Genomic DNA, 72,089 nt, shown 5'->3' with positions numbered 1-72,089 from the left:
TTATAAGGTCTTGGGAGATGAGTTTCATTATCTTGTCAATTCTCTTCAGGCTATGGGCGTTTTTAGCACCTATTATTTTTAGCTTTGAGGCTATAGCAACAATTCAGAGACCAAAGTGAAAATCCATTTAATGTCTTATGACACGTGTTATTGAGAAATAGGGAGATAAACACTGGAAGAAAGAGCTGAAATGGTACCTGGTGATTTCCTCTGGAGAGGATGCTATGGGGTAGGATGTGCAGCCCAGAGGCAGGATGCAGCTCCTCATGACAAGTCCATTAGTGCTGTTGGATTTTTAAAAACTAGATCCAAGCCTCACTTTGATAAAAGCTAATTCTTAATTTTTAAAAGAAGAAAACATTCTGAGGATATGAAGCAGAATTTTGTGTCTTAATTAGCATCTATTTTGTTTTAATCACATCTTAAAGATGGCATGACATCGCTGGAAAAAATAATACATATCACCCAAGGATAACAGACAATTAAGACTGCAGAGTTTACATGTAGGGGCTGGGGAGATGACCCACTGGGGATAGTGCTCGCCGGGCAAGCATGGGAACCTAGGTTTGGATCACGAGTGTCCATGTAACACAAGCCAGGCAATGAAGCACAACCCTGTAATTTCAGTTCTAGGAAGGCAATGACAGGAAGATCTCTAGAGTTTACTGGACAAACCAGTGTAGCCAATTAGCGAGCTCCCGTTTCAGTGGGAGACCCCGCTTCCAAAAACAAGTGGAGAGTGTTTGGGGAAGACACACAACATTAGCCTCTGGCTTCCACATGCATACCCAAATGCACCTACATATGCACACTCTTTCCCAAGCTAAAGGAAAATATGTCATTTTTCCTCAAGGAAATTTCTCTAATCCTTTTACTCAGTGGATTGGTACCATAGCTCTTGGTTGGCTTTCAAATCTCCTCAGTTTTAGGACACACATAAAGTAGCAATGCCTTGCCATGCTGTTCACTGTCTCATAAGTCCACTGCCAACTTCGCCATGATGATTTCCCTACATGCAGTTCTTTCTGCACTCTGCACACTTGGAATTCAGGTTTGGGGCCACTGGGTGAACACATCTATACCTCCATAACTTTCAGAAAGGAATTAATGAATCGCTAACTATTAGGTGTGCATGGGAAAATCAGTGAGTTCTTAATGAGAAAACAAGACAGAGTATGCGCCATTTCCATCCCCAGTCATTTGCTGGACAGCTGGAGGAATGATTCAAGTCAGTGCAGAAAACATTACTACAGCAGCACCCTCAGTACGGATCAAGAAGCAGCCCCTATGAAAACAGCGCACCACCTTCTCCTCTGAGCTGAGAGCTGACAGTTGAGTCTCACTATTAGTATCTTTTCAGTACTTGTGGGTGTTTGCCTGAATGTATGTCTGTGCACCACCACCTGCGTGCCTTGTGCTCAGGGAGGGGAATGCATGAAACTGGAGCTACAGATGGCTGCAACCCACGATGGAGGTGTATGAAATGAACCTGGGTCCTCCAGATGAGCAGCCAGCGCTCTTAACCACTGAGCGGTCTCTCCTGCCTTGGGCCTCATTATTGAAACAGACTCATGTATGTTCTTTATCTTCCCAGTACTGTGATTAGAAGCATCAACTACCACATCCAGATTTCTACATAGATTCTGGGGATCAAACTCAGGTCTTCATGGCTCACAAGAACCAGGGCTCTACCAACTGATCTATCTTTCCAGTCCTAGACACCCCCCCTTTTTTTTTTACAAACCAAAATCACTTCATATTCAAAACAAGTACATCATCTAAATTCCACCTCCTCGTTCTAACATTATGGTCCCTCTGTGATGCAACTTGACCCTGATTTTCTAATCTGACCCCTGATACTGATCTGCCTGACCTCCTCCAACCTCCACTTCCTCTGAGTAGTGCTATCCCACTTTCTACATTTTCTCTTCCTCCACTTGGCTCCTTCTTTCCTCACCTGCATATTCAAATTCATCCCTATTCTGAGTCCAGTCCAGCTCTTATCTCCGTTCCTCCAGTGAGATCTTCCTTGATGACTTCTGTGCAAATGAATCTTTTCTTTGTCTGAAAGCTGTGATCATAAGGATCCCAGTGAATGTTTTGGTGTGTGTGTTTGGGTGAGGGGTACATGCATGTGTGAAATAGTATGTATGAGATGAGATGTTCAGTCATGATCATCAACTTAACAGGATAGGGCAATGCCTATGAGATTAGTAAATCTCACCTCTGGTGTGTCTGTGTGAGCATCTATCTGAGATGATTAACTAAGGCATGAGGTAATGAGGGTAACACCAACCTTAGGTTGTGGACCTGGACCAAATAAAAAGGGGAAGAGAAAGAAAAGTTAACAAGAAGTACAGAATCGATCTCCCCCCACCCACCTTTGCTTCCTGGTCACTATGATCTAAGTTTCCTGACTTTGCCACCACACATTTTCCACTGTCTTAGACAGGGTTTCTATTGCTGTGAAGAGACACCATGACCACAGCAACTCTTATAATGGAAACTGTTTAGTTGGGACTGGCTTACAGTTCAGAGGTTTCATTATTATTGTCATGGCTGAATGGATAACAGCATGCAGTAAGGCATGATTCTGGAGAAGGAGCCGAGAGTTCTATATCCAAATCAGCAGGCAGCAGGAAGACAAAGTGAGTCACTGGGCCTGACTTGAGCAACTGAAACCTCAAAGCCCACTCACTCCCTCTGGCACACTTCCTCCGACAAGGCCACACCATCTCCTAATAGTGCCCCTCCCTATGTGTTTATGGGAGCCATTTTCACCTATTATAATGGCTGATACCTCTGAAACGATGTGCCAGAAAATCCATCCCTTCCATCTCTGAGCTGTTGATACTGTGCCATGTCAACAGAAAGTCTAACTCAGGTGACATGCCCTTTCTGTCCCTTAGAGCCTCTCTGTAATTTGCTTTCATGTCTATTCCAACTTATAGTTCTCTATTCTCCACCCTACTGTGTAGTTGATAGAAACTCACTAATGGTTCCGTTGGATCTTTTCTCCCAGGCTATTCCTATTTTGCTGGTCAAAGTCACACTGCAGCTGTCTTTTCTTCAGCCTTCCAGATGTCTGCATCTGGAAGGAGATATCTGGACACAATGCCTATAATCTCTTGATTTCTGGAGGCAAAAAGAACTTAACTTCAAGGTCATCCTTGGATACATAAGGAGCTGAGACCAGCCTGGACAGCATGAGATCTTCTTTCAAAGATAAATAAATAAGGACTGAAGCGAGCCTCAGGATTAAGAGCACAGACTGATCTTACAAAGGACCTGAGTTTGGTTCCCAACACTCATGTCAGGCAGCTCACATCTACCTATAACTCCAACTTCAGAGGATCTGATGACTTCTTCTGACCTTTAAGGTCACTGCATTCATACCCCCACATAATTATAAAGTAATTTTTATATTTTAATAAATAAAGTAAAGTAATAATAATAATGAAATTAGAGAGAATGACCTAACCTATCTCTTCCCTCCTGGTGCAAGAATATTGAACTTCATGGAGCAGGAATTGAGATTCACCCTATGAAGAATCTAGATAGAAACAAAAGAGGTGACAGAAGTACTTGCAGTATTCTATATAATGTTCAATGCTAATTTTGATTCAACAGACCAGTTAAAACAATATATTCCAATCAGTTGACCAAATTTCTATATTCATTAACTATTTCTCCTCAAGAATATTTCATTTACCAGATCTATTTTATCTTCCTGATAGGTTCATTTTACCTAGACAAATAAGATCTGATGGTTATATTACCCATCAGTCATTATCACAACCACCACAAAGACAGGGAAGAATTGGTCACACTGGAGAATAGTCAGAACACATAATTAGAGAGTTCAGGTAAAAGCTAGACTGACTGCGTTGACACCACATTTATAACGGCTCAAGAGAAGCCTCAGTGGATAGACTGCTTGTTGTCCAAGCCTGAGGATCTGAGTTCTGATCTTCAGAACCTATGTAAAATCTTGGGGAGGCACATCTGTAACCCCAGCTCTGGGAGGATGGAGAGAGTCAGATCTCCAAGACTTACTAGCCAGCCACCCTCACTCAAACTATGAGTTCCAAGTGCAATGCAAGACCCTGCTTGCTACAATACCAATCTTCCTGGCAAGTGTGCACAGTCATACAATAGGGACATGATAGTTACAGGGGTAGCCAACTCCTTTCTGATTGGGTATGAGACCTGCTCCACAAGAGAGCTATCACAACTGATACCTTAAACCTCGTCAAAATCCCATGACAAAGGATAATTATTGACCCTGTGGAGGAACCTACTATTTTTCTGCTAAAGAACAATGTTGTCAAGCTGCCTTCTAAATATTTCTGTCTCTGTGCATAGATTTGTGTTGCTCCCATCTTTGGTCAGTATGCACCAATTAATGGAGAGACTCATGTCTGGTCAAAGAGTTGAGTACTCAGCTCATGAGTTGAGTACTCTTTCATGAGCACTCAGCTATGGAAGAATCAACCAATTTTAAATCTGCTCTCACCCAAGGCTCAGGGGACATATCAGAGAAGGAGGTAGAAAGAATGTAAGAGCGGGCAGATGGGGAGAAGTTGCTATTAAATGCCAACTCCTGAACACCATTTGGCTGTCCTGATCTCACGGTACATGTGGTTATCTGTGCAAGACCTGTACAAGGTCAGACCAGTCAAACTTCCCATGAATAAGGGAGAGGCCCCAGAGGCTCCCTCCTTGCAGAGGAACTACTGGCAGTTGTTGGCTGCTGAGAGAGGGTGAGTCACTCTCCTTTGGCAATGTGGAAGCTGGTAGGTTGCCCATGACCCAGTGGATGGTTATACACCACGAACATGAGCAACACTAACTGGACTTGAAGGGTTACTACCAACAAAAAGGATATGAAGTTGAGAGGGAGGAAGGGGAAAAGACACCCGGGGTGAGGTGTAGATGGGTATGATTGAAATATGTTGTATAAAATGTATGAATTTTCTGAAGATGAATAAAAACAGTCGATTAAAAAAATAAGATGAGGAGTGATTCAGAGAGAGAGCTGAAAGTAGCCTCTCACATCCATGCATGGATACACAGGTGTATGCACCCACATACACACATGCATATGCCAGAGAGAGAGAGAGAGAGAGAGAGAGAGAGAGAGAGAGAGAGAGAGAGATCACCTGCACAGATGAATCACAAAGATGAACTGACACCTTTGAAAGTAACACATCCACCTTCTTTAGTCTTGAACCTAGGGCTGAGGCAGAATTAGCAAACCCTACTGGGAAAGAGACATATTTCTTGGAACCCTCTCTTCAGTCCATCACTGACATTTGCTCTTCATCTGGTGGTAAAGTTAAAATATTTAGTGGCAGCAGAAGGGTGTTCAGGATGCATTAAATATTGAATGTCTCCCAGGGAGGCTCCAGAGCACTGAACAAGCCACGTGCTCCCCAACACATAGTTCTTAAATCATCCTGAGCACTTCTGTTCAGAAGGGCTTGCTGGAGCTTTTCTAAGGAGACTACTTATTGGGAAGCTAATCTGTGCTTCCCTCCACCCATGAGGGGATTATCAATAATGTCAACACGGAGGAAGGAAGGGAAGGAGGGGCGGGAGTGACATCAATGGGATCTTGCACAAGATGTTGCCAAAGGAACCAGACAAAATACCAAGAATTGGGAAGACTGCTTGGAGAGTCTTAACCTCGGGAACGAGAGAGAAATAAACTGTGGTTTGTGGTACAGGCCTGTGATTCCTAAGTGCTTTGGAGGTGGGAGGAAGAAGGCGACAATTTCAAGGACATCCTGGGCTACAGTGTAGGTTCTAAGCTAACCTGGGCAGCTTAGTGAGAGAATATTTAAATAGGAAGCAGCAGGGAGTGTGTATAGTCCAATAGTAGAGCTCTTCCTAAAATTCCTCAGTGGGGACCTAGGAGGATGGATGAGGAATAGAGCACCTGTCCAGAACGTCTCAGGGAGGGGCTGGGGTGTGGCTCAGTGGTAGAGCACCTGCCTAGAATCCCCCAGTGAGGGGCTGGGGAGTGGATCAGTGGTAGAGCCCCTGCCTAGAATCCCCCAGTGAGGGGCTGGGGTGTGACTCAGTGGTAGAGCCCCTGCCTAGAATCCCCCAGTGAGGGGCTAGGGTGTGACTCAGTGGTAGAGCATTTGTCCAGCTTGTGATACTTGGACCACTATGATTTGGTATCTTGTGTAAATCATGTTATAAGACTTCAAGCCAGGGAATAGCATTCTCGTCTAGATATATAAAAAGAATTAAGTATCAAAAGCATAATAAATACATTGGTGACATGCTCAATATCAGTCAGCATGTGACATACACATACATACACAGGCTTTGGTTTAACTCTTGCGATGTCATTAGGAGGTGGACATTGCTATCCCTATTTCACAGATAAGGAAAACAGTAGAAAAAGTCACAACAAAAAAAGTATTTTTTTAAAAAAATAATGAGTTGAATCCATTTTTTCAAAAATTCTAACATATTTCTCATTTAACCCAAATTTATATATTAGAAAAAAAAGCATTAAACCTGGAGTCAGGGGAGCTTAAAGGGCCTGTGAGATGATCCTCTTGGGAAGCAGGTCATTGAGGTTCATTCTATCTTGTATATGTCTAGTCTGGTTCTTTACGAAACATGGTGATGCCTCTTTTTCAGGTGTTGTATCCCTAGGAATCTCATGGACACATAAAACTACAAAGAGCAGTAAACCTATAGAAACCAAGTCTTGTATTTGTTTCAGGGGTTCAGCTCATACTCAGCTGGTTCCGTCGTTTTAGGACTGAGGTGATGCTTCCTATCTCAGCATTAGACGTATGTACAGGAGAAGGATGCCTACTCACTTCCTGGAGAGACGCAGATGGACTCAGACAGGGATCAAATATGTCCTTCAAGAGTGTGCTCTTATTGACCAACTTCTTCTGACTCCACTACACCTCCGAAAGTTCCCACACGGTATCACAATAACTCCTCAGTCTCTGAAGCCATCAATTAATGAAACTATTCATGATGTCAGAACCCTCATGATCAGCTCACTCCACAGAGGCCCCGCTTCTGAGCACTGAGCCTTGAACTCTAGGCCCTTCACATATGAGTTTTGGGCTGTATTTCAAATTGAAATCTTAACTTTGACCAAATTAGTTTTTAATGTCTCTTCACCCTTCTCCCTAGCCCTGGGGATTCCACTGATCTTATGCAGTGCCTTTCCTCTAGCCACTCTACCAACGTGAGGCAGAGAACGGGCTATGATGTCCCGGGTAAAGCTTCTCTTCGGCAGTAAGGGCTTGCAAGGCTTGTGGTGGAACATGAGTTAGTCACTTACCATATGACTACAAGGATGCTGGTGGCACCCAAGGGGACTGCACAGTTCATTCCCTGGCAGTAGCAAAGAACTTGACCTCTTGAAAAAATGGGGACTAGTCCCATAGAGAAAGCAAAAGTGTGCAGCCATCCACCCTGAACATGACCAATCTTGTCTGGTCTCAGAAACTAAGCAGGGTCTGTCCAGGTTAGTACATGGATGGGAAAAAGCAGAAGTAATAGCTTTTACCTCTGAGGATAGGATGGGCCCTAAGGCTGAGAATGTGCTCTGATTGGAATTTTTGTAGGATCCCCATGTCCACCCCTTTTCTCCTATCGATCCTGTTTAGCTACTCACCCCTGTACCTTCCTCCTTGCAATGTCTTCCCGGAACAAGAATTCACCATCTTGGGGAAACTGCTTTTGTCTACTTCTACTTACGACTCTGACTTCTACTCTGACTCTTCATGAATCTTGGACAATACAATCAAAAGCATGCACACACACACACACACACACACACACACCTCCTGCCCACTCCACAAAGGCTAAATAAGCAAAGGCTCTTGGACTCTTGACAGCTTCGAAAATCTCAAAGGGCTTTTGTGTTTGTTCCTTGGCTTTCTAATGGTTTTCATTGGCCACACGCATCTCTGTTTTCCTGTGTTCTTGAGATCAGCTGCCTATCCCTTTCTCGTGGTTTTATTGGGTATTTCCAGCTTCCTTCTCCCTGAAATCCTCAATCCCAGGAATTTCTGGATAAAGTGCTTGTGTTTCACCTCCTGGTGTTTACCTCGGAGAGCTCCCACATGGTCAGGATGCCCATGGTAGACCAATCAAGACAAGGACCTTGCATCCACGCTAACTCTTGTTTTCCTGTGGTGCTGTTCATGGAACTAAGTGCCTTAGAGCTCCGAGGCACAGACTCTATCACTGAGCCATACTCACGGCCCCTCATTGGGGGATTCGAGGCAAGCTCTCTACTACTGAGCCACACCCCCAACCCTTCACCAAAAGTATAATAAATGTCAAGCCACATTGAGATATCTGAGCCTCAGTTTACCCAATTGTCATAAGATGTAAATTTCATTCATTCTACATATTTCTCAACCACTCCAAATATAAAAGACACCACAGAAATGGAGAGGTGATTTCTATTAATTCATTTAGCCCTGGATTAACTGTCCAACAGAGGTTCATTGTAGGGTAAAGCCCCCCCCGGGGGGGGTGTTTTCTGAGTTCTCCTTGCCTTTGCTAACCTCATCCAAACAATTTTTCTTGCTACTGTGAGAGAAAGCCCAATGTTTCATTTAGCAAATTAACCTCAGACAATTGAAATGATTTCTTCCTAGCCACCGGAAGGCTGCCTGGGTTATGCCAAAGTACTGTTCGGCAGGGGAGGCCAAAAGTCAATCTGTCTGCAAAGCAATCTGGATTTATCTAAAAAGGAGATTTATCCCTCCGAAAGCAGAAGGCAATGTAAGGAGTCAGCGAGAACCCACGGATCAATCCTCTCTTAGCCTCTGAACCAGCAGCCTGTGCTCCGTCACTCAGAGTTCAACAGGGCCAACGCCTATTCGAAGCAAAACAATAATCATCTCGCAGCCAGTAAAACGGATGGAGTGAAAGGAACGCATTAACCAGCTCTGTAATGGGCAATTGCCTGTGCTCACAAGACGTCCAGGCCTTGTCTCCGCACTGTTCACAATATGCTACATTAACTCCAGCCTCTGAGTAAGATTGCTGCTTAGACATGAAGTGATTGTTCTTCTAACAACATGTGACAACAGGGAAATGCTCGGCATTAATACTGACGCGTTCAAATCCATCCTAATGTGTATTACGAGCAATTTCCCTAAGCGGTTGTAGCAAGTCTTGAAGGTGATATCATCCCCCACCCCCACCCCCGCCAACCTCACCCCCTAGTCTGAAGCCAAATTTAATCGATGTTACAAATTAACACTCTCCGATGCTGGAAGAATAATCAATGCTTTCCTACATGAAGGGACTCTGTACACTTCCAATTGTGTTTATTATGCTGACTGCATGGAAAGAGATTGTGCTTGGTACGGGTGAGCGGGAGAGGAAGCTGATTTCTCCAGGGCTCTTGATGGCTTGGTCCTACAGCCTCGCCATCTGACTAGACAGGAAAACATCTCACCCTCTATTTTCTGAAAGAGAGCTGCCAGGCGTAAGATCTTGGCGATACCATTTATAGCCTTGTCCAGATTAGGAGATGTGATTCGTACAAGCCCAGGAGGTATGAACTCATCCCCTAATACAGATAGCTTCAAGAAGGCTTACAGCAAATGAGATGTGGCAGCGCATGCCTGGAATTCCAGCAGCTGGAGGCCGGAGGCAGGAGAATGGTGACTCTGAAGCCGTGCTGTGTGCATAATGAGTCTGGCAAGGCCAGCTTGGGCGCTACTGCACAAGCGCGATCACACAACAGCTGGTGCTACATCACACGCACACCAAGACACAAAAGGAAAGGAGGAACTGACAGGTGAGAAGGAAGAGAAGCTTGGAGGGGTGGGGGAAGAGAGAGAAATGAAAAGAAGCAAGGAGGCAGAAGGAGAAAAGCGGGAGAAGCAGGAAGAAGACAAGAAGAGCAGGAGTAGCGTTAACAAGTCCCCGGTCCCCGCCCCCTGGCCCGCGCGCACGCGCGCACACACACCATCCTTGATTGAAGCATCCTAAGAGCCCTGTGAGACCAGGCTTCTCGAACCAAAGTGGGCATCTGAACCTCTGCAGAGCTGGTTCACACAACTTTTGAGTGCCCTCGGACGCCCCAATTGGTAGGTCCAGAAATTTTCCTTTGCCTTGAGTTCTTCAGCGACATAACAGTCCAGAGAATGCATGGTGAAGACTTAATTATTATCTTCACTTGATGCTGGGGAGACTACGGCACAGAAATGGTAGAAGAGGCTTCCAGGAAGACACAGAATAAGAGGGCCTGGTCCTGTGTACCTGAATGTGACCCCCTCAATCTCTGAATCACGCACCACTGTCTGGCTTGAGGAATCCAACTTCTCCCTTGCTAGAAGGCTTTAAGCTATTCAGAGCACTACTTTAGGGTGTCTCTAATGTAGCCAGCCCCAGATAGAGGGATCATCGTCACAGCAACACAGACACATACCACCCAGCCCACCCCCGCTGTCAGAAGCTGGGTTTGTACTTAGGATTTGATAGTAAGTTAAGGTTTAGTAATATACCTTTTTTTTTTTACCTTTTTCTTTACATTTATTCATTTATTATTGTGTATGCATGTGTGTCTGAGCGTATATGTGGGAGTTACCAGACAACGTACAGGAATTGGTTCTCTCCTTCCACTATAGGGTTCCAGGAATTGAACTCATGTTGTCAGGCTTGGACACAGTCACTTTCACTCACTGAGCCATCTTGCAGGCTCCAACTCTATTATTTTGTACTATCAATGCCGATGTAGGAAATGGGTGCTCAGAAACTATTTGCAGAAGCCAAGTGTGTGGGCACAGACCTGCAATCCCAGCACTTGGGAGTCCAAGGAAGCAGAGTCACGAGTTCAAAGCCAGTCTGGAATACCTTGCAAGATATGGTTTCACAAAAGTAAGGGCTGTGGAGATAGCTCAATGGTAGAGTACTTGTCTACAATCCCCCAGTGAGGGACAGGCAGCGTGGCTCAGCAAACACTGGAGATATGTTCATGAGAAGAATCATCAATATCAAAGCAAAACCCTGACCCCCCCCCTCCCAATGTGGGGGCCAGGAGCAATCCATGCTCAATTGTGACACATTTTAATAAAGCCTGCTAAATTACATGCTGGTGGCATTAATAGCAATCAGGCTGGTAGAACATGGAACCTAATGGCTCATAAATGAGATGCAAGTTCATTTTTGCAAACCGTCTATAATAAACTCATTATGTTTGCAGCTCTCAGTCATACATTTCTCAAAAGGGCTAAATTGTGTTAAAACCACACTGTGCCTTATAGATCTTGTCTTTAGGGCAAGAGGGACCTACATCTGCCTGATGAGTCGCCAGAAAGAAAGAGTGAGGGCAGGAGACACAGAGACAGAGTCACTGACAATAAGGACTAAGCCAGCTGCCAAAGGACACCGGGAGCTGAGGAAGACAAAGAGCTGTCAGTTTCCCCATCAATCACAGCTGATCCCTAACCCACGAGAGACGGGATTGCCACAGTCATCAGAGATGGCTCTGTTAGAATTATGGAGCAGGGGGATCTCTCCTGATTTATTCAGTGCCTGGAGGACAGACGGGTGTCTGCTGTTTGGGGATTACATCTTCTCTACTCAAAGGCATCCGAAGTTCAGGAGTAACTCATTGTTGTCAGAAACACTCGGGCTGTGTATTCCTCAGTAGGAGTTGACTATTGACAGGTCTGTCAAACAAGCCAGAGAAGGCTGACAGGCCCACTGGAGGCCTGGGGTGATGCTGCAGGGTGGGCGGGGGAGGGGCTGATATGTCACAAACCCTAGCAGGTAATTAAATGCAGGGGCTGGTCATGGCTTAGACATTTGCAGGTGTTTCTAACTACCCCCATCCGGATCCCCACCTCTCGTTGCTTGAGTATCCAGGTAGGTCCAAGCCCAGGTACCAGGGCTCAACTCCCATGGGACAGCCACCTGTATTACTGAGCCTTGCCAGAGATGTGTTATGTAGCACTACCGCTGGGCAGACATCAACAAACATCCACTTAGCTCACATAGAAAAATCAACAACAGAGCAAAGTAAGGATACCCCCTAAGTCCAATTTGGCAAAGCAATGAGCTTATTGAGGTCACTTACAGGAGGAGGAATGACTTAAGTAGCTACATGACCAAAAGCCCACTCCAGGTCAGGAGGCAACTCATAAAAGCTAGAACCCTGGGTCTCACTGCACATCTTGCAGGCAATTGGACAGGTCAGAGAATGTTTGTTCTAGGCAGCTTGGATCATTTCAGCATCGACTCCAGGCAGCTCAGCCAGTCTCTTTGTCCTTAGTAGACCTTGTTGCTCATATAACCTTGTAGGGAAAGGCCTTGTGCCTTTGGTCAGTTTCAAGGGCTTCCTAGGTCTCCTGACTTGCTTACTTCCTGAGACTTAGCAGCCTCTCCTTAGAATTTCCTAAATCTTAACAAACTTTTTCACAACTTACTGGGTTTTAAGGAGATTCATGGGAATCACTACATAATAGAGCACCACTGTTGAAGGCTTATTCCTTTCTTCTTTCCAGTCTTGGAAAAGAATGAGTGGAAAAGTTTTATAAACATATATGCAGAGACCAACCTTCTCCTTGCTTCACTTTGCTTTGCTTTCTTTTGTATGTGTATGTGTGAGTGTGTGTGTGTGTTGTGCTTATGGGATTGTGTGTGGTATATATGTGAGTGGAGTATATGTGAGTGTGTGTGCTGTGCATTTAAAATATGTGTATGTGGTATATGTGTGTCTGTGTATGAGCATGTGTGTATGGTATTTGTGTGAGGTGTTTGTGTGTGGTATGTATGTGAGGTATGTGTATGTTTATGTGGTATATTTGTGTGTGTGAGTGTGTGGTGTGCATGTGAGGTATCTGTGTGTGTGTGGTATATTTGTGTGTGTTATACGTATAGGTACGTGTGTGTATGGTATATATGTGCCTCTGTGTGTATGTGTATACGTATGGTATGTATGTGAGATGTGTGTGTATATGTGAGGGGTGAGCGTTGTGGTATCTGTGTATCTGTGCGTGTGTATGTGTGTGTGTGTGTGTGTGTGTGTGTGTGTGTGAGAGAGAGAGAGAGAGAGAGAGAGAGAGAGAGAGAGAGAGAGAGAGATGTGTGTGTGTGTGGAGTCTATGTATCTGTGTGTATATGGTATGTATATGAGGTGGGGGTGCATGTGTGCTATGTGTGTGCGTGTGGTATATTTGCACATGCCCTGCCTATAGATCCCACATGCCACCACTCTGAAAGGCGCCTATGCCTATAGGTACTGAGAGAAGGTGACCAAAGAGGACCACAACCAACATCCGTCCCTGGTCCCTAAGGAGTCAGCCCCCATGGTTGCAGAACTTTGGGATTTCATTACACAAGCCATCAAAGAGCTTTACTAAACTCTCTTTCCCCCTTGTTCCCAAGTCCACAGGATAAAGTCACTTGAGGGAACCTGAGGGAACTGAGGAGTCACATGAGTCACATGACTACATGAGGGACAGACCATTGGCTGACAGCTCACCTACCAGTTTCTTCTCCATGTCAGGGTGCACCCATCCCCATCTTCTCTACCCCTAAACAAAAATGTACTTCTTTTTAAGATATATAAAAGTATTAATGATGTGCATGTGTGTGAGGAGGTAGGTACGTGTTTGTGAGAGAAGCATCCTCAGAGGCCAGACGAGGCCATCAGATCCCCTAGAGATGGCCTTACAGGCACTTTTCAGCTTCTCCATGTGGCTGATAGGAACCGAATCTGGGCCTTCTCTACAGGAGCAGCAAGTGTTCTTGATCATTGAGCCATCTCTCCAGCCCTGGCTTGCTATTAAATATTGGTATTTTTTGATTATAATTAAATATCCTCACAAGGTAGGTTATCATGAGGATTGGACAATGTGGCCCCATGGACTATTCAGCAGGTATTTTAATTTGAGTACTTATTTCTCTATTGCTGGACTTCTTTTTCAGGAGAATATATACGTGACTTGTTTGTGATTTTCGTACTAGCAAGGACTTTACACTAAACTACATCTCAGAGCCTTTGCCTTTCATCTAAATTGTTTTTTATTAAAGTGTTGGTGATCTTGTGCTTAATGTGGAGCACCATCCAGCCTTCAGAATTCTAATAGACATTTTATAGAATTTAATTTAATTCTTTTAGAATTACAGAAACTTTCATCTTCATCGGCCTTCTTTGCCTTTGCATTAGTCCCTGGAATTCTCAAATTACACAGTCATTTTAAAGAGTCTCGGTAAATATTGCCAAAATACTGCCCAAAGACTTCTTATTTATTTCTGAGACCATGGCGTTGCTTCTGGCTACAACTGTGCTAGCTCTGAGCATTATTAGTATAGCCTGGCATCCCAGCTGCTCAGGAAGCTGGAGTAGGAGGATTTCAAGTTCAAGGTCAGCCTGGTTGACTTAGCAAGACTCTGTCTGGAAATGAGTAGAAAGGATAGTAATGACAATAATCATGGAGGCTGGATGTAGAGTTCAGTGGTAGAGGGCTTGTCAGCTTAAACACAGTTCTTATCTCAAAAGAAATAAAAGGCAGTTTCTTCTCGGACCCACTGTGAGTGACCATGGTAACAGATCCAGGTCGCCCCAAATGCTGTGTGCCGTGTGGTAATAGTTGGATAAAGTTTCCATAGCGATAGAACAAAGTTAGAAATTAAATGCCTTGGTGGAGGCATCGGGTAGGTGGGTTGCAGAAAAGCAGGGAAGTCTCTGTGGTAGGCATCTGATGCTATCTGGTGACATTCTTAGTGTTTGGGTTGGTGGGAACCAGCCATGTGTTTATGCATTCCAGAAGGATTTGCCAGAGAGTCCCAAGAACATTAGGTCACACACAGGCATGGGCAATGGTTATTTAGGGGGCTAAGATAGGCGAAGATAACAGGGTATAGTTCTACAGCACCCCAGCTCTCCACAACACCCTTTAGTCAGCCCATCTAATACAGAGGTAGCTTTTTGTTTTCTTCTGGGAACTTCATTCCCCATTAGCGTGTACAATATTCTGGGTCCTGTTCCCCAGAACTGAAGAGAAGTAGTCACTTTGCTGGTAACAGCATCAAGCTCTTTCTTCAGGGGCTAGAGAGAACCTTCACCTGTTACAAACATTGTTGCTCCTGGAGAGGACACAAGTTCAGTTGTTGCTGTACACATCAGCTCACACACATACACACACACAAGTAAATAAATAATAAAAACATAAGTCCACCTCAGTTTAATAGTTTCTTCATCATAACCAGCAAGACAGATGATTATTATGTACTATGTAAAAACTGTATTTTCTCTTCCGTAAATTACCTCCTTGTGTATTTTGTTCACTTATCCATGTCTTCTATATATGTATATATGTGTGTATATATATAAATAACATATAATATTATTTATTATAATATATTATAATAATATAATATCTAATAATATATTATAATATAATATATTATAATATATTATATTATAATATATAAATAATTATATACACACATATATAATTTATTTACCTGAATATGTAGGGGGTGGGTATGTGCATGTGAATGTGGTGTCTATGAAGACCAGAAGAGGGTGTTGGGTCCCGCAGAGCTGAAACTGCAGGCAGATGTAAGTTGCCCGATGTGAGTTGCCCACTGTGAGTGCTGGGAGCCAGTCCTCTGCAAGAGCAGCAAGTGCTCTTAACAGCTGAGTTATCTCCCCACCCCTCCTACTGCTTTTCTTATTACTGTGCAGGAAGATGAATCTAGAAGCACCTCACCTACCCAGCCAGCCAGAACCAAGGATGACGGATTCTATCTTCTGACCCTCCATTCACACCTTAATCTCCCTTCAGGACCCAGAAGATGGACTGGGTTGGTGCCACTGCATCTCTTTGTCCCTCTTCCCGAGGCAGCCATAGTAAATAAATATCCCTTCTTTATATTACTTTTTTACTATTAATATGGGTATTTTATGAACCTCTAGGCAGTCCTGGTCAGGTGTGGTCCTATCCACCACTGGCCAATGGACACCTGGGCTTCAGTCTCATCCTTGAAGGAGGTCCGACAAGTCTAGGAGACACGTCCCCTCTCCTGGCACCTTTTCATTCTCCCAGCATAAGATTCCTAGAAAAACTCTCATTTCATGAGATCCATTATTTCAATAGTCAGACAGATTGAGGGACACAAGCGTCCTGTCAGAATCCCTTCAATTCTGACATGGCTGTTGACCCTCAGCCTGCCACATGACTGGGGTTACCTCTCTGCCCCACAGGATGAGCAAGTCTGTCTTCTACTCCCTTTGCCATTGTGTGTGGCTCACCACTAAAAATTATCTTCCATGGTTTTTGTTTTGCCGTTGCTTTTTGTCTTGTTGGCATGGGATCTGGTGTAGTCTAGGCTGGTCTGAAACTCCTGGTCCTCCTGACTAGCCCTGCCAAGTGCTGGGATTTTTGGCGTACACCACCATGCCAGACTTCTTTATCGTTCTCTCCCCAACCCCGGTCGTGTATGTGTGTGTGTGTGTGTGTGCTCACACATGCACATGTTGGATTCAAGTGTGCTCATGCACATGGAGGAAAAAGATAAGATGCTCCTTGTTTTTAGAGACAAGGACTCTCATTGGCTTCAGACTCACCAATTAGTCTAGACTGACTGGCCAGCGGGTCCCACAGACTGCCTGTCTCCAAGTCCCCAGTTTTGAAATTCCGAGCACATGCCACCATGCCTGGCTTCTTGATATGGATTCTGGAGATCAAACCCAGGTCCCCATGCTCGCACAGCAAGCCCTTGGCAGCCTGAGCTGCCTCTCCAACCTATGCTTCAAGTTCTTAATGGAAATCCAGCAGCTGGAGGGACCACAGAGGTCTCTTTGGAACCAAGTGCTTAGGTAAACAGTCCCTTCCACCCAAGGAGGGCACCTGGGGAAGCAGCTTGGGGCATCACAGGCTTTTCAACATGCTTTGCCAGCTGGCTTTCTAGACAGGATAATTTTTAGCAGCAGGCCGTGTTGCCTCTGCCAGGAGGGAGGTTATAAACACCCTCTCCTCTCGGCAAGGGGCTTTCTGCTAAACCAGTCCATCTTCCTCTGCCCATCTGAGATGCAGGCTAAGCAGGGCCTTTATTTACAAAGGTTAAACATTCCTTTAATTGGATTGCTGGCATTTCAGCCCCAGCCTCCCTCTTCCTTTTGCTTTGTCCCCCTGGTGCATACCTGGAAATGTGCCTGAGAGAAATGCCAAGGGGAGATTTTGTTTTTAATAAAGCTGAGATGAGGCCCGGTCCCTTTAGAGACTTCTGTTACAGCTTTGAGGCACTGCACACTAATGAATTGCATCACAAAAGGTCCCCAGCTGCTGGCTGTGGAGCAGAGCAAAGGGAAGAGCTCTCTGGGCTGGAGAGGGGAGGGGTGGAGCCGAAGTCAGACTATGCTCAGCCTGTTCTACACAAAGTCCTGTTTCCTGTACTGAAAACGGTGTCACCATCACCGTGGGACACACAATCTTCGTCTGTCCCTCTGCCAGGAGTCACGAGATCAAGCACGGAGAGCAAAAGAGAGGTGGGACCTCCCCAGTGCCACATTTCACAGTGATTGTCCACAATGGCCATGTCGTACCCTCACCAGGCCTCATGTCCTCGCCCATAAACAGTTCCTAAGTTCTCCCAGGTGTCTGGCCCTCCTCGCACCTCTTCTCCTTCTAGCTCACCTGTGTAGGCGGTGCAGGTGAGGCAGAAGAATAAGGCAGGCAGGGAGGGTCTGGAGACTTCAAAGTTAACCCATGAGAGCTGGAGAGATAGCTCAGTCAGTAAACGGTGTGCCTTGCAAGTCTGAGGACCTGAGTTTGGATCCCCAGAACCTACCAAAAAACGCCAGATGCAATGGCATGTGCCTGTGATCCCAGGAATGGTAATGTTGGAGGAAGAGACAAAGGGATCCCTGGAATCTCAGCACCAGCAAGCCTGGTCTATGCACTCATGTTCCAGGCCAATCAAAAAAAAAGGTGGAAGATAACTGAGGACCAGCACCTGACATTTTTCTCTGACCTCCACACATGCACTGTGCATGCATGCAGCTGTGCTCACATGTGCACCCTTATACAAATGCATGCGTGCACACACACACACACACACACACTGCATGCATGCATGTACCTTCACTCATGCCTGGACCATTACACAAACACATACACACATGCACTGTGAACGCAGGTACCTACACTCAGAAGTGCACCTTTACACACACACACAAACATACACCTGTAATAATAAAGATCAAGATTTTAAAAGAGCATCAACACAATGAGGAGCAGAAGGAGGGAGAACATGAGCAAGGAAGTCAGGACTACGAGGGGTGCACCCACCCACTGTGACAGTGGGGCTGATCTATTGGGAGCTCACCAAGGCCAGCTGGACTGAGACTGAATAAGCATGGGATAAAACAGGACTCTCTGAACATGGTGGACAATGAAGGCTGATGAGAAGCCAAGGACAATGGCACTAGGTTTCGATCCTACTGCATGAACTGGCTTTGTGGGAGCCTAGCTTGTTTGGATGCTCACCTTTCTGGACCTGGATGGAGGGGGGAGGACCTTGGACTTCCCACAGGGCAGGGAATCCAGACTGGTCTTCAGACTCTAGAGGGAGGGGGAATGGAGTAGGGGGAGGCGGAGAGGAGGGGGGAGAGGTGGAGAAGAGTAAGGGGAGGGGGGAGGAGGAGGAGGGAAATGGGAGGCCGGGAGGAGGCAGAAATTTTTTTCAAATAAATAAATAGAGCATCAACACAAAACAAACCTCTCATCTCAAAGACGTAAGAAATAGTTTACTCTTGAGCCAAATATGGGTGACCATGGCACAGGAACACAGATCCAGATGACACCAAATCACATATACCAACGTGATTACTGTTTTATGGAGGCTTTACCATAACTAAACAAACAAAATAAAAATCAATACACTTTGCAAATATATTGGTGGAAGCATCATTGGGCAGGTGGAATCTATGCGACCCCATCTTTAGCCTTTTGGTTTGTAGGTTCTTAAAGACTTACCTAAGAGACACAAAGATGTTAGACCACACACAAGGGGGGCAATAAATGGTTATTAAAGGGGCTAAAGGTGGCCCAAGAGAATCTGTCTCTGGACTTGCAACATTCTAACCTTTCCACAGTCTTTAAGTAGTAATCGTTAATGAGCCTTTTGGAGAGGTTCAGCATAAGGTGTGTTCTTTCCTGGGACTTTGAGTCACCAAAGAAAGCAATGGCAGGAGAAGAATGGAACCCCAGCAGCAGCAGCTACACGGAAAAAAAAAAAAAACAGAGCATGCGCAAGCAAAGCCTGCTCTCTCCAAATGCCAGAGAAAGTGGGTTTGTGGAAATGGTGCATGAAGGATCCCCAAGGTCCTGGCTGGCAGCTGTTTCAGTTCCTAAACTGCCCCACTCTTAGTCCAAGGCCACTTTCTCAAGAAGCAGCCTCTGTTGACAGCCCTCTCTGTTTGTCCCCGTCCTATTCTTTATTTCCAGACACGAGAACCTGAAAACCATAGAGTGTGACTCTGGGATCTGATCCATGCCCACCACACAGGGGAAGGACCATGATGATACAGGGATGGAAGAGGTGAATCCAGCTGGCCAAGAGAGAGTTTAGACGCTCTCCTCTAAAATAACACTGTGCCATTTCAGAAGACCCAAAGCCCAGACACCACACCGGGGTGCTGGTACACACTGCAGCCCCAGCACTCAGGAGGCTAAGCAGGAAGGATGGAATGTTTGAAACAAGTGCAGGTTAGACAGTGAGCTCCGGGCCAGCGTGGATTCTAAGCATCCTGGGAAAAGTAAAGTTAATCTAAATTTCTAATAGTATTATTATTACTCATTACTTAGTTTGTGTGTATGTGATACGTGTGTGTGTGTATTGTAGGATGTGTATGCGGTATGTGTATGTGGTTTGTCTGTGTGTATGATGTGTGTGTGATATCTGTGTGGTATGTGTATGCTTGTGTGTGTGTGTGTGCGTGTGCCCACAGGTACACGCATGCCACGATACTCAAGTGAAGGTCAGAAGATACGTGTGTGTGCAGGTACAGGTATGCCACGGTGATCAAGTGAAAGTCAAAGGGTGTGTTGCTCAAGGGAAAGTCAGACTTACAGGAGTGGGTTCTCTCCTCCTACCATGGGTTCTGGGAAGCTAACTCAGATGCCAGGCTTGTTCGGCAAGCTCTTCTAGCCCTAGCCACCTGCCCATCCTTGAAGTTATTCTAAAGAAAGATACCTACATACCCTTTTGGGCTGTCTGACTATCATTGCAAACCGTGCACCCCAAGAGGCTGGAATTTCCTCAGATAGTTGAGACTCCTGGCAAAGAAATGGCTGATGCCTGGCACTGACCAGAGGAGAAACTTGTCTCCAAGAGGAGATTTCACACCCCTATGACAACCTGTCAGTTGCTGCAGGAGAGGCTGGAGCTGAGAGAATAGAGCATCAGTGAGGGGCCACACCTTGACCAGTATATAGCTCTGCATACCTCTTGCCCTCTGTTTAAACTTGAACATCAGATCAGAACCCTAAAGATGGGCTTTTGGGGGTGGAAATCATTTATTTATCTTCCCCATATGACCACACTGAATAAATATCCTTTTTCTGTTCTATTACATGTCCGTTTAGTTAGCCTGTTGAGTGTGGGTGGCCTAGCCTGGCTCATCAGAGCTGCCGTGGCCCAGGCTCTTACCCAAACAATTCTAGTATCAGGTTGATGTAGAGAAACTGTCTCTATGTCACACAACTCAAGGAAACAACAACCAAGCTGAACTCACATTTATGCTGAAATTCTTTCAACTTTGATTCGGCTGTTGGTTCTCTATAGAAATGGGGGAGGAATAAAGCATGAAAACTCATTCTTCAATGGAAATCAAAACAAAACAGAGTAGAGCAAGTAACAGAGAGCTGGAGCGGAGAAAGACGTTGCATCTCTTGGAACTAGGGTTACAAAGGGTTGTGAGCTATCATGTAAGCGCTTAGAACTGGTCCTCTGGAAGAACAGCGAAGAGTCTGATCTCATCTTTAACTAAAGGAGGAGCAATTCATCACTTGGCAGATATTAATACCCAAAACACACATTTCAAACCATGATTCATCTTATCTTAAGAGGCAAGAAATCATTGTTTATTCATTTACTTATTTATTTACTTGATTAAATAAATGTATGTGCGTGTATGGTGTATGTATATGTGTACACATATGTATTGTGCATGTTTGTGTGTATGAGTATAGGGACGCAGGTGCCATGGTATGCTTATATATGTCAGGATATTTAGCCAGAGAACTTCAGGGGATTCTCCTGTCTCACCACAGGAGCACTGAGATTACAAACGTGTGCAACACCGTGTCCAGATTTCCATGAGTGCTGACGCTCCGGACTCAGGACTTCACACTTGACCAGTCAATGCTTTACGTACCGAGCTTTTCCCAAGCCCAAGAATCTTTCCCTAATAAAATCGAACGTATTTGTCTTTCGAGTCACAGCAAAGCTTATGAGGTTCTACCTCTGAGTACGAAAGGGGTGGGGAGTGGGCGTTTTTAATAAGCAGCTGAAAGACCAGCACATAATTCAAAGTTCTTTCCGTATGTGATTACAGTGATTTAAACAGAAGATCATATTAGGGGAGTTGCAATCAGCCAATCATTTGCAGAAGATAAAGTGGCCAGCTGGAAGGGCAGCAGCGCCTATATATTAAGGGGTTGATCTAATTGCACAGCAAGCAACCAGAGATGTATGAAATCACTCCTCCATCATTTGGCTTTTTCACGTAGTTTTGAGCATTCTTTCCTAAGAGGAGAGGAAATAAATGGTCAAGTTAATAATTCACTCATGGGAAGGTGAGTACTCATGGCTCTACTCATGGCAGAGCACTTGCCTAGCATATGTAAGTCTTGGGTTCTATCCCCATTATCTTAAGGAAAGATAAAAAGGGGAGAAAGTAATAGGAAATAAAGAAATCAGATCCAGACCAGCCAGAGTAAGACACTGATTAAAAAAATAAAATGCAATCATTCATTGTCCCATTACACCAAGTTAACTATTAACTATTTTTAAAGATTTCCTTCATATACCTATATTTTTAAAATTGATCACTTCTACAAAACTTGTTTTAATATCTTTTATTTCTAATTAATGTGTATAGAACATCTGCAATGTTATAATGGTATATAAATCATAATTTTATAGCTATTGGATGCATTTTATAGTGTCTTAGTTAGGGTTCCTATTGCTATGAAGAGACACCATAACCATGACACCTCTTATAAAGGAAAAACATTTAACTGGGTGGCTTACATCTTCAGAGGCTTAGTCCATTATCATCATGGGACAACATGGTGGCGTACAGGCAGACATGGTGCTGGAGAAATAGCTGAGAGTCATACATCTTGACCAGCAGGCAATAGGAAGTGGCCTGTCTCATTGGGCAGTATCTTGAGCATATATGAGACCTGAAAGCCTTTCTCCACAGTGACACACTTCCTCCAAGGAGACCACACCCACTCCAAAAAGGCCACTTCTCCTGATAGTTCCACTCCTTTGGGGGGCCTTTTTTTTTAAAACTATCACATATAGAATATTCATTTCTAATAATGTAAATAGTACTTAAGTGTATGCCTTTCTGATAAAATGTTTCCATATTATTTTTCCTTGTAAGAATAATCTACAAATTGAAGTCTGGATTGTCACTTATAACCATACTTTTGAAGTAAAGTTCATATACTATCAAATATAGAAAGTTTGGGAAAGTTTGTGCTTCCTCCACTGTATAACACTACTCCTTTACATTGGATCCTAAGCTACTGTGAAATATGTATTATTCACCTTTATAATGCTATGACAAAATACCTGAATCAAACAATCAAAGACAACAAATGTACTTTATATCATGGTTTTGGGAGTTTCAGCCCGTCATAGCAGAATGGGTTGGTGGAGCACAGTCATTCCCAATGTCAGCCTGGAAGTGAAAAGATGCCTACACCTGCTGACTTCCTTCTTTCCCCCTTTTATTTGACTGTGTCATGAGCCTATGTGGTACTGTTCACACTCAAGAATGAGTTTCCCTCTTTAGATAATCCACCTTGGAAATGTAAGTAGCCTAGCAGAAATGAAGACATTCAAAAAAGTCACTTGTGTCTCTCAAACTGACTACCAGCTATGGAAACAATGGCTCCAAAAAAAAAAAAACAGGGAATTTACCAGGAATCTCATGCTGGGGGGAGGCAAAGGCATCAGCTGCAATGGGAAATGGTCCCTCACAAAGAGATTTCACACAGTTCTAACAACTTATCAGACCACCTTACTGATGAGGATGAAGGTCAGACAATGATGGGCCGATGATGGGCAAGATCACACCTTGACCAAGGCTGTTTAAATGTGCCTTCCTTTGCCCTCTATTGACTTCAGAACCCCAAAGGTGAACTTGCCAGGCTCAAATTAATTTTATACCTCTTCTTTATGTCACCACATTGAACAAATTTCCTTGTTCTCCTTTTTGTAACTTTTAATAGGGCTGTTTCAACAGGTCTCTGGAGGGCACTTGTTGGGATACAGACTGTGACCCCAAAGTTCAGTGACAGTAACGCCTTATCAGACAAGCACATAAATATGCTTCACAAATCTCTTAAGAGCCTCTTAGTTCAACCAACTCAACAGTTGAGATGAGCCATCACAATGTATTAAAATGAAGATTCAAAATCTGTAGAAGAAAAATCACATAGCACCACTCAGTTTTTCAATCCTTTGATTACAAAGTAAAGCCAATCATTTATTACTTGTGTTTATTCTAGAACTTTGTTTGTTGAAGGAAATCTCATTACATTTATTGTCTATTTTGCATTCGTCTTTTTAATCAACAGATCTATTCCCCCAGCAGCTACAAAACACCTTCCCTCTCTTTTTATTCCATCATAAGAAATGTTTGGCTTTCGTATCTTTAATTAAGGAGAGAGCTCGCATGCAAAATATAAATCAGTTTGGGCTTCAAAAGCCGGCTAAACTTGGGATGTATCTTTCAGCTCAACGGGAGCTACATGGTGAGTAGCTGTGGTAACTTAAGGGAGAAAGGCAGATTGTCAGGCAATCTCAACTTTTGTGCACATCCCCAGAATAGCTCTGCTATGAGTCCCCAGTGACCTCTTAATTGTTAAATTCTGAATCTCCCATTCTATCATCCTTCATCCTTCATGCCTCCATAGAAACTTCTCTCTGCTGCTCCTTCCCCCAATTGGTCAGCCAGATTTAAGTATTGATGGTTTATTGTTCTTGGTTTTGCTTTGCTATTGTTTTGCTTCAATTACTCCTTCTCAGCCTGCTCCCTCAGAATCACTGCCTATCATTTTACAAATGATGGGTAACCTTCATTGTCACTTTAACTGGACTTGGAACCACCTAGGAGACACACCTCTGGGTGTGTCCATGAGACTGTTTACAGAGAAATTTAGCTTACTAGGATAGAACCACCCTGAATGTGGGTGCCACTATTCCATGGGCTGAGATCTCAGAATAAATCAAAGGAATGAAAGGAGAAAGTGTGTTGGGTGCCATGACACCTCTCAACGTCATGTCTGTGGATGCAATGTGACCAGCCGCCTTGGGCTCTGGCTGCCATGCCTTCCGCTGGATGGACTATAAACTCAAACTGTGATGCAGAATAAACCCCTCCTTCCTTAAGTTGCTTTGGGAGATGGGGCATTTTGTCACAACAGCGAGAAAAGTAACTGATACACTAAAGTCCTGTCCACTTAGATCAATGTCTTTGCTGACTTTCCAGAGAGGTAGCAGATTAAAACCAAGCAGGTGACTTTAGAGCAACAGAAAGATGTTGTCTCACAGCCACAAAGGCTAGAAGTTCAAGATCAAGGACTTGGGAGGCAACGCTCCCTCTGATAACCCTGGGGGAAAATAGCTCATTAACTTTTCTAACTTCTAGTGTTGGACAGTAATAACGAACTTCCTTGACTTAGAGCCTGATGTCTTCTCTTTCTGCCTCCTCAGCACCTTCCCTTCTCCATGGGGACACAAGTTATAATGGAAGAAAGCTAAATTCTCACTTCCACAAAGCCCTCAGATTAATAGCAATTAACCCAAGTGTTTTTCAAGGTCGCATCATTTAGGTAATAAGACTAGTTTATCTTGTTGCTTTTTTTTTTTTTTTTTTTTTTTTTTTTTTTTTTTTTGGTTTTTTGAGACAGGGTTTCTCTGTGGTTTTGGAGCCTGTCCTGGAACTAGCTCTTGTAGACCAGGCTGGTCTCGAACTCACAGAGATCCGCCTGCCTCTGCCTCCCAAGTGCTGGGATTAAAGGCGTGTGCCACCACCGCCCGGCTATCTTGTTGCTTTAATGAAACAGCTGTGTCTTCAGAGTTGTGCTGTGTACTGGGTTGTCAGCAAATGAAACAGGCTTTCTGAATAGGCTTTTCAACAAGAAGTGTTTTAGGACCCGGGAAGATGACTCAGGGATTAAGGGCACTGGCTGATTTTTTCCAGAGGTCTCAAGATAGAATCCAAGCTTCCACAGCAGGTGACTCACAACTACCTAGAACTCCAGGACATCCAAGGCCCTTTTCTGGCCTCCATGTATACCTACATGTCTCTCTCTCTCTCTCTCTCTCTCTCTCTCTCTCTCTCTCTCTCTCTCTCTCACACACACACACACACACACACACACACACACACACTTGTACAGGGTGGAAATGTGAGGAAGGGAGAAGCAGAGAGGCAAAGAGTGAAGAATGTTTTATTAGATCTTCCTAAAAGCAATTTCCTTAATCTTTAAGGAAATCTTGCAACTTTGGAGAATATAGAAAGCTGTAAAAGATCTTCAGAAACCATTCCTCACCTACTTCTCCAATCCCTCACCATCTAGAAGATCCTTGTAGGGAGCCTTTATTTAATTTTTCTTTTAAAATGGCTGAATAAAATAATCGGCCTTCTTGTGACATCTTCTGATATGCACGTCATGTTCTTGGCTCATTTTCACCCCCACTATGTTCTCTTGCTCTTCCTCCCTCCCATTCCTTCTTCATCCTAATAATAAGTTTTTGTTCACATGTCATCTATATGTGTATGGATGTGAATATTAAATATGGATCACCACACATGAGATAACATTCATCTGAGTCATTAGTTCACTTACTAAAATGATCTCCCATTGCATTGGTTTCTTGAAAATGACATCATTTCATTCTTCTGTGTGTGTGTGTGTGTGTGTGTGTGTGTGTGTGTGTGTAGCCCATGATAGCCTCCAACTCACTATCCTCCTGCTTCACATTTTCAAGTGTACCTTTCATGTGAACATATACATGTATGTAAATATATATACATGAGCCTCAGGCTCATGGAAATCCTCCTGCTTCAACTTCACAAGTGTTAGGAGTATAGGTATCAGCCACTTTTGCACGTCTCTTATACATATGGGAGAGGTATACATGCATGCATTTTTAAAAATTGTAACTCATACAGTCAAAGCTAGTGGAGACTACATGGATTCATTTTTATTTTCAGTGAGTTCTCGTATCAATATGGATACAGAACCAGATTTTGGGTCCTTTTTCTTTGTTAAAATGACAAAGCTTCCTTGTGGTATTATTTCCTGTTCATAACAGGCTGTCAGAGTTTTTCTTAACCACTTGATGGACCTGCCGAAGAGACAAAGCTGCTGTGACATCTTAGATCATCTTCCCGTGCTTTGTGCTGAACTTGAGTGAGAGAAGAGGATCTTCTGAAAGAATGAGGGTTTGAGGTTCTGGAAAGATAGCTCAATGAGGGTTCTAGGTGCTAAAAATGACAGCTTAATGAGGGTTCTAGGTGCTGGAAGGATAGCTTGATGAGGGTTCTAGGTGCTGGAAAGATAGATCAATGGTTATAAGCACTTGCAGTCCTTTCAGAGGACCCAGGTTCAGTTCTCACCATCCATACAGTGGCCCACAAACACCTGTAACTCCAGTTCCAAGGTGTCTGGTGCCCTCTCCTGGCCTCCATGAATAGCAGGCACAGACATATAGGCAAATATACAGATGAAGTAACAGTACATAAATATTTTTTAATATTGAATAAGGAGTGAAAGTTTTTCCACAATCAGTTACTTGCTGTAGTTAGTTTTGGAATATTTTGTGGTAATTTTGATTAAATAAATATCTAAGTCTTTTTCACAGTGACTTATGGTCCTATTAAGCCATAGTTAGGAACTCAAACTTTTAAACTTATATGTTCAACCCTGACTTCCCAAATAAATTCTAAATGAAATTCTCTCTCTCTCTCTCTCTCTCTCTCTCTCTCTCTCTCTCTCTCTCTCTCTCTCTCTCTCCCTCTCTCTCCCACCATCTCTACTTATATTTCAACCCTGACTTCCCAAATAAATTCTAAATGAAATTCTCTCTCTCTCTCTCTCTCTCTCTCTCTCTCTCTCTCTCTCTGTGTGTGTGTGTGTGTGTGTCTTTCACTGTGTGTTTGTATGTGTACATGAGAGAGACAAAGCGGGAAAAGAAAGAGGTGTATATGTGTGTGGGCATGTTTCATGTATATGAGTGCCAACCCCCATGCGTGTGCAGCAAAGACTTCAACAACTGAGCCATCTCTACAGTCCCCCCGTATTTTGTTTAGCAACAGAAATGGACTAAGGTCTGAGTCTTAAAGGCAATTAGAGGGTGGTCTGATTATAACAAAAATGCAGTGTGTGGGACAGAGAGCTGACTCAGTAGTGAAGGTAGCAGCTGCTAAGTTTGATCCTCAGAATCTACATGATAGAGGGAGAAAACCAGCTATCACAGGTTATCCTCTGACCTCCATTTGTACACTATAGAGTGCATGTGTACATACACACACACACACACACACACATACTTTTCTTTTTAAATTCAATCTATTTCCCCTTACTTCTTATTCTCCTCTTGATAGGATATCTTCTAGGATTTTATCTTGCATCAACTGGATATGACTTACTGATTGATAATCTCTCAAAAGAAGAAACTAATAAGGCTTATCTCCCTAAACTTGCTCTCCTCTTTCTTCTCTTCCACTCTCCCAAATTGTCTCATCCTGTTTTTGTATCTCGGAACCTGGACTGGGGATAATAAGGAAATGAAGAAAAGACAGACAGACAGACAGGCAGACAGACAATAAAGCTGGAGTTGGGTGGGGTCTTCTACCTCTGCAACCCCAAACACACTACGTTTATTGGATACAATAGGGGAGAAGGGGTTAGTTAGTCTCAGTAGGAGGTTTCTGTAGGTGAGCAATCTCAGGCTGTAAATTCCCAGGAGGAGAAAGCTGTAGTTGCTAGTCTTTGCACACAATGGTCAATCATTCATAAACTCTCAGACTCTCAGGACAAGATTTGTGATTTTTGATGAGCCTGGGCCATATAGGTCGTAACTTTAGCAGTTTCTCGTTGGTCCAAGGCCTTGGAGTCCTTGACATGACCATGCCCAAGACTACAAAACCATTCACTCAGGAGTTATTCAGAGTTTTCTCTCTTCCCTACACCAAATGAATCATAAAGTCAATCTTATTAGCTACTTTTCTCATTGCTAGGACAAAACATCTGACAAAAAGCTACAGAAGGAAAGAAGGGAGAGAGGGAGGAAGAAAGGGAGGAAGGGAGGGAGGGAGGGAGGGAGGGAGGGAGGGAGGGAGGGAGGGAGGAAGGAAGGAAGGAAGGAAGGAAGGAAGGAAGGAAAGAAGGAAGGAAGGAAGGGATTCTTTTATCTTGAGGTTCTAGGATATATAGTTCATCGTGGTGGAGAGTCAGAGAAGGATGGGTGTGGGGCAGCTGGTTGCATTATGACCACAGTCAGTGTTCTAGTTTCATCCTGTTGGTGTGACAAATGCCATATACAAAAACAACTTGGGGGAGAAAAGATCCATTTCCTCTTATAGGTTATAATCCATCATTGAGGGAAGTCAGGGAATGCTTTGGGATAATGTTTTTGTACACCATAAAGATTTGCCACTCATATTGGTTTAATAAAACACTGATTGGCCAGTAGCCAGGCAGGAAGTATAGGTGGCATGACCAGACTAAGGTAATTCTGGGAAGAGGAAAGGCAGAGACACAGTCACTAGCAAGATTCAGAGGAAGCAAGATGAGATTGCCTCACTGAGAAAAGGTACCAAGCCACGTAGCTAAACATAGACAGGAATTATGGGTTAATTTAAGCTGTAAGAGCTAATTAATATTAAACCTGAGCTAAGAGGCCAAACAACTTATAATTAATATAAACGTCTGTATGTTTCTTTGGGACTGAATGACTGTAGGATCAGGTGGAACAGAAAGTTCCATCTACAAGGGAACAAATTCAACTAGGAACTCTGAGGCAGAACTAACTGCATACTACTCCACACAATAGTATCTCCAACTAAAGAATTCACCTCACAACCCAAGCAATGCATCAGAAACCACAGAGGATACTTCCTACTGACACACTCACAGACTCATATTTGGTTAACCTTCTTATACAGCCCAGGGAATGAAGCTACCCACAGTGAGCTTGGCCCTCATTCGTCAAGGGACAGTCAAGACAATCTCCTGCAGACATGCCCACCGGCTAGTCTAATCTGGGAAACCTCTCAACTGAGACCTCCTTCCCAAGTTGTGTCAAACTGACATTCAAACCTAAGATAAACAGGAAGCAGAGAACAGACAGGAAGACAATTTGAGCTATGAAACCCTCATAGCCCACTTCCTCTAGTGAGAATCCACAACCTCCTCCAACAGTGCCACCAGCTGAGAACCAAGTATTCAAACACATTAACCTGTGGGAGACATTTCTCATTCAAAGCACAGCACAGCACAATGAAAGAGGAGTGGCCAGGCTATAAAATTTGATAAACCAACATTTCTATAATTGCACGGTCCCCTTTTCCTTCCTATGAATCAGTTATGAAGGCATTGGCAACACGAACATAATAAATAGACCTGATTTAAACTGCCTTAATAAATAAGGAAATTTATCATCAAGCTCAAAAGTAAATCTAAAAATATGCCCAGTGGCTTAATCACGAAATGAAGGACACGAGTTCCTTCCATTCCTCCTCCCTGATAGTGTCCACACTCACGTCTTTCCAAGGCCAAACAGGACATAATGGGAGGGGTGGTCCTATGGAGGAATAGAACAGATAGAAGGAGTATAAACATAACTAAGGGGATTTATTAGATAAGGGTATTATTTATATGATACAGACTGATTAGTCCAACGGTGGCTGTTTTCACACCGGAGAAGCTGAGAATCTGGTAGCTGCTTGGTCCATGAGGCTGGATGACTCAGGTGTCATCAAGTGATGCTAAAGGCCTAGAGGATTTCTAAAGAGCCCTTGGTCTTCAACCCATTTAGGAAAGCCAAAGAGGCTGCATTCTGATGGCAGTGAAGCCTGGGACAATAACTGATGGCAGTGAAGCCTGGGACAATAACAGCAGTGAGTTTGCTAATGTCTGTGAAGCATTTGTCCTGCTTCCAAAGCTGGCTTCTCTGTGACATCAAGCATCACATGAGGGTTTACAAAATGTATATTATATCATGTCATATTCTTTTTTGTTTTTTTTTTTTGGTGTGTGTGTATTCATTTCTTTCAATTATGAGTTCAGGTGTTCATATTTGCATGCCTGTGAAAGTGAAGGTCAAGTGTCTTACCCAATGGCTCTCCAGTGTATATTTTGAGACAGGGTCTCTCACTGAACCTGGAGTTCACAGAATTGACCACACTGATTGCCCTGTACAGCTCCTGAACCTCAGAGATCCGCCTGTCTCCCTCTACAATGCTGTAATTCACAGACACATGCAGCCATGCTCTGGTTTTTGTCGTTTTTCTGTGTGTTTTCAGAGATTTTCCTCAGGTCCTTATGCTTGCATGTCTGATGTGGGAGTGATTTCTTTATAATCTGTTGCTTTCATTGGTTAATTAATAAAGAAACTGTCTAGGCCCATTTGATAGGCCAACCCTTAGGTGGGTGGAGTAGACAGAACAGGATGCTGGGAGAAAGAAACTGAGTCAGTGAGTCTCCATGATTCTCTCACTCCAGACAGACGCAGGTTAAGATCTTTCCTGGTAAGCCAGCTCGTGGTACTACACAGAATATTAGAAATGGGTTAGATCAAAATGTAAGAGCTAGCCAATAAGAGGCTGGAACTAATGGGCCAGGCAGTATTTAAAAGAATACAGTTTCCGTGTAATTATTTCGGGGCATAAGCTAGCCATGTGGGCAGCTGGGTGCCGGGGACACATCTCCGCTGCTCTTATTACAACAGAGTGGCACCCAACGTGCTAATGAACTCCACGTAAAACCTGAGAGGGCTAAAACCTGAGAGGGCTTAAAAAGGACACAGAGAGAATTTAAGACAGATTTTTGCTGTTTGTGGGTTGCGTGCGGCAAAGAAATTGTCCTGACTCAGCAACAGGAAAAAACTGGCTGTTTTAAAATGCCGGCTTTCTGGGCTGTGCCGCCATCACGATCTCTGTCTGGTTCCTGCTGGAGACAGAGCTTTTGAATGGAGCATTTGGAGTAAATGCTATGGCTTGCTTGATGGCAATGTGGACTGCTGTGTGCCTGGAACTGTGTGTGGCTCAGGGGCACCAAATGGCTCTGAGGCAGGAGGGCTCAGCTCTGCCATGCTGAACTGTGCTGGTCTCAGGCAGGAACTACCATAATTACCATAATAACAGCACAGTTAAGGTTTGGACTGAGCAGGACACAGGCCGTACCGTATTATCTGTACATGGTGTAACTTTAGTTTTTAAGAAGTGCTTAACATTTTAAGAAATGCTCCTGGATAGTAAAAAAATTACAGATTCACAGTAGAACTGATTCAGACACTGTTGGATGAATGTACGTAGGCTTGAGAGAGAGAAATATATATATATAAAGAATAGAGTTAATGTCTTAAAAAAAAGGGTAAAGTCTTTAAAGAGACAGAGTACAGATAGTTATAGATTAAAAGAAATAAGGAAAAATAAGCCATGTAAAAATGGAAAATTCACAGAGAGTCTGGATTCTTAGTATTATTGTGTTTTCTTTAAAATTTTTGACTGTAAAGGAGCTAAGTGCAGAGAGACATTTCATTATATGGGCTGCCAAGCTAAACCAGAATGAATATAAGGATATTATGATTTCAGAATATGGGTCTAAGGATATGATGCTTTGGAGAGGGTCTTCTTTTGTTTTCACAGAGGATGAGACTCTGTGGATTGGGTCTATCCCAATATGGTATGATAGACCACGCCCTCCTGAAAGGTTGCTGTGAACACCTTCAGAAAATTATTTCATTCAACTGCCGACTGAGATGACCCTGACACACAGGTTACACCATGAAAGATCTGAATACAGTGCCCCCATTCAGCAGGAAGCAGTTTGGAGAGAAAAAAATTGCACCCATGTTCCCAAATATGGTTTATAAATGTTTTTTTACATTTAAAGGGGGATATGATATAGATATAAATAATTTGCATTGGTGTGGATTTTAAGGTCAATTTTGTTATATGTATATGTATTTCTGATATTAATTAAGGTATTGTGTAGTTCATTTAAAAATGTAACGTATATAGGTTGTTAATGGATAATCATCAATAATAGTCAAGCTTGTAGTCATGTTATTTAGATTTTCTAGATGTGCATAGATATATTTTAGATAGGCATTCTTCATATCTTTCAAAGACTGCAGAATATGGCATTTAAAATATTTTAATAACTTAGGGCTTTTCATGACAATGAAACATGTCTGCTCCTGGCAGCACCAATCTACTCCAAGAGGAAGATGGGCATCGAAGAGGCTCCTTATGGAGTTTTATAGCCATTTGGACAAGAAACTGCTCTTGCCTGGACTGATGCATAAACTGGACACAAAGAACCCGCAGAGAGGACTGCTAAAATTGCCTAAAGGTGAGATGGTCTTTCGGGGTTCCTGACCTATGAAAGAGTCTATGAGACATTCTGCAGGACACAGCAGAAAGTGAGTGAACTGCTTTAGCTGCTTTAGAATTTCCTGCTTCATGGAAATGTCTGCTGGATACTATGGGCCTGAAGGCCAAAGATGGATGCCCCAACGGTACAGAGGAACTTTGGGTGACTGTACAGGCAGCGAGATGTCTCTGTCATTTCTAGAGTTTTGGATTTCTTGTTTACTTAGGTAATATTATATCCTTCTGGAGTCTTTGATGGAGTTGAAGAATGGTTAGTTATAGTTATAGTTTTCCATTATTATGATAAAGAAAAGTAGATGTAAATATTGTAACTGTAATTCTTGCTTGATTACTGTTTTGTTATATGTAATTTTACTGTGTTAAAGTTAAAGCCTTTCTTTTTTGTTTAAACAGAAAAAGGGGAAATGATGTGGGAGTAATTTCTTTATAATCTGTTGCTTTCATTGGTTAATTAATAAAGAAACTGCCTAGACCCATTTGATAGGCCAACCCTTAGGTGGGTGGAGTAGACAGAACAGGATGCTGGGAGAAAGAAGCCGAGTCGTGAGTCGCCATGATTCTCTCACTCCAGACAGACGCAGGTTAAGATCTTTCCTGGTAAGCCAGCTCGTGGTACTACACAGAATATTAGAAATGGGTTAGATCAAAATGTAAGAGCTAGTCAATAAGAGGCTGGAACTAATGGGCCAGGCAGTATTTTTAAAGAATACAGTTTCCGTGTAATTATTTCAGGGCATAAGCTAGCCATGTGGGCGGCTGGGTGCCGGGGACACAGCCCCGCTGCTCTTATTACAACACATGTCAAATACTTCACTTGACCAAATCCTGTCGCAAGCTTCCTCTTCTTTCCTTTGTTTACTCACCTGCTAAATTCTGCGTTTCTGTCCCCTCCTAGGTGCACACTGGCCTCCAGGCACGATGAAAGCTTGGCAGCTTTTTAACTACTCCAACACGCAGTAAGTGAGATCAAAGCAACATATTCTGTTACTCATGCTGTGTTGTATTTTTGAGACAGGATCTAACAGTGTAAGCAAGGATAATCTCTATTACATGTTCCTCTTAATTATTTCTTCTGATCATGACTTGTTTTTTAAAAAGTTCATAATTCTTCCATATGAGTATGTGTGTATCTACATGTAACTATGTGTACTGTCTATGCGTGCTTTCAGTGGCCATAAGAGGCTGTCAGATTCCTCAGATTTGGCATCACAGGCAGTTGTGAGCTGCTTTTAGAAGGTTCCTAGAAGCAAATTCTGATCCTCCGCAAGAGCAGAAAGTATTCTTAACCACTAAGTCATCTCTCCACCCTCATGACTTCTTTACTAAAAATAATTAAAAATTACTAAGATCGTCTTGATTGGACAAAGAAATAGATCTGTGGGAACATTATGTCTCTGAGGTGACATTTAACGGAGACACTGCAGCAGTCCGACTCACGGAAGGTGCTGTATAGTCATTCAGATGACACACACTTGATGGAGGAAGGTCATTGGTTAATTAATAAAAAAACTGCTTGGCCCTCATAGGTTAGAACATAGGTGGGTGGAGTAAACAGAACAGAATGCTGGGAGGAAGAGGAAGTGAGCTCAGATGCAGGGCAGCTCCTCTCAGAGACAGATGCCATGCAACTCATCGCCAGGGCAGATGCGATGAAGCTCCAACCCAGGATGGACATAGGCTAGAATCTTCCCAGTAAGCACACCTTGGGGTGCTACACATATTATTAGAAATGGGCTAGTCCAGGTGCGAGAGTTATCCTAGAAGAGGCTAGATATAATGGGCCAAGCGGTGTTTAAAAGAATACAGTTTGTGTGTCGTTATTTTGGGGCATAAGCTAGCCAGGCGACCAGGAGCTGGGGCGGCAGGAACACAGCCCACAGTTCCCCACTACACACACTGTTTTGTGATTGCTCTTGCCCCTTCTGAAAATAGATAATTGCCTTTGGAAAGACCCCCCCCTCAAGTCCTTATTCTCGCCCACAACTCCATCTCCTATGGCTCTCACTTACGCTCCTTTAAATTCTTTTTATTCTAATTTATACATATGTGTTAATGTTTGTAAGTGTATGTGTGCACACTGTGTGGGTGTCTGGTACCCATAGAGACCAAAAGAAAGTGTCAGATGCCCTGAAAGCTGAGTTATATGGCTTCCATATAGGTGCTGGCGACCTAACTTGAACCTCTGCAAGAGCAGTAAGTGTTCTTCCCACCAAGCCATCTCTCCAGCTCCTATCACTGGTCTTTCTTAGCCCCTACAAACATGAACAAAAAGTATAATTAAAAAAAAAAAAACTTCAGTGTGGTAGATTTAATCTTTTAGGGATGTGTTTCATATTTGTTCTGTTGCTCTGCTAGGACTTGACCCCAGATCACTGTGTATAGTAAATCACTCTGCCACTGAGCTACTTCCACAGTCTTTTTAAATTTGAGACAAGGGTGCACTAAATTCTCCGAGTTAGCCTTGAACTCACTCTGTAGCCCATAAACTGGACTTGAACTCATGCCTGATCAGATTTTATAAAGACAAACTCCAAATGTCTACCAGATACACACAATCTAAACTTTAAGTGGAAAAAAAGACTGGACTATAGTAATGGTGGTCTATTTGGTAAGAGAATGGAGACCAAGCAGTGGGAGACAATAATGGAGGTATATGAGATCAAGGTGGATGGTACACAGACATGAAGACATCAGAATGAAAGCCATAGTTCTCAACAATGAGTACATGCCAATAAGTTTTTAAAAAACCTTTAATACAAACAAACAAGGCCTTAAGAATCAAAAGATTCAATGTCCCTCAGCAGATGCTTTCATGGAGCAAGGGACTCCATCAGGTTTGGGACTCACCAACGGATTCCAAATCTATCAGTCAGTAATACTGAGAAAGACATCAAATTGCATATTTGGGGTCCTGGGTGAGAGGCCTAGGAACCCACTATTGAGAAGAGTAATAACCAAGTCATGGAATCTCTCACGGTTAGAAATATTCTAACACTTGTTAAAATGGCAAGGAAGACTGTTTAAGATGCTATGTGACTGTTTCTTTTGAACCATAACATTCCTTCCTGGAGAGGGAGAGGCTCCTCAGACTTGCTCAAGAAATTCATGAAGCTTGGGATGCTCAGAAAAGTTGAGAAAATGACAAGATGCACAAGTTCCCTCCCCGAGGCTAGATGAGCAGAAAGCTGTTTGTGAGGATCTCCGGGGATGCAGCTTTCACGAGTGGCACTGATGCTGAGAGGCAGCTGCCTTCGAGCCACCTATGTTCCTGGAAGTAACCTTCTACCTTACTCCAACAAACAACCCCAAAGAACTCATTAGTTCAGCCAACTCGACTTGAGTGGAACAATTTATTTGATTTGAATAGATTTAGGTGAAGTCAACTGGGGTGAAGACTTTTTGTTCATGTACACCCAGGAGAAGGCATACAACACAGAGCTTGGGGTATCAAAATAAGAAACAGAGGCACACTCAAATATCAATGGGACCTCTATATCACACTCATTCCCAAAAGCTTAGCGAACAACATGGAAGAGGGAACAGAAAGATTCTGAAAGCTAAGGAGTAATAGGACTGATGTGAAACAGCATCTTCTGGATGTGACAAGGACCACTGCAATCCTTTACTCTTGGCACCTGTGGTCAACCACACAAGACCTTTATGATGTAATGCCAGTCATCATTCAAGAATGGATGAGAAAAAGTGTCCACGAGGTTCCACACCTACATGAGGAACTATTGGCAGCTGATAGCATCTAGAGGAGACAGAATCAGTTTCAACAGGCATATAGCTATGGTAGTTTGGCCATGCCCCAGTGGATGGCCCCACACCTATGTATGTATAGACAGCAGTAATTGGACTCTGTGGGTTATAACAAAAACAGAAAAAAAAAGTGGTAAGGCAGAGTCGGACTGGGCAAATATAATCAAAATTCATTGCGCGCATGAATGACATTCCCAAAGAATAAATAAGATAGTACATTTTAAAAAGGACAATATAGAAATCAGGCTCAACTCTAAACATAAGAACAAGTAGTTATTAACAGTCGAAGAGTAGGGCAATATAGTCAGTCAGTGGACAGTTACTAAAAGGTGATGCCAAGGATGTGAGGTTCCCAGTAAGCTCTGGGACTCTGCCAAAGACTGTACATCCAAGTCAGGGAATGAAGAAGTTGGCTACAAATCAAGGCTGATCAGACACTAAATATTAATAGGACAGATTCAGTAGTTAACGAGCTTCTTGTGCTGCCCTCCACCATGTAAGGATGCCACTAAAAATCCCTTACCAGATGCTAGCTCCGTGTTCTTGGATCTCTTTACCTCCAGAACTATGAACCAGACAAATTTCAATTGTTAATGAATTACTTGGCCCTGGATGTCTAGTTACAGTTATAGAAACAGACAGGGCAGCACAGGCCCTAGAGAGATAAGATGCTTATGAAAGACCAAAGAAATTAAATCACAGAATCATGGAAAATCCTTCTTTTCATAATTGAGGGACAGGGACAGGAAGTACCATGGGGTCAAATGATCGCTAAAGCTATAGGTCACATCATAGGCATTGGCACAACGGGACGTGAAGGTCACTGCTGTGGTTTTAATATGTCCACTGAGAGTGTACCGTGTTGAAACCTTAACTGTCAAACTCACCTGTTAATGACACGTGGAGGCAAGGCCTTTGGTTAGGAATCAGCATTTGATAAGATCAAGAGGGTGACTTTATCCCATGGCTATCTAAGAAGAGGGAGAGATCCAAACTAACACACTTGCTGGGTCTCTTCATGTGACATCATGTTATAATGCCACAAGAAGACATCAACATCATTTTCTTGGGCTTCTCAGCCTCCAGAGCAGTGAACCAAACCAAATTCTCTTGCTATAAATTGCCTGCTCACAAGTATGTTGTTACAGTTACGGAAAGAAGACTGAAACCCGTGCTATTTCCTCTAAGACAGTTGCTAACATAACCCTCATGTCATGTGACCAAGTAGAATCCGTACAGGCTTTTGTTACAAAAATGACACTAGGGATTCTGATTTTGTGAAAACCCCTGGAACCTGCCTCCTTTCCCTCTCCAGTCTAAGGGAGGCTGGTAAAGACATAGACCGTTGTCAACGGGTTGCTTTGGGAGCTGACTGAGAAGGCGTGGGAGCCTCCATTTTCATTGCAGAAAGCAACCTCATATCTGTTTTGGCTCTGGTTCAATGCCTTGGAAGTTTGTTCTCCTATTCTTATTGCTGTTTTTATAGTGTCTCAAATTACACTGTACTAGATTCAGTCAGTGGCTTACTAGATTCCCTTAAAAGTATATAACATTGTTAAAGCCATTGTTTTTAAAAAGCCCCTTTAAACCACGACATTTATTAGCCATTATATTAAGATAAACTACGAAGTTATCCCCAATATAGACGTTACCCTTTGATTTAAATTCCAACTTGAGTAAACCAGGCAAAGCGCATTAAAAGCAGAACGGTTTTTAGGACCCACTGGGCAGTGATAGAATCTGTGGTATGCTAAACACCAGCACAGTGTATGCGAATGAACCCTGGTTAATCACATCTGGGACCCAGTTAAACTTTCCTGAGTCTCTCACATTTCTTCCTGGGCTCCAGCAGAATGAGTGCAGCAGGTGACGCTGCCACATGCAGAAGGAGACATCAGCGTGGGGAGGTGAGGACAGACTGGCTGCTGGTTAGGTGAGCTCTTTCTTTGTAACTGCGACAAGGTACTTGAGAGAAACAAGAGGAGGGAGATAGTTTTGTTTTATGATTTCAGAGACTTCGTTCCATGGTCACTTGGCCTCATACATTTGGACAGAACATCACAGTGACAGGAACCTGTGGCCCAAGAAAGTAGATAAAGGAGAGGGAGAGAAAGAATGAGCGAGAGGGAGGAAAGAGTAGGTACAATACAGAACCCCAAAGACAGACCCCCAAATGACCCACTTCCTCCAGCTGGGCCATACCCCAAACATTCTGCCATTTCCTAATAATGCCATCGAGGGATTAATCCATTGATTATCCCAGAGCACCCAAGATCTGATTGTCTTTGGGCATGCTATGAGAGACACCCAAAGGTGTACTTCACTGCTTCCCTAGGTGTGTCTCAGTCCCATCAAGTTGACTGTCAAGAAGAAGCCCCACAACAAGGAAATACAAAGCTAGGAAAAGGCAATAGCTCTGCATTATTCAGGGTTCTCTAGAATAAAGAATAACATTGTACAGAATGAATCTCTCTCTCCATATATATCTGTCATTGGCCACTTATCTGGGGTAAATATATGTTTGTTCATATCTCCTTAGGAAATATCTCACAACCTGTCTTCCAAACCATGTACAACACTCTTGTGTATACACTTATTCATCCCAAGTGTAAGTGTAACTATGCCTGTATCCAAAGGGCAATCACACAGGGGTGTTTCACATATGTCTGTATGTGTGTATACATGCATACACACGCACACACACACCTATATGATCTAGTAGAGTGGCTTACATGCTGAGATCCACTAGTCCAACAATAGCTGCCTATGAGCAAAAGGTCCAAGAACCCAGTAGTGTTCAGTTCATGAGGCTGCACGTCTCACCTGGTCTTCAGTACATGCCAGAATCTGAAGAAGTGAGATCGAATGTCAGTGAAGGAATGGACTTGCTAGCCAGGCAAGAGCAAGCAGGCAAAGCGCAAAAGCTTCCTCTTTCTGCATCTTTATATACAGAAAGCATGGCCCAGACAGAGTCGAGATGGATCTTCCCCACCTGAAAAGATCTGGTTTGAAGGATGTCTTTCTGCCTCAAATAGCCAGATTAAAGGTGTGTCTGCCCACTAACAGATCAGGATTAAAACTAGGTCTTCTTACCTCAAATTAAGCCAGGAGAGGGAAGAAGAGAGAGCGCAGGCCCAAAGGCCCGACAGAAGTATGTCGAGGGAGGAGAGGTTTACGCTGGATCATAGTTTGGCCCAGTTCAATACAGTAGAGAAGGCAGGGTGGATTTATGACAGCAAGGGCTTGCTACTGGGGCTCCTCACATCTGAGTGGACTAGGAAGCAGAGACTGCAAACAGGGATGGTTTTAACCCCCCAGGACCCACTCCTGCTGGTCTACAACCATCAGGTGGCCCCATTTCCCAATGATTTCAAAACCTTCCACATCAGTACCAACAGCTGGGGATGAAATACTGAAACATACAGTTCTGGCGGAGACATATCACTTTCAACCTGTAATAGTAACTAAATGGATTCTGGAGTCGCACACTCATATAGTTTCCAGGAGTTTCCTTGATGTGACTTCTATGCAGAAAACAATCTTTCATAAAAGATGAGTAATAGCAATAATAATAATTTAGTTGACATAAGCGTTACATTCACATCACTAAACCTCAAAAGTTACTGACACAAATACCTAGAAACTAAACCAATAGAAGATTTAGAAACAAGAATATTTTTATAACTAACATTATTTAGAACCATTGGTGAAAGATGCTACTGAAAAGAGTAGATTTTATTGTTGCTAGTAATTGCCACATTGCTCTCTTCCAAAGTGTGTCCTCCCCCAACACCACTCTTGAGATGTCATTGTCTGGTTGCAGCTATTTCCTCTACACTGAAGGTAAAGGGAGGTTCCTGAAGACTCTGGAAGCAAACAAAACTTAACACCACTCAGGAAGAAAACAATTGAAAAGTCTCAGGAAGTTCCTGAAACAAGAATCACAAGCTGTAACAACTATTAGGGGAAAGAGGCTCTCTGAAAGAGTCTGCCCTTAAGTCTTTTATAAGCTCCAGGGATTCAGCTTCTGTGAGTCATTGCCCATGCTGAAGTGGACTTTCTGGTAATACAGATGCCTTTGAGTCATTTCTCCTCCTTTAGGCAATTGATCATTCACAGTTCATAAGTATGCTTATTGGTTCACCAAGCTGGAGTTCATTGGACTCACTTGCTAGTCAACTTCAGTCTGTCATTGGCCACTTATCTGGGGTAAATATATGTTTGTTCATATCTCCTTAGGAAAGATCTCACAACCCTGCCCCCCAAACCATGTACAACACTCTTGTATGTACATTTATTCATCCCAAGTGTAAGTGTAACTATGCCTATATCCAAAGGGCAATCACACAGGGGTGTTTCTTGATGGGGTTTATGAGGTTGTAAGGGACTATGTCTCTTTATGTGGCTTGCTACACACAGACGGCTTCAGCATGGGTACTGGGGACAATATGTAGGAACAAGAGAGGAGGGCAGACACTATGCATTATCTATCTTCTCGCTCAGGCCCGCAAATGAAGACGTGTGTCACATGGAAGCAGAGAGGAACTGACAACCAAAGCCTGGGAGGTTACTTCCAGAATGACTCGGCAAAACAACAGTGTTCAATTCCACCACTAATGAAGTCTCAGAACACAAAGTGAGACACAGAGCTGCAGAACACTTGCTACTGACTGTGGCAGTTCAAGGAAGCTTTGGCAGAGCCCCAAACAGTATCCTTGGCACAGAAATGAGTCATCTCCTGGGGGATGCCAGCCTCTGTAGAAACACGGCTTCTTCTGCAGATGTAATGTTTGGAGGAAGTTCTTGGAAATGTTCTTTCTAGACTCCAGGCAGTCACTTGTGCTCAGAAATATGGAAGGCTTGCCTACTTCTGAGCTGAGAGCGGGATTGGACTCATTTCAGAACCAATTATACTTCTATGTTTCTCTCAGAGTCAGCTGTGAAGGTTTCCTTCAACTATGGATGCTCAACGTGGGGCACAAAATAAGGAGCATGTCTTAGCTGTAGGCTAAATGTATCAGCCTTGGCGCAGTTACCCACATCCCTGAAGTTTCCCGGAACGTCCATATCCAGTTCTGCGCCCTTGCATATGTCCTCTCCCTGACAGAAAAACACAGTTTCCCATGCCCATTCCTGCTCAGAAGCCCCCATCTTGTCAACTTCAAATCAACCCTGACCAAGCTCCTTAGCTTTGCTACAGTCCCAACACTAAATTCCTCCTTAGGTCATTTCTACCCAATCTTAGTTTAGCCATTCACTCTGGTGTGTACATGTATGTATGTGTGTACACACATACATGCATGCCTTCATGATAAGAAAGAAAGAAAGAAAGAAAGAAAGAAAGAAAGAAAGAAAGAAAGAAAGAAAGAAAGAAAGAAAGAAAATGAAGCTAGAGAGATGACCTGTGGGTTAAGAGCACTTGCACTTCCGCCTCTTGTAGAGAAACTGAGGTCTGTTCTCAACACCCTATCAGAAGGTTCGCAACCAAGTGTAACTCCAACTCCAGGGGATCCGATGCAGTGTACAACAGTACAGGAGGTTAGAAAATACAAAACACAAATGAATCATAAATTTAAAATGCATATATCTGAAAGAACAATGTCCCTTACAATAAAAACAAGACACCTCAGCTTGCCTCGAAAAGCATTTCCAGGCGAGGATGACTCGCCCTGATCATTCCCTCTCTGCCCTCACTGAAGAGGATACTCTCAGAGCCTTCGCCTTCCCATAGAGTGCATTTCCCATATGCCTCTCTCTGCTGAGGCTCAGAGCTGCAGGCTCAGAACAGATCACTCTGTTTGAAGGCAATAGACTCGCCTGAGTATCTCTATTACATTAGCTCCAAAGCATCCCACTGTGGCTGAGCAAGAGTTGGGTGGGAAGGAGGTTAAAGGAGTAAAATCACCTCTACCAGGGGATTAACAGATTCCCAGGGCTTCTTAACTACAACTGTGATGTGCCAAGGAGCATCAAGGGAAGACTCGGTGCCTTGGAGGGGCTCCAAGATCCATTTTCCTGCTGAGCACAGGAAGCAAGGGAACATCTGGTGTTCAAGACAACCTGATCCTGTGAATGAGAAATGGCCCCCACATGCGAGGGTACCCATGAAAGAGACAGATGAACCGGGGATTGTCAGCGTGCAACTGTTGGGAGCTGACAGGAGGAGACATGGCCCTAGGTGACAGAGAAACCAGCTGGATTCTTGATATTCGTATCAGAAAGACGGATGCAGAAGATAGAGACATAAACATATAGATGCAAAATGCAGATATAAATAACAGAGATAAAAATAATGCAGCCGAAACTGACATATCAATAGATACAGATGGTATAAATGTAGATGAGGTAAAGTTGTATTTAGATGATGCAGGTATAAATGATAAAGACCGGACAGATGCAGATAGAAACAAGCACATTGATATACACGGTATAGTAAATATAGATATTAGTGATTATCAATATAGGTAAAATGGGTTATAGTGATATACATGCTATAAATATATAAATAATAAATTGAGTATAGGTACTTCTAACTATAGATATAGGTTATGTAAATAATACATGATAAGGGTGTAGAGACACATACAGATTCCATAGCTATGGATGTTATAAATAGATACAGATTATACAGATATAAGTCATATAGATGCACACAGATAGGCATGGATTATATAAACATAGAAATATGAATGTGCATAGATAATATAACAATACAGAATTTATTTATATAGCAATGGTGAGTTAGCACATTTCTTCTAGCAGGACTCTGCCCAGTTCACCTTAAGTTTGTATCAACGAACCCCTGAAACCAGCGATCCAGTAGTAAAGCTCCACACATGCTGTTCTCTCCAAACTGAACCATTTCCTCCTGGAGGGAAGTTCTTTAAGACTCCGGAAGCTAATGAAACTTACAAGTCACAGTAGGTAAGCTCATGAAACCTACAAAATATACAGGGGTCCTCCCTAAGGTCCTGTAAGTGCTGGGAGCGAGGAATGTGTGGAGGGGCACTAAGACTTTCTCCAGTGGGTCTGACTTCAAAGTGTACAGGGAGCTCCATGTTGCAGATTCTGGAAGTCACCTCTCAGGCTGTGGAGCACCTGCCTCTGAGTAACCCATACTCCTGTAAGCATCCCCGCCCCCCTCCAATAAACTCAGCTCCACCAAGCTAGTCTCGGGTAGAATGATTTCTTTGGTCTGTCTTCCGCACTCTGCATAGGGTGACTAGACATTTCTTCACACCTCCCCAGGAGAAGTGAATACTACCTCTGTTGTTTTCTGGAGAGCTATGTATGGAAAACAGCTTGGGCTGTTGGAGACCAGTCACCATGGTTACCGCTTGTGATGGCTGGTTTTGATGTCACCTTGCCTTTAATCACCTGGGTAAGCAGCCTCTGTTGAGGAATTGTCTTGATTGCCTTAATGGATGTGGTAAGACCAACCTCAAACGGAGCAGCACCTTCTGAAAGCAGACCAGATTTAAAAGGGTGTGCATGGCAGAGGGAAGAGTATTTATTTGCCTTCTGCAGATCTGGCCTTCCCTCTTTTCACTGAGTTGATTTATCCCATTGCTGCTGCTGCAGCTGCTGATTTTGCTGCTGCTGCTAATGATGGTGATGAAGAAGATGATGATGATGATGAGTCCTTCACTGATATCAGAACCACCATTTCCAGGCTTCCATGGCTGAATGAGGACTAGTGGCTCTTCAGGCATCTTCTAGATTTGGGGTGCCATATTGGAACCGCTGAGGCACCCAGCCTTGTGGACTGAACAGCTAAATGGGTTGTCAGATTTCTCAGTGTGAGACAACCATGGAGGGATTTACTCCTACTTCAGCAGCACCCGGCCTCTAGGGCTGAGCAACTTCCAGGTTCTGTCTCTCAGATGTGACTTAACTATTGTTAATATTTTAACATAAGATGACTTCACAAATTGTGGGTGGTATTTGTGTTTGTATGTGTGTGTGTTCATCTTATCTGTTCTGTTCCTTTAGAAAATCGCAACTAATGTACTACTCAAGATGGCTGTAGTCATGTAAAGCTGGAATCCCCTTGATCAGAGGTAGGCTGTAAATGAGGATGGGGATGAGATACTTCATGATCACCCTCTATGTGGCAGGGTACCAAAATGTAGCATCTTAGGTCAAATTCACTAAAGAGCACCACTAAAATATGAATTTCCTGTCAAGACTAGCTGCTTCTAGAATCCATTATTCTTCATCTTGATGCCCATGACTCAGAAGGAGGTAGGAGATTCTGGTCATGATGCGAGATTCTAGTCCATGGACAACTCTGAGATATCACTTCAAACTCCATCTTATCTACCGTCAACTTTTTGCCTAATTACGCAAGGCCTTCAATCAAACACAGTAGTTCTCAGTCTGTGGGTTGTGACCCCTACAGGGTCACATAACAGATATATTCACATTATGATTAATAATAGTACCGGAATTATAGTTAAGAAATAGCAGAGAAATGATTTTATGGTTGGAGGTCACCACAACCCTAGGAACAGTGTTAAAGGGTCGCAGCATTAGGAAGGTTGAGAACCATCAGATCTGGGAGTCTCACATTCAAGCAGATCCATTTCAAAGAGACCGTATCCCCCGCTACCTATCAGAGACCCCTGATAGATTTACATGCCACTGCTTTAGTGTGTCTTAAGGTATTCAAATATGTTTATTAATTAGTCATCATTATCGACTTGACATCCTGCTGTCATTTAAATAAGCTTGGTGAAATTAATGAGGCCTCTAATAATATGCATGCTCCTTGTGCTAATTATTTTTTGGTGAACAAATTCATTGTTAATATGAATAGCAATATAAATCATGTGAAGAATCAATATTTGTGTGGGAGATGAGCTCCAAAGACCAAGAGAAAGGACACACTAACATTGATGGAAGTCAGAAGAAGTTCTGAGCCCAAGTTAAAGAAAAAGTGGGTCTTCCTAGGGAAAGAGTTTAGTATGAGCTTTATTAATGATGGGACCAGAGGAGGAGGGTCCTCAAATGCAAACAGAACTTGCTCTGTAATCATGTCAACTGGATCTCCCTACAAGGAAAGGAAACCACTGATAGAAGCTGAGAGATGCTGAAGAATATACCTTGCCTTCACACACACACACACACACACACACACACCACTGATCTCCAAGTTCTTATTGATCTAACATCAGTCAGTATATTTTCTTAATGCTTTTCCCTCTGAGTTAATAAAAGTTTATACTTTGGCCTGTTTTCCCATTATCACTAGACAGTATGATCTACATAAAATATAACCCTCTCATATAGTTTGGATACACTTTATTTTACACATACACACACACACACACACACGTACCTGCTGCAAGTTTATATTCCAGTGTGGCAGTGTTGAGATGGCAGACCTTTTAAGAGGTGAGGTCTAATGGAAGGTAACTGGTTCATAGAAGTTCTACCCCCATGAATAGACTAATTCATGGGCAGAGTTGGGTTTCTTAGGAGTGAATTAGTTCCCTCAAGAGTGTGTTATTATAATTTTAAGAACTGGAATAACTTCCCACTCTCTCTTACTTCCCGTCTTGCCATGTGAGCCCTTTTTGGTCAGTTTTCTTTCCACTTCATCACCATGTATGACACAGCCAGAAATCCTCCTTAGGAAACTGGCACCATGGTCTTCGGATTTACCAGGCATGTGAGTCATGAATACTTTCTTTATGCAGTACTCAGCCTTGGGTATTCTGCTGTATGTAGCAACATACACAGACTAAGATGCCCCTAAATTGGGTCAGGGAGCAAAGAAGAAAATATTTCCTTGGCTAAGGAGTTTCCTGGAGGTTTCCACTGGCTAAAATTACTTTCTACAGTCCAAGCTCTTTTTTATAAAATTCAAGTTCTCCAAATCCGAACTTTCCCCAGCTTTCCTCTTATATCTCATCTAAATGAAACCCTTAAGGAAGTTGCCCCTCCCCGCACCATTTCAGCTAGTTAACCTTATATGCTTCTGCCCCTTAAACCCACACTTGTTAGAGGAGATGAATCCTGAATTTCCCGGTCACAGTCTTTCCTCAGCACTCAGAACTCCTAAGCGTTCTGGTTTTATTGCACTTACTTCATGGATCAGAATTTTCAGCATATGATCTTTTCTTATTTCCTTGACTTTGAACCTCTCAAGGAGATGATATCCATCCCATTCATCTCAGACTTCACAAAATCTAATAGTCCGTAAATCTTTGATGAATAAACCAGTTAGTATCAACTTAATGAGAGAGAAAGGGTTGTGGGAAAGATGGAGGAGTCATCAGACAGAAGGCTGGGAATTGAGGAGGTAACACATGGAGGCCTAAGTTAGTGGGGACACGTGAAGCTCCCTGCAGGGGGTTAGAGGCCGCTGATATTTTCCTGTAAGCGGATTTGATACAGACTAAGGATGCTTAGAAGGAACCAATACAGAGAAATAATCAAGAGTGCAGACTCCTGCATTAGGGTCCAGAAATTACAATTGATGCCAACAACGCACATAGCTTGAGAGAGTACAGAACCGGTACCAGTCATATTTGCCTTCATGTTTGCTTGGAGACTGAGAACAGAAATGGGTGAATGGACCCCAAGTGGTCCCAATAGGCAAAGAATGGTTTATTGCCGACAGATTGAGAATCAAGTTTCTTCAACCCCATGTAAGTACTTTTGGATAGGGCAGTACCTCCCTAACTGAGAAACACGAGATGCCTTGCTAAGTTAAGGATGCATTTTCTGGCTGAACAAATCACATGCCTATGAGTAATCAAGGTACTGAGGCAAACAAACATAGGAATAGATTAATGACTCAGGACTCTTCTTGACTTGAGCTGTGCGCGCATACACACACACACACACACACACACACATTGCCGACAAAGCACCTACCAACCTGGGACCCCACACAGACATGCACTTTTACTGAGCTGGATACACAACCCTCTTTAGAGAAAGCAATGGAACTTCCTCTCTAAGCTTTATCTCTCTAGGAACCTTAGTGGCACCTGTTTTGGGAACAATCATATCCAAAAATGCACCCTGGAATTAAAGGCTAAGGGCTAATTCAGTCTGGACTGGTTTGAGATGCCTTTATGGCTTAACATACTCTGCCTTCTGAATGAACTTTTAAGAAAAATTCCACATTGGCCATCTTATAGTTGTGCATGATTAAGGCATGTCCATGATTAAATTCAAATGCACCATGGGAAAAGATATGCACAGTAAACGAAGGGTTACTTTCTTGAGTGGCATGCTTGCTCAGGGCATCTGTTCCTTTGAAATGTAGCCACTCTGTTCTTTCGCTTTCCTTCTGAGCATAGCATTTTGCTACTCTGCATTAAGCATGAGCTCCACCAGTCCCTTAAACAAGACACGAGAACCTAGAAACCCTCCAGTGCAGACTGAGACTACCAGGTTGCATGATAATTTTCTTCTTCTGGAAGAGAGGGGGAGGTTTATGAGACATGGGAAATAAATTTCACCTGTGTGAGAAAGCTGAAGCTGATGAGACCCAAGAAGAGCCCCTCCCCCAGGTTAGAGAAGCAGGAAGCTAGTGCAGGGGGAGGAGATTGTGATCAGCCAACATGTCAAGTGAGATTCCCAGACCCGGCTGTGCAGACAGCTCCAAGGCTTCAGCTTTTGTGAGCTGGGGTTTTTGATGATGCAACTACATTTGAGTAAGTACCCATCACTCAAACTCCTTTTGGTAACAGTAATGAAAACAACCAAGTTGGACTTTGGTTTAATTATTACTTTGATCTGTCCTGAGTTTTCTACCTGGGGTACGTAGGAGCGTGTGTGTGTGTGTGAGAGAGAGAGAGAGAGAGAGAGAGAGAGAGAGAGAGAGAGAGAGAGAGAGATCTCCCCAGAAAAGTTTCACAACACACGCTTTGCAAACTTCTGCTCATTTATAAAATGCATTTAAAGCAGTGGCTCTCAACCTGTGGGTTGTGACCTCTTTGGAGTCGAACGACCTTGTCACAACGTTGTATAGTAGATAGGCTGCCTATCAGATATTTACATTATAATTCATAACAGCAGCAAAATTACAGTGATGAAGTAACAACAAAAATAATTTCAAGATTGGGGGGTCACCATATGAGGAACTGTGTTAAAGGGTCACAGCACTAGGAAGGTTGAGAACCACTGATGTAGAACATCTCAACTCCACCTATGGCAAAACACAAAAGGACTCCAAGAGATTCTTCCCTGGGTTGCAAAGAGCTGGGTGTTCGATTCCATCACTTAGCTCCAAGGAACCTCTCAAGCCACAGAGGCATCCTAGGAAGGTACCCAGTCTGATGGCTATGAATGTAACTCCCTAGAGGTCCAAGAAGAGATTTATCGAAACCTTGACATGTATCAGACACTGTGCGAAGGGCTTAATCTCACAAAACCTTTCCTGCCCTCCTGAGTTCCTAAAACGTATTAGTTCGCCTTAGATGAAATCTCACAAAGCATGATCTGCGGGGTGAGGGAAACCGAACCCAAGGGCTGTTGTGCTGGCCCAGAATTTTTATCACAAGATTGCTCATCATGCCCTTCTCCTTGAGAAGGAGTGCCCTGTAGTAAAAATGGGAATTCTCTCACACCGTGCAAAGGGAAGGTTAGACATGCGAGCTAAGCTTCATTGGAGTTGAAAAATCCAAAAAGCTCTGCCTACCAACTGGAGGGTCCACTATGTCAGAAGGCGGAATTCCCCCAGGAAAAGGAGCTGCATTAATATTCAAAGATGCTACCATCTTCCTGCAGGTTTCACAACTGATACTAAATTAAGCCATAAAGTGCAACCATGCTAATTGGCAAAAGACACATGACAGACAATGATGGGGTAAAAGTTCACTTCTTACTCCAATTAATTACAAGAAAGAAAAAATTTTTTTTCTAATGAAGGCATGAGCTCCCACGCACACCATATGGATCCTGAGGACCTAGATTGATGGGCACAGCCATACGTCACTGGAATCCCATCCTCCAAAGACCTAGTGTGAGATGGAATAGCTTTGCGTGTTTGCACGTTGGGACATGAATTTTGAGCCCAGTGTGAGGCATTAGCGGTGTGTAATAAATTCTCTGAATAAGAACATGAGACCTACCTTGGCGGTACACCTGAGCACATCTATCCGGTATACAATACGATAGCCCTGCTTCCTTAATACTAGTCCTGCCTGAGTCAAGGAACCAAATACTTGTCCTTCAAGAGTTAACCATTAAGATCATGTATAACACATACAGTCCCTGTGTTCAAAGTTCCCTTTTTCATAAAGTCACCAGTGATACTGAACCATGTCCTACCCTACTGACCTTCTTTTAACTTAACTCTATGAAGACTCTGTCTCCAAATTCAACCATGATCAGCAGCCCGGATGGGGTAAGAATCCAATATATCACGCCGGGCGGTGGTGGCGCACGCCTTTAATTCCAGCACTCGGGAGGCAGAGGCAAGCGGATCTCTGTGAGTTCGAGACCAGCCTGGTCTACAAGAGCTAGTTCCAGGACAGGCTCCAAAACCACAGAGAAACCCTGTCTCGAAAAACCAAGAAAAAAAAAGAATCCAATATATCTGTGGTACGTTTGAATAAGAATGGCTCCCATAGGCTCATATATTTGAATGCTTAGTCACCAGGGAGTAGAACTCTTTGATAGAATTAAAGAGGTTTGGGTGTGGTCTTCTTCTAGGAATTGTATCCTTGGGGTGGGTTTTGAAATTTCAAAACCTCATGATACTTTTTTCTCTTTCCTCTCTCTCTTCCCTCCCCCACCCTCCTTTCTCTGTCTCTGCCTGTGGGTCAGGATTTAGCTCTCAATTACTTTTCCAACACCACACCTGCATGCCACCATGCTCCCCACCATGAGGACAACGGACTAAACCTCAGAAACCACACGCAAGCTCCTAATTAAACGTTTTCTTTCGTAAGAGTTACCTTGGTTATGGTGTCTCTTCACACCAAAGAATGGTGACCAAAACAATACCTTATGAGACGGGGTGACACAATTCATCATCATAGGACCCAACACGGATGGAATTCTCAGAACATATTCAAGGAGTCATCGGTCAGTTCTTTTTTGCCTTTTCATTTTTCGCATCCATTCTTCGGTAATTTCACGCACCAACACAATGCGTTTAGACCTTATCTGCCTCTCATTTCTCCTCGCAACTCCTCCCAGAAATTCTCCCGACTTCCTCTTACCAAATTCATGTCTTCTTCCCTTCTTAAATAGCTATGGGGTCTACTTAGTGCTGCCTGTACAGTCGTGGGTGTAATATTTCATCCACTGAACATGGGAAACTGACTGGGGGGGTCACAGTGTTGAGAAGAAGTGAGTTTCCCTCCCACAGAGGCCATAGGCTCTACCAGTAGTTTCTCACTGAGAGGCAAGGCCTCCCTCACAACCATCCTTCTGTTCCATGATACACTGCTTACTGGACTGGTCTTGTGCGGCCGCCACAGCTGCTGTGAGCTCATGATTACACATCTGTGCCATATCCCAATGACACTGTTTCTCAACAATCCTTCCACCTGCTCTTTCATGATGTCCCCTTAGCCTTAGGGGAGAGGAACTGTGACCTAAGAGCGCCATTTAGAGCTGAGCATTCCATGGCCACTTCTTCTCTACCCTTAGACCAGTTATGAGTTCTTATATTAACCACTATCTGCATCATAAGCCAATTCTGTTGGGAAAATAAACATCTGGATAGCGCTTCATAGTCCCCAGGATTCTGAACTCTAAATAACAAGAAAGGGTGCCCAGGATTCTGAATTCTAAATAATAAGAAAGGGTGATTTGAGAAATCCCTTGATTTCTGGGAACTGGGGCCAAATTTGTGTCTTCCTGGTTAAGAACCATCTCCATGGCAGGATCTTCCTGGGCTTCCTGTGAGCTGGGGAGTGGGAATTTGCTATTCCACATTGTAGATCTGCAGTGAAAGTCTCCCATAACTTCCAAGGAAAATATCATAGTCCACCCACCCCTTGCTTTAAACCCTCCCTTTTTATTTTGGATGGGGCCTCTACCCCAGATTTGCCTCAGATTCCCAGTTTTTGCCATGCTGGAGATGGAATCCAAGGCCTCATGCATGCTAGGTGAGCACTTTACCAGCTGAACTACATGCCCAGCTCCCATTTGCTTCTGGGCTGTATTTGAGACGGGATCTTCTGCAATTAGGTAGCTGTGGCCGTGCTTTATTTCCTTTCCCATTCATCTTCAATACGCTGTGGAATTAACAAGGCTCCCCTTGACCCACCTGTGAAATCTGCCATCTCTTATGGCTGCTCACTGGTCTTTGCTGGGAGATGCTCTAGCGATAGCACTGGAGCAATTTGATGAATGTTTCTCTCCTTCTTATTACAAGAATGCTAATCTCTTGACATCTCTCCCCCTATGTACATTCATTAAAGGCTCTGGGCTCCCCACACTCTGCTGCAGATAATATTCAGCACTGTATTTGCTGACATTACAGTGGTCGGCTCACACAGAATTATCTGATGATGTGGTATTAAAGAATTAGGTCAAATAATCTGGATAAACCTTTCGGATTAAAGGCTCTGTGCTTGTCTCACTGACCAATATTTTGACAATCTAGTTGGACTCGAGGACACACCATGTCCTCATTGCTCATTCCTTCCACAGATTGTGATGCAGGCTGGGTGTAAAGAACTCTTCTAGGCACTGAAAAATGAGGGCTCTGCTTCCCAGAACCTTGCAATACAGGAAAGAAAAATGTGAGCAGATGTGTACTATCCAGACAGGGGCTTGGTTAAGAGCTTGCTGCTGCAAGCAGGGAAACCTAAGTTTGATCCCCAGAACCCTAAAAACCCACCTTAGCAGATCATGGCAGTACATGCTTGCAGTCCCAGTACTGAGGGAGTAGAGACAGACCTGCCAATCCCTGTGGCTCATAGGCAAGCCGGTCTAGCCCACCAGGAAAAAGAAAGTATCTAGTATATGAGGAATGACACCTGTGCATGCCCCCTGGCTTCCACCCATGCTTGAGCACATGCATCAACAAATATGAACAAAACACATAAAAATATAATAACGACAACACATTGATATAAATAATTTGGGATGGTAGGCGAGATCTGGTTCTCCTGCAGTCAGAAGGGCTTCGCAGAGATTTGAGTCCACCTGGAAGAACAGAAGCAGCTCACTGGGTGCAGCATTGTGTGTATATGAGAAGGATTCCAAATAGAAGGAATAGCAGATGCAATGAGGAAGGGCACAATGTGTACGTCACCCTTCCCCCTAGAGAATGTGCAGAAGATGAATGCACTGGAGGGACAAGGAATATTCCTGTCTCCTCTCTGCCACCGTGATAAAGTACTCTGACCAACAACTTGGGAAGGAAAAGCTTTATTTTATCTTTATTCTATCTTACACTTTCAGGTCATAGTCCAACATGAGCAGCAACTCAAGGCAAAAGCCCAACGCAGAAGCAGGAAAAAGCACTATGCTCTGGCTTGCTCTCTGGTTTCATAACAGGCTCATGCTTTCTGATCCAGCACAGGGTCATCCGCCTAGAGACGGTACTGCTTGCAATGGACTTTATCCTTCTACATCAATTAATAATCAAGACGATCCCCCAGAGGTACGTTCCTAGCCAATCTGTCTCAGACATCCTCTCAGTTGTGACTTTCCTTCCAGATGACTGTGGGCTGTGTTAAATCAGCAGTTAGACTACCAGGGCTAAAGCCAGCCTGACTTGACTATCAGGCCGCAGAGTTTGTCTTCTCAACTGCGTCAGAAACCAAAGGCTTGTAGGGACGACATCGGATCGCAGAAAGCTGACTTCTTCACCTGACTGCAGGCGAACACCTTAGCTCACAGGTGATGGCTGTAGGGACGGCACAGATTCAAGAGTCATTGAAAGTCAGTCGTGGTAGCACATGTCCTGAATCCCTGTACTCAGGAGGTTGAAGTGGGAGGATCACACATTAAAGGTAAACCTAGCGTCTTAGTTAAGGTTTTAATTGCTGCAAGGAGACACCACAATCACAGTAACTCCTATAAAGGAGAAACATTTCATTGGGGTGGCTTACATTTTCAGAGGTTTCATCTATTTCATCACGGTGTGACTTGGTGGTGTGCAGCAGACATGGTGCTGGAGAAGGAGCTCAGAGTCCTACATCTTGACTTGCAGGCAACAGGAAGTGGTCTGTCTCATTGGGCATTCTTTGAACATACATGAGACTGCAAAGTCCACCCCCGCAGTGACACACTTTCTCTGAGAAGACCACACCTACTCTAACAAGGCCACATAGCCTAATAGTGCCACTCCTTTTGGGGGCCATTTTCTTTCAAATCAGCGCACATGGACTACATAGTCAAACCCTGCATCTAAATACAAACAAGCAAACAACAACAGAATCATTTCAAAGGTGGCCTTCCTCCCTTTGGGATAGAATGTTTTGAACTAGAAGGAAAATACATACAAATATAAGAGTCAATATTGACAATCAACTTGATGGGATCTACACTCATTGAAGAGACAAACCTCTGGGCATGTCTATGAGGAAGCTTCTAGATTCTGTTAACTTAAGTGAGAACCCACCTTAACTCTGAATGACACCATGGGCTGGGGTCTAGACTCGTTAAAAGGGGAGGGGCACACAAGTATTCAGTTCTCTCTGCTGTGATCCACTGCCTAGAGGTCAGCAGGTCTTCCACCTTCCCCACCATAATGGACCATACCCTCTCAACTGTGAGCCAAAATAAACCCTTCATCCATTATGTTGCTTTTTTTTTTTTTTGGCATTGATCACATTGAGAAAAGTAATTAGCTCAGTAACAGACCCCATCCTTCATGACATGCTTATAGAGTGGAACCTTCTAACCAGCTCTCCCAAGAAAGTACACTGATCTGCCTCCTACTAGAGATTTGGATCTTTTTTTAAACTATGTGACAACTCTTTACACATATTACATCTGTAAAGTTTTTTAGTGTAAAAAGTCCTCCAGTCTAGAACCCTAATTCAAAGTCTTTCCTTGCTACATCATCCCCAGAATCTCAAGAGTTCACAATGATATTCTGAAAGCTAACCCAGCCCTTTGAGCCCCACTGCTTTCAAAGTCAGCCAACAGTCCTGTCCTCCATGACCAAGGTTTCCCAGTTCAGTACAGGGCAGAGGTGTAGGCAAGATGGAGCAGGATATGTAAGCCAGGGCTATCAGGGAGTCCTTCATTTCCAGAATGTTCATTTGCTATTCAGTGGATGGCTCTCTGGGTAATGTCCCCTTTGTGTACAGCCTGGCATATCTCTGTGGTTTGAATAACCGGAACAAAAACACTACACATTTCCCCTAGGTAGCTAATAGCTCCTTATCTTGCAGTTCTGCACATAATTTACTTAGGATGAAATCTGATGCTCATAAATCCATACTGTGTCATTTTCTTTTCCTTGCCTCACAGTGAATTTATTCAGCAAGCAATCACCCTTTAAGATGTGCTGATAGCCTTCTCTTCCCTTCCGATTCTTGAGTGTGGGTCTGAAGAATTCCTGGACGGACTGTTTTCTTCTGGAACCTAGAAGCTGCTGCAGCACTAAAGCATCAGCTAGGACCACTTGAAGGGTTGCCATTCCTATTTAAACATAGCACTGGACTGGGAAGATAGTTTAGTATAGCTTCGTGAGTGATGTACTTGGCCACAGATGCATGAGAACCTGAGATAGATCCCCAGAACCCACATAAAAACCTGGGAGTGGTGAGGCTCACTTGATATCCCATTGCTGGAGGGGAGGAGACAGTCAAGCTAGTCTATTGAGTGAGCCCCAGATCCCACTGGGATACCCTGTCTCAAAAACTAAGGTTGGACATGTCCCAACATTGACCTCTGGCCTCCACATGCACATACATGTGCATGTATGCACCCACACAAACATTCACACACACACACACATACACCAATGAGGTCTATGGAGAACATACTTGGAATCAGGAAATGTTTGGCTGTTTACTCACTCAACAAGTATTTATTGTCAGTCACATAGTTCAATCCTATTGCTGCCTACTAAAATCATGTTATGAATAAGCAAGATAAGCAGCCTTCTTCCTGCATTTCCAGAATGAGATTAAAAGTTTGTGTTCTTGAGTTGCTCAATCTTGGGTAATTTGCTAGATCCTTCCTCGCCTGATTTCTGTTCTGGTACACATGTGGATAACGTATGGAATTTAAAAAGTGGGGGTATATTAGAGATTAAAACCATCCTAGGAAAATTTCTACTGCTTAAACTCCATCTTCAGCTCTCTTTCCACTTTTCTACGTTGAGATATTAGTGTCTTACTAAAGTGCTCCGACTGGCCTTGAACTCACTCCGTAGTCTTGGTTGGCCTTGAACTCATGGTCCTCCTGCTTTAGTCTCCCAAGTAGCTGGACTGACAGGCCTGCAGCACCGTGGCTTACTGCAATGTTAAACTGAGTAACAGATATGGCCACCGATGCTTAAGTGGCTAATAACATTCCAGGCACTCAAAACCATCATCCGACACATGTAGAGACTTTCTATCTTGACCCAGAATTCCCAAGAACACCCTCAAGTTTATGGTAACCACCTGATGGCACCATCAAATTTAAATCGGGGGATTTGTGAGCCGGTCGGAAATAATCAAGGTATAAAAATTCACAGACTATGGCAGAAAAGCAAATATAAACCTCTTTATGTGGTTCCCTGCTTAATTTATTCCCAACTTTGTCTTAAGTGATACTTCTCACCAATATACAGGAGATGGAAAAAAACTAGGGTTAAAATTCCCAGTGATTGCTTCCTACCAGGTCTGTGGTGCACTACTGCCCCCGTGTGTACCAAGCTTGGCTAGCAAGGATCTGGGACCCACATTGACATTAGGACATTTTATTTTATCTTTTTTTTCTCGGGTTTTTTTTTTTTTTTTTTTTTTTTTTTGGAGCAAGAACACTTAAGAAGAAGAAAATAGACTCTCAAAAATCCTCTTTATCCAAGATCAAATAGAATAAAACCCAATTAAGTCAAAGCAGCTGTTGGTGTTTAACCAACTCAAGCAGCACAACTTTTCCTTCCCTCTGTGATGTGTATTGGGCATCCAGCTCAGGAAGTGGGTGCCTTAGCCCTGGAGATAAGAAGAAACCCCTTAATAAAGTAGAGGGCTCACTGTGATCCCAAGTGACAGTCTCTGGTTCCTGGAGTGGGCACATATCTCTGCTCAGAATGATTTCTAGCATCATCGAACATACACCTGTGTTCTCTGCTCAAGAAGAAACTTCTAGATACCTCTGCCTCAGACTAGCGAAATGAGTCTTGTGTTGTGTGAGTCGAGGTCAAGAAACATTTGTCAGACTAGATCTTTTGATTCTGTTAGGATTCTAAGGTTCGGGCATTGTGTGATTTAGAGGGTGCAGCTCATTGGTGGCTAAAGTGACTGTGGTGCCTAAGATTGGGAGTGAATTTGACAGGACCTCAAATCATCCAGGAGGTAGTTATCAGGGCGTGTCTGTGTGGGGTTTTCTAGATTGGGTTAATTGAGGTGGGGAAACCCACCAGGAATGTGGGAAACACCATTCTGTGGGCTAGCGACTCAGGCTAAATAAAAAAGAGAAAGTGAGGGCTGGAGAGATGGCTCAGTGGTTAAGAGCATTGCCTGTTCTTCCAAAGGTCCTGAGTTCAATTCCCAGCAACCACATGGTGGCTCACAACCATCTGTAATGAGATCTGGTGCCCTCTTCTGGCCTGCAGGCATACACACAGACAGGATATTGTATACATAATTAATAAATAAATAAATATTAAAAACAGAAAAGAAAAAGTGAGCTGAGCACCAGCACCCGTCTCTCTCTGTTTCCTGACTGTGGATGTCGTGTGACCAGGCACCTCATGCTCCTGCCGCTATGGACATACCCTCAAACTGTGACCCAAAATAAGCCCTTCCTTCTTTCAGCTGCTTTTGTCAAGCATTTTGTCCTAGCAGCATGACAAGTGACTAAAAGCACTGGTGGAATATTGTAAGATCTGAGGCCAGGGTCCATCTGCTGAGATGTCCAGATTTCTGTGTCCTAGAACAAAGGATTGAATAGGAACTCAGAGGATATGAGAGAAATAGAGGTAGTTTATGAAGAAAGCGCAAGCAAGCCCCAAGAATGAAACTGAGCTAGAGAGCTATGATAGGTCTATACTAGGAACCTGTTGTGTAACACTTTTTCTGAAGAGACATAAATATCTTCAACCATCTAGAGCAATGTTTCTCAACCTGTGCGTCATGACCTGTACAGGGGGGTTGCATATCAGATATTTATATTACAGTTCATAACAGTATCAAAATTATAGTTATGATGTAACAACAAAATAATTTTATGTTTGGAGATCATGACAACATGAGGAATTATATCAAAGGGCCACAGCATTAGAAAGGTAGAGAACCACTGAGTTAGAGGATCAATGACAGACAAAATTAAGGATATCACCAAAGTCCAACTTGGTCAAACAATGCGTTTACTGGGGCTACTTACAAGAGTATGGATGAGGGATGACTTATAAAAGCAGGAAGGACTAAAGACAACTACATCAATGAAAGCCCACCCCCAGCATGGGTGACAGCTTATAAAAGCTGGAACCCTGAAGCTCACTCCATGACTTACAGGCAGCTCCACTGGCTAGAAAAAGTGTCTTCTAGGCATCTCAACTTGTCTGAGCCTTCTCAGCAGCCTTTACTGCTTACATAGCCTTTGGAAATGAGGGTCTTTGTGCATCTGATCAGTTTCAGGGACTTCCTGGGACTTCTGAGTTGTTTACTTCCTGAGTCTTTATGAGCCTATCTTTAGAACATCCTGAGTCTTATCAGCTTCCCTCCATGGTAGAACTTAGTAGTTCAGAGTAAATAGCTGTATAATAGAGACACAAGAATATTCAGGGGCTTGAAAGTAAAAGTTTTGGAGAGGTCAGATACAGCTCAGTGTGGGCAGAACACAGGATATGAGAAAGAGAATACTGTAAAACAGGGATTCGTGGAGATGACCAGAGAGGGACTGGATTGTAAACTAAAGATGTGAGTTGAAAGGATGGACCACAGAATATTACAGAGGAGAACAGGAAAGTTTGATTTTTACCAGGACAACAATGGGCAGTTGAATTGTGAGAAAGATCTAAAATGGGAAGCCCAGGAGAAGACAATTATAATAGTCTAGGCAGAAGACATCAAGTATAAATTAAGTATCTGAAGAAACAACTAGATAATTATTACAATAACCGTTAGTCTTTGGAATGGTGTAGCCCACCCCAAACTCTTCCCTAATTGCCCCTGACTGATAATATAAGAATTAACAAGTTTGTGATCTTGAGAGACAGCTCAGTCAATGAAGTGCTTGCCTTGCAAGCAAATAGACCTGAGTTAAAAACCCCAGAACACATATTTAAGAAGAAGCAAAACTTAAAAAACAAGATATGGTGACACACATTTGTAATTTAAATGCTGGGGAGGTGCAGAAGACAAAAATGTTCTGGAACTCATTGGTCAGTTGATTTTGCCCACTTGATGAGTGAGAGATTCTGTATTAAAAGTCAAGATGGTGCCCGGTCCTTTCACTTGGTTCTAGTCCACACCACTGAGGACGTTCCTCAAGCCTTCTGTCTCTTGTCTGCCCATCTTTCCATGCCCCTAACTTCATCATATGCCAGAGGTTTCATATGTCAAGCCATATGGTGTGATGTTTCTACAACTCAATATCAGCTGGAAAGCTCAACAGGGTAGAATCCTGAGACTTTCTGACATAAACTAGCTTACCCTGGCTTTGGTTCCAGATGACTACCTATGCCTTGAATGTTATTTGTTGGCTACTCTATGGAATACTCAGCCTTCCAACTCAGAATTCAGTGGGGCTGTTTAGAGGTAACATCTCAGGGGAGACAATCTGGTAAGGAGCCAAAGGCCAATCAATGCTAACTGTACAATCTGATATACCACTTATTGTGGGACTTTTCCTAGGGACTCATGAACAGACAGAGCACTGATGACAGGGTAAAGAAATAATTCCACTCAAGTCTAGTTTCTCAAAACATTGAGCTCATTTGGGCTACTTGCAAGGGTTAACTGATGCAGACATGGATGTCACAAAGCCAGCTGCCTCACCAAAAATCCTACATGGACTTGAATGACAATTCATAAAAGATTGTGCTTTCCTTGTGCTTTTTTCATGACTTGCAGGCTGCCTGGAAGGTTGGAGAGTCTCCTTTCCACAGCAGTTGTTACTATTTATATAACCAGAGAGAGGAGCCATATGAGTCTTGTAAATTTTAGGAACATCCTGAGACTTGTGAGTTTTGTTAACTTCTGAAGCCTTGTAAGTATCCTTTACTTCCCTCCCAGGAGAAATGTCTCAATCCCTAGACAATACCCATGCAATGTCACTTTGGTCTTTCTCTATGTCTTCTGAGATGATTGACACTTTCCTCCTGGGGCAGCTGTGAGGAAGGAAGGAGGTCATGTGAGCAAAAGTTATTCTTAAGCACAAACCAAAATAAACAAGTAGCAGTGATTGTGGACCCTTGTGGGTACCAAGACAGAGGAGCCCTGACTAAGTGTTAATGACTATATTGCATTGGACTACATGAAAGAGTGATGAGTCTTGCTAGGATTCTCCAACTTAGTGTCATGACTCTTCCCTAGTACACTTGAACCAATAAGCAACTATTGAAAATACTCAAAAGTGTTTCCTAACAATAGATTTCTTGCAAGCAAGAAAATGATAGCTCTCAGATATTCAAGTGTATCTGTGCATGAAAAATATTATCCACTAAGTGTCGATGAAATATGAGAGTACTGTGATTAAATGATTTTTTATAAAAAAACAAGCTATTTACAATTATTCTAAACATCATGGGTGGAACTCACAGTTCTAATGTTGAATGAGAAACAATAAAGACAGAGTGTATGCTTATGGTTTCGTTTATATGAAGTATCAACACGGGCAAAAGGAATTAATGTTGATAGAAATTAGGATAGTGCTTATTCTATTAATAGACTAATTATTAGCATATAGGGTAAAAGTGGTTCTCTGAAGAGCCATATTACTGTTGTTTTTCCTAATCTATTCTTTTATTAGAAAGCACACTGTGTTTGTAAAAATCTATGTAGCCGTCACACTATAATTATGAGCACTTCATGTGTATTTCAACAAAGAGAGTGCTGTATGAGTATTTTAAGCTCATCCATGCCTACTATAAGAGAACAAATCCAGAGTTAGAGAGAAAGCTCAGTAGGAGAAGCATTTACCACGCAAGTATGAGGACCCAAGTTCAAGTCCCCAGAATCCACAAAAAGTCAGGTGTGATATCACACATCTGTAATTCCAGGATTCCAATGGTAAGATGGGAGATAGAAATAGGAGAATTCCTAGAGGCTCATGGGCCTGCTAACATGGCATAGCCACCAGAGACCAACAAGAGACCCTTTTTGAAACAATAAGGAAGGCAAGGACCAAAACTCGAAAGATCCTCCAACTTTCACATTGCTGCTGTGGCATATACATACATACACATATGCTCACACAAAGATTTTTTTTTTAAGAAAACAGTATTTGCCTATGACCAGCATCTTAAGTTTATGCCAAGGCTCTACAACTAACAACAGTGACACTGTGTCTATCACTTTGTTTCCATTGATAGCTTTTGTCTAACCACTAATGGAGCACAACCCTTAGATTGCAGATTGGGTCAAAAATATCATCAAAGGTCAACACAAACACCAAATTATTTAGCAGAAAGTCCCTACTGTGGTTGAGGTTATAGCCAACACCAAATACAACCTTGAAACAGGTTTTTTTTTTAAATCAAAATTCTTAATGGATATTTTCTTGAGCATCCCTCCAGTGTTGAATCTGCTTGACAGGTACTTAAAGAAAAAATACACATCTTTAAGATGTGTTCTTAGTATCTAGTTCATACCACTGGGCTATCCATGTGACAGGCCTAAGCAAAATAAAAGAGGCAGAAGGTTCTGGACCTATCTTGAGACAGTAGAGGTTTTACTTTGAGTTTGCCGAGGCTAAAAGGAGAAGGCTAAAAGGAGAAGAATTATAGTTTATGTTACATTCATGGGCATAGCCACGTATTGGTACTAAGCACAAAGCCTTAGGGAAAAGATTTTTAAAAATAGAGAAGTAAATTTCAAAATCAGAAGTCAGAGAGAGAGAGAAAAAAGCGGGTATGGTAGAAGGTGTAGCAAACGTATCAGTGTGAATGAGATATCTTCATTTAGAACAGCAAAGCATTCTCAGAGACAAAAGATTGATCTTAAGGTTTCAGGGGGAGATTCCATCCATCATGACAGAAAAAGTATGGCCAAGCAACTCTGGTTGCAGCAGTGGGATCCTGTGACAGAGGCTGTACACACCACGGTCAACCAGGAAGCCGAGAGAGCAGACAGGAACTAGGGGATTGGTATAGCCTTGGAAGGCACACCCTTAGTAATCCACTGCCTCTACCTAAACCCTATATAAAAGATCTACAACCTCCCAAAACAGTGCCACCACTCGGGTTTGAATGAGAAATGTCCCTGATAGGCTCTTATATTTAAACACTTGCTCTCCAGTTGGTAGAGCTGTTTGGGGATGTTAAGGAACCTTCAGAAAGTGGAGTCTTGCTGGAAGAAGTACACCATGGCAGGATTTATAGCTTTGCTCAACTTCCTGTTTCTCTCTCTCTCTTTCCTTCCTGTTTGTAGATGAATTGGGATCTCGCAGCTTCCTACTCCTGTTGCCATGCCTTCCCTACCATTATGGACTCTATACCTTCAGAACTATAACCTAAAATAAACTCTCGCTTCCTTAAGCTACTTTTGGTCATGATCCTTTAATCACATCAACAGAACAGTAACTAATACAGCCACCTACTGGACAACAACGAGGGTTCAATGCACGAACCTGTGGGAGGCTTTTCACATTTAAACGGTAGCAGAAAACAAAGTAAACAATAAAAAAAGGAACAGTTTAAAATACAAAGACTGAAAAGAAAAGTGTGAGCTTACTCTTAATTGATGTTTTCTATATCAGAGGATAAATTACACTAAGACAATGGAATAGAAGAGACCAGGTTCATCTAGATGGACATGAAAAGCTAAAAGTATCTTTTTCCTGAGGTTATTTTGTTTTGTTCCTCTAAAGTCATCTCAAGTAATTAGGGGTCACTGTACTTTTGTGAAATATGGAAGACTCCCCAGTGAGCATACAATCAAAGAAGAACATTCTTGGAAACATTACATGTTCAGGGAGAGGGTACCTATTGGGCTATTGAGTTTAGGAACAGTGTCAAAAACGCTGAGGAACTTGAACTCATCCATGAAGTTGGAAACAATCATGACCCCACCAAGACAGGATCAACATCAGCCATAAGCACACACCTGAGTGACAGCTAGGATCTCACACGCATGCTCACTCTGTCATGCAGATCTACCCAAACATTTGAATGGACTGTCAAGGTCCATCCATATATATTAGCAAGAAGGCATCTCTTGCGTGACATATGCAAAGGCAATATCTAAAACAATAATTTCTTAGAAAGACCAGAGTGTAGCACTAGGGAAATGTCTCAGAGGCTAAGAGCACTTGTTCAGATATGATCTGAGTTCAAATTCCCAAAACCTTCACTAAAATGTCAGACATAGCTGGGCAGGCCTAAAACTCCATGGCAGAGACCAGAGAATGCCAGGAGCCCCCTGGGAAGCCAGGCTGTCTCTGGTTCAGTGAAGATCTGTCTTAGGATGAAATCATGGAAACCAACAGAGGAAGAACCCTGGATGTCCACCTCTTTCCTCTACATGCATGTGCATGGGCACACACAAGCATGTACACCCACACATCATGTACATGCACCACACACAAATACACAACATATCACACACATACACACAATTAATCAAAGTTTTAATTCTGAAAAAGAAAAAACAGAGTTATCTATAACGTTATCCATCAAACAAGAATAAACACTAACTCCTCAGAAATACATATCATACAGGAATAATGACCCTTATATGGGACATCTATAGGACCCACCCCCAAGTCTCAGTGGACATCACAGGAAAGGGGACAGAAAGAATTTCAGAGCCTTCTGGATAAGACATTGGTGTGGGAAGTCCTTCTGTATATGTGTTGCTTTTACTGGTTAATGAATAAAGCTGTTTCAGCCAGTGGCTTAGCAGAATAGAGCTAGGTTGGAAAACTAAACTGAATGCTGGGAGAAAGAAGACAGAGTCAAGGAAAAGCCATGGAGCTGCCAGAGGAGAAAGATATGAGCCATCAGCCAAACCTTGCCAGTAGGCCACGAGCCTTATGGTAAAATATAAAATAATAGAAATGGTTTAATTTAAGATATAAGAGTAAGCCAGAAGTGTGCTTAAGCTATTGACCAAACAGTATTGCAAATAATATAGTTTCTGAGTGATTATTTTGTGGTCTGGGCAACCGGGAATGAACAAGAAGCCTCCCCCAACAAGACATGGTCATTGAACTCATAAACTGACTGCAGTTATAGCTACCTGCACAAGACCAAGCCAGCAAAGTAGCCAACACCCAGCAGGCAAATCTAATTGGACTTGGTGAATTATGACAACAACAGCAAAAAGAGAGGACCCGAAAGTGTGGGACAGACACATACACACACATATGGAATGACAGCCTTCTAGGATGTTGGAGCACAAAAGTGTTATATACATCCTTTTCCTCCCCCACATCCTTAGAGAGATCTCATTTTTCTTAGATTTCTCACATTATGTTTGCCTAGAGATTTGGCTTAGAGAGAGTTGCCCGTGTGTAGTGATTACATTCTATTAGGAATCATAATTGCACAGCATTATGATCTAAAAACTATTTATTGAAAACAAGTTCATCTGAGTCTTCTCATCAGAACAGAGCGTGATGCCAGACACCAGCACTCGGGGTATCGTTACCAGAGGGGAGTGCAAACCCAGGGATCTGCACTGGGAATCTAAGGATGTGCTCAAGAAAACCCCTAGTGTGAGTCTAGGGTTCCTCTGATGTTGGAATTCGGATTCTCTATTCCCATGGCTTCCTTATCATGAGTATCTAGCATTAATTAACCTGGTTGGAAAAAAATCAGGACCTGATAAAGCACAGGGCAAGATAAGGAATGGATTTCAGACTTGCAGAGATAGTCTGTTTAGTTGCCTTTCTCGACTATGCGCTAACTCTATGATAAAAGCAACCAAACCAGGTAAGGGCTTCTGTTGGTATGAGTCATGGTGAGAAGGCATGGTGACCAGAGTTGGAGGCAGCTGGCCGTGTGGCATCGCGGGAAGCAGAGGGATGGATGCTGGCGCTCAGCTCACTTTCTCCCTTCTATTCCATCTAGGAGTTAGGATGGGGCTTCCTACACTAACTAACCGAGTCTCCAAAATCTATCCCAGACATACCCAGAGATTTGTCTCCAAGGTGATTCTATATCGTGTACAATTGGTAATCAATGCAAACTATCAGAAGAAGGCTACTCCTTGTCAATTTGCCACCCAAACATACCATTTTCAAGTTATAACCTTCTGACCCTTGACCTCATTGGCTCATGGATGCAAAATGCTTTCAGTCCAACTTCAATTGATCAACACAGTCATTACCCCAGGGGACTAATAAGAACTGAAATACAAGGAGGAACAGCAACTTAAAGCACCCCAAGTCCTGGTCACAGACCACTGTGAATATAGCTCTTATTTCAAACATTCAAATCTAAAGACTCACAGACTGGGATCCCAGACCACAAATACAGAGAACAAACACCCCAATGAAGTCTGGAAAGCAAGTTTGGAGTGGTAATGGCTTGCTATGGTAGATCAAGATTTTGTCTTCTTCCATTCTTGTCTTATTTATCTTGTAATGGCCAAGTCTCCTAATCTGACCACACACAAGGTGAAGACATTGGTCCAAAGCTCCTGGCTGAAAGCACAGGTGCATTCTTAAAGTATCAGCATGAGATACCCCAGGACCAAGTTCTCAGCACAAAGGAGATTTATTTGCTCCAGAGGGACAAAGAACAGGGAATAAGAGGCAAAGGCAGGAGATAGAGAACAAGGGAGAAGGGAGAAGGACCAAGGGAGAGGAGAAGGGTTATTTATCCCAGAGGCTCTGTCTACAAAAGCTCTTGTTCCATAGCATAAGGGGCTTGCTTATGAGACCCACATGAAGCATGCAGGCATGATGGAACACATTTGTAACCTAGTACTGAGGATAGGGATTCCTAAGACTTACTGCTAAGCCAGCTACACCTGACTGGTATGCTCTAGACCAGTGAAAGACACTGCCACCACCACCCCCAAAAAAGAGAAAACAAAAAAAAAAGAAAAACAAGACGAACAGTGTCTGAGAAATGACATCTGAATTTGACCATAGGCCTCCACATGCACATATATTGTATGTACACACACATGCATGTGCAAGCCTGCACTTGCATGTGCATGAACATACATAAATAAAAACATAAATAAATGGAAAGAACATGGAGAGAAAGAAGAAAGGAGGGAGAAGAGAGGTGGAAAGGAGGGATTACCTACATGAAGGTGATACAGTGACTCCAGAGACAATACCATGTTCAGGAAGAGACAGATAAGGGATAGAAACTGGAGGAAAGTCAGAAGAGACAGAGACGAGGTGGGGCATGGAGACAGTGTGAGAGCGATGGGGCAGAGCCCCTGAGTCACTCTGATATGGCATGGAGCACAATGGCCGCTTTGCTAGGGAGGGCAGGCCTTGTTCAGGGGTATAAGTCAGAAAATCTACCCTGCTGGAGATGCAGGTGGGTTGGCAGAGCTGTTGCCTAGCATGCCTGAAGCCATGGTTCCAACCATGTAACTCATTAACCCAACCTATAACCCTAGGAAGGTCATCTGCAGCTAATGGTGAGTTCTGGGGTAGCCTGGACTCCATGAGACCCCATTTCAAAAACAAAAGAAGAGCTCCCCCATTCTGAAATACATCCGAATGCACATCCGAATGCAAACGCACAAGAACAGTCCAGCTCACCCCGCAAGCTGTCCATCACATCTGGCCGTGAGCCTGTTTACAACACGATATGAACTTAACGTTCAATTACCCGCGGAACTTTATCATTAAAACAGAACTTGAAAATATGCATGTCGAATCAAAAAAAAAAAAAAAAAAACCCCAGCTCACACACACTCCCCAAACCAAATTTGAAAAGTCTGCACCGGGGCTGTGCCAGGCTTTCAAAGCCATCTGTTTTCCAAGCCCACCTTCCTCCTTGTTTACCGCAGCCTGTCTGCTGGTTTAACAACCTCCAGTGGGATTTCACACGCCTCATTATGCAAAATCACTGCTTATGCATTCGCCCTGCCACTTGCCTAACTAATCTCAACTCGGTAACACCTTTCCTAGGCGGCTCCCCAGTCTGGAGTCCTCCTACAGGGTTGCAGATCAAGCACTGAAGAGAAGCAGGGAGCAAGACAAAAGGCATCCTCCAGTGTGCTTGCCTTTATCAGGCGGTCCAGAATCTGAGATGCTACTTAAGGTGAGAAGCCAAAAACAAAAAACCAAACAGAAAAAAAAAAAAAAAAAAAAAACACTAAGAAAGAAAAAACAGCAGGATTATAATATACATTCGAAATAGAAAACAACACTGTTGCATTGTATGTAAGTTAGAAAGGCAAGTTCAGGGCCCTCCTTATTCACCGGTTCTCCCTCTGAATTACCTGTTTGGAATGTTGTGTGCGTCAGTATACACGCACGCTGGTGTGAAGGTCCCAGGAGATCCTGAGGTGTCTCTCTTTCAGTACCACTCACCTCTTTAGTTTGAAGGAAGATCTCTCAATGTCCTGGAACTTTCGACTATGTAGGCCAGGTTAGTTAGCCAGACATCATCCGGTTTCCACCCCCACGTCACAGTGCTGGGATTACAGGCGTTTGCCTTTGCGTTCAGTGTTTTATATGGGTTCTTAATTTCTGCCTCTGCATAAAGCTTTGGCTGATAGAGCCTGGTGAGATGGCTTAGCAGGTAAAAGTGCTTGCTGTAAGGTAATGTCCTCAGTTCAAATCCCCAGCACACACATCAAAGCTCGGCACTGTGGTAGAGACTTTTAATCCCAGAACTGGACAGGAGGAGACATACAGATCCCAGGGACAGGCTGGCCACCCAGTCTGGTTGTATTTATACTTCTCTTCTTTGGGGGAATCTTTTCAGTCCCTCTTGATTTTTCCTTTCTGAAATCATAAAACTGTCCTATAGCAATTCCCAAATGGTGTGGGCTAATTTTCAGATTTAGGTCTGTATCATAGTCCTGGCTCTCCAAAGGAAGAACTGATACAATGACTGTGGACTAAAAGTGAACTTCTTAGGCCATCTGTCTCCCACCACAGAAGCTAAGATCCTGGTAGCCGCTCAGCCCACTGTGCTGTGTGTCTTATGTGGAGGTTTGAAAGAAAATGGCCCCCAAAAGGAGTGACACTTGTTGGGGTGTGTGCGGTCTTGTTGGAGGAAGTGTGTCACTGTGGGGTGCACTTTGAGGTCTCTTTTCTCAATCTTCACTCAGCGTGACAGTCAGTCAACTTCCTGCTGCCTTCTGGTCAAGAAGTAGACAGCACCATGTCTGCCTGCACACCACCATGCTCCCTGTCATGATGATAATGGACCGAACCTCTAAAACTGTAAGCCACCAGCTCAATGAAATATTTTCTTTGTAAGAGTTGCCACGGCCATGGTATCTCTTCACAGCAATAACAAAAGCCTAACTAAGACATCTTAGAGTCCTAGTCAGGCATTGAGGGCCCACAAGATTTTTGGTAGCTGTGAGTCTTCAGTCTATATTGGAAACCCAAAAGAAGCCAGATCTGACATCAACAGAAAAATCAGAAGTACCAGTAGCAGGATAGATGAACTCATCAGTGAGAGTGAAAGCAAGCAGGCACAAAAACCAAGCACTTTCTTCTTCGGTCTCCTTAACTAGAACACCACAAGGTGTTTGCCACATTTAAGATGGGCCTTCCTATTTCAAATAAAATCCATTACGGGAACCAACGAATCCCAACAGCGAGCCTTATAGATGGTTCTAGATCCACTCATGATGAGAACCATGATTAGCGACTACACTCAATAATCTGCTTAGAACTGATTTGAGAGTCTTGTACAAGGTGTGAATCAAGATTCGTTTTCTTTAGAATATTTGGTTGACCCAGTTATCAGAAGCAACAGGTTTACTACTGTGCCCCTCATTCCCTTATAGCAACAAGTGGAATAAATCTATGGCTGTTCGTGACAGTTGGGGTACCTGATTTTAAATTTTTCCAAGAGTTGGATTTCATGCTCTTGGTGAAAGAAATACAGTGACTCTTTGGATGTGAGGCAAAACCACAATGGGATGCAGACTTCTGAATTGCAAGAAGCAGGAAGACCTTCGAAGGTGCATTTGGAATGAACAGTTATGTCACGGCCTGCTCTTTGGTTCTTAGAAGATAAATGGAAACATGATCTCCTTTCCCAAGAGAGAAAGATGAGAACTTGGAAAATGATAGATCTTGCCTCAAATCACCACCAACCTTGTATGAGGGCAGAACCATCTTGAGTAACAGAGAAGACAAGCTCCCAGAGGCTGCCATATTTCTGCACAGAAGACCACCGCCACCCCCGCCCCGTTCTCTTCCCTTTCCCAGGCTCACTTGGGAAGACAGTACTCATTAATTACTCGTTGCAAACTAGTAAATTGGAGTTAATTATCTGGACAGATATTATTGCAATTCCAACACGACTGAAGTTAAATAAAGCCACCCCTTTAAAGTTCACAGAACCTTTCAAGATATTCCTTACAGGTATTTGGACATCTCTAGCTCAGACCATGTGCTTGGTGGAGAGAGTGGTTGCTCTATGACATCCTAGTTCAGGCTGCAGTAACCACCTGCCACCCCATCCACCTCCCAGCAATCCCAGGGTGTCAAGAAGAATGGTCCTGACCAGTGCTGCCTGCCTTCTGAGCCACGTATGTCTACTTGAAGCCCAAAGAACCGGTATAGCCTGTTGGGTTCTGCCCCGTTTGCCTCCCTCCCCTTAAAAAGAACCTCACTGGACTGGGGAGATGGCTCAATCAGTAAAGTGCCTGCCACATCAGCACGAAGACTTAAGATCGATGGGCAGAGCCCACATAGAAATGCTGGGCAGATGGCAAGCATTTTAACCCCAACACTGAAGAGGCAGTGGCTAGGGCTCACTGACCAGACTGCCTAGAAAAATCAACAATTTCCAGGGATGTAAGAGACCCTCATCTCAAAAGAAAAACAAAAAGAAAGAAAAGGAAAAAGGGGACAGGAGCTAAGAACAGTGCCCCAAAGTATCCTCTGGTGCCCACATTGGAGTATAGCAGTTTCCTTCAAATAGAAACATTCCCCCCCAGGAACGGTGTTTGGATCAGGGACTCATGGACTCATGAGACTCAGAAAACAAACAAGCTTCAGGGGTCTGAGAAGGCTGAAATTCACAAGATTCCTAAGGATCCCTCCCCACAGTTGTGGAAGCACTGAGCCACTGCTGGGAAAGTCTCCTCTGACTGGTCAAGGTGCCAAGAGGATATCCTCTGGCGGGTAGAGCTGCCTGCAAGTCGTGCAGAGAGCTCCAGGGTTGTACCTTTCTCGAGTCATTGCTCATGGTGGGGCAGGAGGACTTCTCAGAGAGACATCCCTGCTCCTAACACACACTCTTGTTAGTAACCCCAGGAAACTCGCTGGCTCGCCAAGCTGTGCTTTGGTAGAATCATTACTTTAGACTGTAGTGAGTTCCCTATTGGGGGTTGAATAGTTCGTTCTCTCTCTCTCTCTCTCTCTCTCTCTCTCTCTCTCTCTCTCTCTCTCTTTCTCTCCCTCCTTCCCTGCCTCCCTTCCTTCCCCTCCATCCGTCCATCCATGTGTGTGTGTGTGTGTGTGTGTGTGTGTGTGCGCGCGCGCGCATGCTGTGTCTCCCCAGGAAATGTCTCCCACACATGCAAGAAAAAAATTTTTAAAGAAGAAAAGCACCAGCTGGGAGTAAAATAGGATCATGAAATTCAATAAGCATCAGAGAAGAACTCAAGAGAGGGAAGAAGCAAACCCCTCAAGAAGCTGCTTGTGGTTCATGAGACATCAGAATCCGGATTTACAAGTCCCCTCGGGGCTGTGATGATAATTGGAGTGAACCAAATCCAGCATGGGAGTATGGGTAAGACTGAAAAGAAGAAGCTGAACTGAGAGCAAGTGCAAGAGATGCTCCTGCGTGTTCTTCAGTCCCTGGGGAGGGTGATTGTGATTGGTCGAGAGACCTACCTAGGCTCTTAGGACCTACCTAGGTCCTCTGGTTCCTACCACCACTGAATAATTCCCTGTGTTGCTCCTGTGTTAGTCTGTAAGGCACCAGCAGGGAGCACAAGCCTTTCGGAGCTGATGGCCTACAAAGGATGTTATCAAACCTGGGGTTACATCATTAGTAACAGCCTAAGAAGCCAGGTTCAGTCACCTGTCATTGGGAAGCCCATTAAGACAGCCTAAAAAAAAAAAAAAAAAAAAAAAACCAAAACGGAGCTGGGCAGTGGTGGTGCACGCCTTTAATCCCAGCACTCAGGAGGCAGAGGCAAGTGGATCTCTGGGAGTTCAAGACCAGTTTGGTCTACAGAGCGAATTTCAAAGTAGCCAAGACTACACAGGGGAACCCTACCTCAACACCCACTAAAAGTGGGAGGTGGGGCATTTAGTCAATGTGGCCACATTGGAAAAAGGGACAAAGAGATCCAAGGATATTCTTAAGTCCATCTTCAGCATCCTCAAGTGTGGTTTAAGTCTCAATAGAGGGTCAGGGAAATGCACGTCTAAGCAGTCTTGATGAGAGTGTGGTCCTGTCCACCACTGACCCATCATTGTCTGGACTCCAGGCTCTCCAACAAGATGGTACGACAAATGTCAGAACTGTGAGAAATCTCCTGGGGGACAAGTGTCCCTCTGGCTGATTCTAGGTTTCAGAGAATTTCCCTTCTCCAACATGAGAGCAACTTCTAGTCCTTGGAATTCATAGCTTTGGTAGTCTAACATGCAGATTAAGAGGCATGCGGTGTGTGTGTGTGTGTGTGTGTGTGTGTGTGTGTGTGTGTGTGTGTGTGTGTGTGGTCCCCACAGATGAGAAGGGGACATCAGATCCCTTCCATCTGGAGTTACAGGTGCTTGTCTGCGAGTGCTGGAATCTGAGCTCTGGCCATCTGGCTCTCTGGTAGAGACATAAGCACTCTCAACCACTAAGCCATCTCTCCAGCCTCAGACGTCTCTTTAGAACATATTCGCTTCTGCCAGGCTGGTTACAGGGAGGCAGACTCAGCACACAGAGAAGAGCGGACACCGACGTCTAAGCAGGGAGCTGGGGATGCTCTGAAAATCAGCCCGCCACGGTTGGAAAACGGAAGCGCCTTGTGAACTGATAATGGGATTTTACAAGGTGATAAAGAGCAGTGTG

Source organism: Chionomys nivalis, chromosome 3 (genome assembly GCF_950005125.1).
Source record: "Chionomys nivalis chromosome 3, mChiNiv1.1, whole genome shotgun sequence".
NCBI classification, from domain to species: Eukaryota; Metazoa; Chordata; class Mammalia; order Rodentia; family Cricetidae; genus Chionomys; species Chionomys nivalis.
The sequence above is the reverse complement of the archived record's forward strand: the minus strand, read 5'-3'. Positions refer to the sequence as shown.